This window comes from Populus alba, chromosome 11 (assembly GCF_005239225.2).
Source record: "Populus alba chromosome 11, ASM523922v2, whole genome shotgun sequence".
NCBI lineage: Eukaryota > Viridiplantae > Streptophyta > Magnoliopsida > Malpighiales > Salicaceae > Populus > Populus alba.
The window spans coordinates 9,969,836-10,030,783 of record NC_133294.1 but is presented as its reverse complement, the minus strand read 5'-3'; the positions used below and the strand labels follow the sequence as shown (position 1 = coordinate 10,030,783).

The window sequence follows — 60,948 nt, the reverse complement described above, 5'->3', positions numbered from 1 at the left end:
GAACACCAGTAATTTGAGATCGATGCAATACCAAAATGACAACAAAAGTGAAGAAGTGGAGAACTTTTGTTGTTACACTTGTCTGGCCTTAACCTTTCCTCGGCCATATAAAGGTGAAGTTGCAGATGACTAACTTCTAGCTGGAGTTCCTTGATTTGTACAAGAAAAATTCCATGATCAGGACCACTGGATAAAATCAGGCAGCAGGTGCATGTGCATGAGTTCAGGAGTGTTTGGCATTGGCATTGAGGATGAAATTACTTTGATTTTTTTTTTTTTTTTACTTTAAATTAATTATTTTTTCAATAAGGGCTCTTATCCATATCCAACGATCAAAATTCCTCCCCTCTAAAAGAGTGCTTTTGTTGTTCAATCCACCCTCCTAACTTAACCGCTTTTTAAAACCACTCACCTCACCTCAACTGGATAGACAGAGCTGAGAGCACAACAAACTACAGTATACTGCCCAAAACATGGCAGCACTCTCTGCTATAACAGTCACAACCTCAAAAAACCTGTTCAATTCTAACAAACCCACTCTCACTTCCAAACCCACTTCACCATTTTCTTGTCTTTCTTGTTTGTCACATGACAGAGAAACAAATCTCTCATTGAAGTCAGTTTCTAAGACAAAGAAGTGCATTCTTGACGTGGGTTTGGGGCTTTTAGCTGCTTCTGTTCTTGCTTTCTCACCATTGGATGCTGAAGCCACTAGAATTGAGTACTATGCTACGGTAGCAGACCCACCATGTGAACTTAACTTTGTTCCCTCTGGCCTTGGTTACTGTGATATTTCTGTAGGGTCTGGTGTGGATGCCCCGTATAATGAGCTTATTAATGTGAGTCTAACAGTTCAGGAATTTTGCTAATTTATTATCTTGATTTTTTTTGTTTCCCTGAATTTCGCTTTATTGAAGTAGTTATACCAAGCTTCAATCTCAAATTAACTAATTAATGATAGTAATTCAATCTGTGTCTAGACTTTAATAAGCTTTTATCTGTTCTTGAATGGGTTCTCTCATGTTTTCTGGGGCAATATTGATTGGAGAATTGGGGTGTCTTTTTTATTTTCTGTAATTTTGAGGCTTTCATGCTGAAGGTATGTAATGGATCTAAATAAAGCATGTGCTCAGAAATTGTGAAATAATTTTGATAAAGTACTTGACTTAACTGGAGTTGTGAATAACTTTATCCACCAAAGGTTTAGATTTGTTTGATTCATGATCTACCTAGTTGATGTATTCTGGTCATGAAATGTTCCTTGAAGATTCAACTTGTTTTAGTACTATTTCAGTTTTTTTTTCCTGCAGTAGCACCTATAAATAATCTCACCGGAAAAACAACTAGTAAATCCCTTGAAGCATCACAATTTGTGTTTTTCTTTCCCTCCCTCGACACAGGTCCATTACACTGCAAGATTCGCTGATGGGAGAGTCTTTGACAGCAGCTATAAACGCGGCAGACCTCTCACCATGCGCATTGGCGTTGGTAAGGTGTGAAAGTATTAGCTAGAATTATCAGTTTGGTTCCATTTTCTTCTCAAACATGCGAGTGGAAAGATTTTATGTTGAACTCCTAATTTACAGCCGATCAAGTTAGAAGCTTGTAAGACTAGGGTCTAAACTACTTGCTATCATGTATTTGCCAAGTCACAGCTCATAGTGCTCTGTAGAGATGTGAGTTTTACTACTTTTGTCTTCATTCATAGGTTACAATATCTGCATGCCATATTAGTTACTTGATATTCTTGCTTAGATTGGTGATAATTTATTCCTTCTTAATCTAATGGATGATTGTGGGCGGATCACCATATTCCATAATGTCCCCATGTAAGGATAGATTAGAGTTTTCATGAACAATGCTTAACAAAATATTTTTGATACTGCTCTGTACTAGCATTTTTCTGTGAATCCTTTTATTGTAAATCGTAATGATGAAGGATATTAAAGAACTAAACTGAATCTTCCATTAGGTAATCTACAACAAGAACTTTTGAAACTTTTTATGCGACTCTTGTGAATTGGGATTTTTCTTTCATTAAGCTGCTCTACCATTCTTTACAGAGACAATAAACAGAGAATATCAAATATCAAATGATGCTGCGTGTTTCCCCACATACATCTGCATCAGACAACTTTATTTTACATGGTTATTTATTTGTCCAGGTCATTAGGGGATTGGATCAGGGAATTCTAGGGGGTGAAGGGGTGCCCCCAATGCAAGAAGGTACGATTTTGAGAAGAAGAAAAAAAAGGAAAGAATTCTGTTAGTTATTTTGTTCTTTGTATTTATTCTTATTTTCCCTAAGGTTTTGTCAAACTGCTGACTTTTCACAGGTGGAAGACGTAAGCTGTATATTCCTCCTCCTTTAGCGTATGGTCCAGAACCAGCAGGATGCTTCTCAGGTGATTTTTTCATATGAAGCATTCCATATCATTGAACATTTAAACTACTCGTAGGTATTTGAGCTTAAAATATTCCCAAATAGATGCAGAGTACAGGTTTAACTTCAGACAGTCAGGCATAAGAAAAACTATAAATTGTTTCTTTTTGTCTCTCCATCCTCTTGCCTTCGAGTTCATGTGTATTGAATTTGCAGCACAGCTGTATGGATTCCTTGTTTTATTACTGTTGGTACAAGGACTAATGCTGTTGATCTATATTGCCAATGTCTTTTGTCATTTAGTTTTCTTATGCCCACTAATTCTGTATCAGATGTGTGGTCTTACTCGTAATGTATCATGTCATGATGTTCTATGCTCACTAACATGACTTTGTTTTTGTATAGCTAAACTGTTCTAGTGCACAAGGAAAGAATTAGAAGAATAATGCATTCATCCAGTATTTGCACTTGTTACTTGGAAACTAATTGCCATGATATTGTTTACACAGGTGATTGCAATATCCCTGGCAATGCAACTCTTCTCTATGATATTAATTTTGTTGGAGTTTACTCTGGGAATAGGAGTTTACCAAAAAGATAAAAGTCTAGTGTAGATCATCAAGTGAGTCTCCTCTCGTTATCTTGGAAATGATGTCATTGCACCTTGTTGGATTGATGCTGGGATTGGAATCCAGGAACTTCTTGAACTTCCAGAAGCAGCGTTTTTTGTATACACTTGACTCAGTTATGAGATCAAGAGCCTCATAGGTTGGTCATGGCTCATGTATGGAAATTTACATTTTGAAGAAGTGCATAATAGAGCATATTCTTCACACTCCCTCCTCGGCATGTCATAATCTCTCTGACCTTGATAAAGCGATAAATCCTACTTTTGGGGATTCAAGTAGTAAAAACATAAAAAGGAGGATTATTCCCTGTTTGAGTGCTGGAAAGTTCTCAAATGGGGAGGACAAAGGTTTGTGTATGTAAAGTGACTTAGAGATTAATGGTGGTCATTTACGCAACCATTTTTCATTATGAAGTTAAAGGTCTCCTTGAAATCTTGGAAAACCTGGGGAGGATGAGGTCAACTATGCTTCTGAAACAACATTTTCTGCTAGACAATGCATGCTGTAGTTGCAGGAGAAGACAGGAAGACTGGTGTCACGTGTTAGGTGCAGATTTTGGTTACATACTATGATTGTATCTGTGTGATAACGCTACCTAAGAAGATCACTAAAATATAAAATGCCCCACCCATGACAAGCATCATCCATCAGCCTCTTCTCCAGGGATTTTCAACCATGTTAGTGCTTTTCAAACAAAATGATTCTGCATGCCAGGCTGTGTAAGATACGCGCTAGCAATGGCTCAAAAGGCTAATCAGCGCTAACTGCATCACCATTAAGATCACCGGGAAGTAAATAGCTCAAGTGAATGTCATTCTCTGCTCCTGTCATACCGAAATGTTTTCTTTCCTTTGAAAGTTCCTGAAAGGAGCTGTTTCTAGAACCTTATAGAAATGAAGAGCAAACTTTTGAGTAGAAGTTATTGATTACTTTACAATATTCGCCGTTATTCATAAACATAAGCAGTGGTTTCTTCTGACATGCTCAAATTCTTGCTTGGAGGTGGGAATTATTCCTTTTTCTCACGGGGTGGAATTAAACAATCTCACTGTCAAGAGTAGTTGATTTTCTTTCCCGAGCATGCAGCAACAGCATAAAATTTTTATGTCATTTTGGATGTTATCTTTTGATTTGATTTGTCTAGTTAGTCTGTCAAGTTTCTTATTATTAGCTAAAAATCATTTTATTCCTATGTGCTAGAGGTTTTACCTCTCATCGCTTCATATAATCTGCTCTACCTCAGGAGCCAAAATGTGCTAAAAAATACTTATATGTTCGATGATTTTAGCCCCATCCGAAAAACTAATCAGTTTGCTGAAATGCATGATTCGGACGCTTCATATACGCGACGATTCACATGGTCTGCCTTGACAGAAATCCGAAGGAAAATTAATGATCATAAAATATGTCCGACATGGAAGAAAGTTGCTTCTTTTTGTTTTTTCCTTGTGTTATCAGGTGCTTAATCTAGAAGTGGAAATTGAGCGTGGGCATGATTTTTTGAAGCTATGTGAGAAACTGTATTGCACATGACTCTCTGTTTATGTCATCGATATGTCTTTACGCTTCCTCTGGATCAGAGAAAGGTTGAAGAAAATTGGAAAGAAGGATTCTTTTTCTCAGTTTTGGTTTTGAGTGGATGTGCTTTTTGTTGGGAATTTCTCTTCTTTGCCTCTGTCCTTGCCTTCGACTGGAACCGAATGGATTCCAAATCTTGAGATTTTAAATCTTAACGCCAATGCCTTTTTTGCCACACCTTGGGGTTAGGCATTCTTGCTGGTTCAGCCAAATTCTGGCCTGGTCTATCTATATACCATTCTAGGAGAGTGCCTGAAGCTCACAGATCTAGAATATAAACAAACATCTTTAGACATGGGATTGCTCCTCAGCTGGCAAATTGATTGGTTACTTAAATTAAAACTTTTAGTCACTTAAGATCTCCACCATACATCCTTAATTCCTTGTTATGAACCCTCGTTGGAAATGTAACTTCCTTGCATCACCCCAGCATGGTGACTTGACCACAGCTGTTAACACTGTTCAGTCACAGAATAGATTAAAAAACATGACATCGTGCACCAGAAAATAAAGTGAAGGAAGCTGCTACTGCTCAAAGTGGCTACCCACAACATTTCAACATCAAATACCTAAACCCATGCTAAAGTAGTCTAGGCCCAACAAAACCACTCACTGCAAAGCTACAAAACATTGATTGAGACCTTTCAAAAAAACCAAAAAGGGTGACGACATTCATCAACTCACTAATCTACTCATAATTTTATTACTGCATAATAAGAAAATCCCCCAAGAACGAAGCTGAAAATGAGAAAAACTCTACATGGGAATTTTACAGTGGTTTTTAAACTCGTGAGAAGGAGAAGCAGGTGGATGGGACATTTTCTGTACTCTTAATTTCGGTTGCGTTACATGATAGAGCAAGCATTAGGGTTGTCGTCACTGAACATGGAGGTGTAGGGGTCCTCATATCTGGTCACGGTGCCTGTGGTGACAGTGTTTTCTACATTCCTGACGTAACCAGGAGGAGCCTTCTTGTCATAAGCCTGAACAGCGTAAGGTTGAGCCACTAAATTGTAAGGAACATATGGCCAAATCTCTGTCTTTTTCCCTGTTGACTTTGCCTTCTTCAACACCTTACTTGAATCAACATATCCTGTAACAGTCACCCTTTGTTGTTTTCTGTTTATCTCCACCTTTTTAACCCCTACATAAATGGCAAACGCAAAAATTAATTTAATCAGGTTCGAATGTATCACTTTCTCTTCAGCTGCAAATTTAAGGAGGAAAAAAAACAGAGTGCAGCAGAAAATAAACAAGAGAGGTGAAAAGGCAGGCAACATACCACTCAATGAAGAAATGGCATTCTTCACCTTAAGTTCACAGCCATCACAGTCCATCCTGACCTTAAGCTCAACAGTCTGCAACTGCTTCTTCTTCTTGTGTTTATGGCCTCCGCTTCCCACCAGGTCAGATAAATACTCCAAAGTGCCACTAACTCCCATCTTTTAGGTTACAGATGGTCTCTTAATGGTTCTGAAAATATTCTTCTCCGGAAGTATAAAAAGTCAGAATTACCAAGGCAAGTTTTTGAGAGCTTGACAGAAGATAACAAAACCCCAGACAGATAGCTTCTAGACGAAACAAAGGTGGGGAAGAAAGAAATTAGAAAACAAAAAAAAGAGGTGCGTTTCTTGAAAGAAAGAACGAGGTAATGTTTATTAATTTATAGTACCACCAAAAACATTCGAAGTGAGAGCTAAACAAGAAGTTACAAGGAGCTTCCTGTAAACAATGGATTCTTTTCTTGCCTTCTAACAAACAAAGAAAGAGGGTCTTAAGGCTGCTCTCCTTCCTTTACTTGAGATCTTTCTCTCACACAGGTCTCCTACTTATATAGGCCTTTCCATGGCCTGATTCAAACAGAGAAAAAAGGGTTGTGGCCCCCCCTACAGCAATAAACAAGTACTTTAAGAAGACATGATATTTTTGTTCTTCTGTTTGATGACATTGTCCTTCAATAATAAGATATTGTTCGTGTTTTCTTACTAAGAAACCTCTGATCTTCGGATGCAAGGGAGAAAATGAGGAGGAAAGTTTGCAGCTGTGCCCCTTCTGTGTCCATTGTATCTCTTTGTTGGGTTGGGTAGTGTCTGCTACCTACCCTGTATTACAATTATTATAATTAAAATATAAAAAAAAAACAAGTAAAACTAAAGGTTTTTTCACGCGTACTTTTTCCCTCTTTCTAAAGAAACCAAGATAACCTGAGTAGCTTTTAAATTAGTGAAAGATCTCATAGAAAACAAAGAAAAAAAAAATCAGATCTTGATCTTAAATTAAATCAAATACTAAAAAATAAAACTGAAAAATCATAATCTTAAAAAAAAAAAATGCTTAGGTGCCCCAAGTGTGTATAATAAAAAAAGAAAATTTACGACTTTGGTTATAGCTCTGGCTAATAAAAAAGGCAACGATAGAAAAGAATAATATATATATTTTTAAAGCCGGTTAAGTAATTACCATGTACAAAAAAGTTTAAAAGGAGCAAGATGCATTAATTCCATAATGAAAAATGAACTGTGAAAAGACATATTTACCCCAAAATAATAGTTATTGTTTTTTTTAATGAACGGCAAAAAAATAAATTTAGTAATACGTTTCCCACATCCTTCATGTTTTTGTTAATAAGTATGCTGACATTTTCAATTTTGATGATAAAGATGGTATAGGGATCTAAATGCAAAAACTTGTCATAGGGACTTAAATGCAAATACTCCTAAGAGTAAGAAAGATGGGGTAAACAGCGAGGCTTGAAAGCTATATCTGTGAAAAGGAACCTTCTATGAGAACCCCAGTATGACCCGCCGCATCGGTATTAATTATTAACCCTAAAAAAATAATAATAAAATAGTAGTCATCAGAATGAAAGGGAAAGCAGCTGGCACGTTAGAATGGGGACAGCACCACACGTTTGAAAAGAAGATCAGGGTGTGGATTGATTGGCACGTGGACGGCGGAGATGTGAAGGAAGGAGCTGGCTCCCTCTAAAGGCTAGGCTGGGAGCCTTTCTGTCTCTCTGTTGGATGGATCGTCGGCGAGTTGTTTAGTTTGGATTGGTTGGTTGGGTTCGATTGGCCCAGAAAGGCGCGTTGACAGAAACACTTCCTTCAAATAAAAATTTAAATTTTTTCAAATACAAACGGTACTAAATTTAAAAAACGGAGATTCTCCAAAAAGAAAATTATTCAAATATGATTCGAAGCTTCATGTCATGGTACAGTAACTTAGCTATTAAGTTTCGGGGAAAAAAAATCACACATGACCAAGTTACATTTCTAATAAAATAAAATAAAATAAAATGTCACTCTAACAGGCACGAGTAACAAAAACTCGTATGAATTGTTAATGGTGACAACCTGTAAAGCATCTTCAAATGAAATCAAGGCATGTCGAGAAATTCAATCCATATCATGGCCGTCCAAAACATCTCAGTTATATCGTACAACATAGCACATACTAAAGTTGGCGGTGCAGGGATTAATAATCTCATGTGCTGGATTTTATATTCATTCTTCCTCATCAATTAAATTATGGACATGAATGATATTATTGTCACGATATATATATATATGATATTGTTGTCACGTAGTTGTCTTTTTAGGGACCCACCCTCTTTATAAAGCTTTCGCTTTGCCTGTAAGAGGGCCTTGACAACCACCTCACCTAGGACGCTAAGCCTCGAGGCTTTTGGACTTCCGCCATCGATGATTGTGGATACTGCATGCTTGATTTGTTTTTTAATGCTTTTGGACCCACGGTATTTGAAAACACGGGTCAATTATATTATTTTTTTAAAAAAAAAATGTTGAGTTTTTATTTTTATTTTTATTTTAAATTATATTTTTTTAATTATTATATTTTTTTTGAAGTGTTGATATAAAATATAAATTTTAAAAAATAAAAAAATATATATTATTTTAATACATTTTAAAAAATAATATCTAGTAAACAACAAGATTTTTTTATTATTATTATTATTAATATGAGTGTCCGGATCAATTTGTGTGTACTTCAACTAATCTCATGGGTTATAAAATTAACGATTATACAAGCTTCCATAATCCTAAAAAGATTCAAACTCGTGACGATTAGAAAACGTTCACAAGATTTTCTTTTATTAACGTTAGTATCCGGGCCTGCTTGTGTATATCTCGACTAATTTTATGAGCCCTGAAGTTAACGACCATGTAAATCTCCAGTGATTTTGAGATTTATAAAACTTAAACTGATAATTTCTAGAAATCAAATTTAGAACTTGATTAGTTAAATTTTTTTTTTGAGTAGCTGCATGAAAACTATTTTGCGGCCATTTACCAACTTAGAACCCCTCAAAATTACAGGTTGTCTTTATTTAGGCAAGAAATAAATAAGTTACCTATTTATGATTAAATAAAACACACATCACTGTTTCTAAGACCCATTAGTTATAAGAATTACGACTTAATAAATTAAAGCAAATTAAACAAAATAACCAATAAAAATAAAGAAATATAATCTTTTAAGTCAATACTAGCCTCTCTTTTTTAACGTAAAATTGAGACTTCCATCATTTCCTTTCCAGGACTTCTTAAAAAATATTATTTGTATCTCATATATACATGTAAAAAGATCTCAAGTTATCATAAATTAATGGAGGAAGGAGCCGCTGAGAAGGTTAGTTTTTTTCAAATCACAAGATATAATTATTCAACTTCATTTAAAAGGATATAAAAACCTGATAAATGAGTAGATAAAACACCATATTATCAGATAAAATAAATAAATAAAATATATATTTTGATCTATAAGGAACTAGGTATAGATTTATTTAATGTAAAAGGAAAGAGAAAGGAAAATGAAAAGAGTTGTAATTAGATTTAGATTCATAAGAAACTAGATATAAATTTATTTAATATAGAAAGGAAGGTGTAAAGAGCTCTTCCCGGTGATTTGGTGAGAAAATTACCAGCTATAGCTAGGCTTTTTATTATAGGTGGAGACGACATATCATTCATTTTTTATTTAAAAAATATAATTAAAGCATACAACTTCTTATCTGTTACCTTAGTTTTTGACGATCAAAATAGTCGAAAACTGGACAGAAAATTGATTTAATTTTTTTTACCAATCAACCAGTTTTCATATAAAAAAATAGTAAAAAATCATTTAAAAATAGAAAATCAAACCAAGATCACAAATCTCTCCAAGTTCCCATTTATTTTTTCAAGGCAAGATGAGGACAAAAAATCTACCACCATCAAATACTCCTCATCAAATGAAATTATCTTGATACCAAACTTAATTATTTTAGTAGCGGGAATCGCTCCACTCAAATACTTTTTCTTTACTATCATTATTTAGCTAGTCTGTCTCTTCTTTGAAAACTAAATAATAATAATAATAAATTTTAAAATTATAATTATAATTATAAAATTTGGAATTAAGCATACATTATTAATTTCCATGTATTACGCACATTTCAATCATCTGCCCTTTTATTTTATAGGTGTACATGGACTAAATTGAGTAAAAAAAGAGTTTAAAATGAAAAGAAAAAATGAGGAGCTTGAACAGTACTGAAGTTTCGTATCGAACCCGAGATGTTTCATATTTGGTTCAGAAAACATGTCTCAAACTGGCTAGTTTCTTGCTACTCCTGTAATGCGCTAAAATCAAAGCTTGAGTATATCAAGGTATGTCATCCATGCTAGCTAGAGAGTAGAGGCAGAGAAGATTTGCGAGAATTGTTTTCTCTTCTCAGCAGTGCTGGGATTGACTGATTTCTAACCCTAGCCATGAGTCTCCTTGCATATTTAATAGCTCATGTTCTATTCAACCCGCCATTTCATAGATTTAATTACATATTACGTATTTTAATTATAGATTTTGGACACCATCCATTGTTCAATGTTCGGGAACATTAGTTAATTTCTACGTACCTGAAGACTTCAAGAGGTTTCAAATGATGAATTATATATGATGGGATACCAAACCCGAAACATTATGTTTATATATTTGTATAATCATGATAAACGATGGAGAATAATCTAATTTATTAAGAGATTATACTTTAAATTATGTTTTAGTTTAATTGTTCTGCATGAACACAGCACTGCCGGCCGGAATAAGTTTCAAATTTAACACGCTTCTGCTTTTAGAAACTTCTAAACCTTTTTAAGTTTTTTTGTATCGTTACTATATAGCTAGTCACTCGATCTAATTAAAGGTTAATGACATGCATCTTTCTGTCGAATTTCATAAAACGTCATGCAACCAGCTGCACAAAAGGCCGAAAGGGCTGCATAAAGCAAGGCTATGGTCCCCTTTCTTTTCTCTCATGGTGCTTGGATCTAGCTACATGTTCCTTTTGGTTCTTGGACCTTTCTTCTCGATTAAAAATGGAAAACTTTTGGAAATGGAGAGGAGGGTAATGTGTCACGAGCCAATGGTGTTCTTCTTATAACCAATAAGTGTTCGCCTTCCCCCTCGTCCTCCACTGTCCTCATTCATGCATGGATAAATAATAATAGTTTTGTGGAGTCCAAAACCTTCCCTCTTGCCCACTGAAAGTACCAATAAAAGAGAATAAATCCATGCAATAAAGTAAAATCAAAACCAATCAATCTAATTGTTAATGCTGTGAAAGCTGCTCCTCAAGGGTTGATGGATTTGATCGCCGCTAAAAGTTAGAGATACAAGTACAACAACATACACAAGTGCATGGATGAATTAAAAAAAAAAAAAAAAAAAAACCAACAAAAAGTGATTGGCAAATCACTGTGTCCTAGAGAAATATTGGAATCGTCTTAACGGCCCTTTCATTTTATTTTTTCTTTATCTTCTCTCCTTTTTAATGTTCACATCTAGCCTTATAGGTTTTCAAACCAACCTTTTATTTTGTTTTTCCTTTAGATTTAGCCTATTTTTTTTATATATAAAATAATTTTAAAAATTAAATGTTTTTTTAATTTTATCAAGATATTATAATGTCTTTTCCTTTTCCTTTATTAGCTTGTAGTTTTTTGAAAAAAGAAAAGAGAGGAGCAAATATAGTTGTCGATCATAATTCACGTGGCTTGTACTACGAAGGCTCGTTTTTAAATTACTATTACAAGGATTTTATAACTATTTTCTTATGGATCATATAGTCTAATTTTTCCATTTCTATGAAGTATTGAACATCTCACAAACATGTTTTGACTTTATACGTGGTCGATTCATAATAATAATGGGTTGAGGGTTTGTTTGGCTTAGTGCTAATGCGGTCAGGGAACAAATAGTTTGGTTAAAAGAGATATTGAATCAAAAGGGCTGCAATTAATTTGAAGAAAAAAGAAATATATAAAATGAACATTAATGTATAAATATATATTTAACCTTGTCAAGAAGATCTTCCATCAAAATGTTTTTGTATCTAAATAGCCCAAACTAACATTTAGGGTTTCTTGCATTTCTTGGATGGATAATTTTAAATTCATGCTGGGTTACGTAGTGGGAAGGAAATGTCAAGTTTTTTATTATAACCACTTCAATGGCGTTAAGGAGTTAATTAGGGAATTAATTAGCTTTCCCTACGGTGCTACAACAACCAATTCCTGAAAAAGAGAAGACAATTAATTCTGGTGGTCTCAACGGCGACAAGTGGGTTTATTCCTGTTCCCTGGTTCCTGATTTCACTGAGCTTTGATACGCTATCAGAGGTCCTTAAAGGGAACCAGAAAAATACCTTCTACTAGGCATTCTGCCGAAAACAGAGTGCATGGAACCCGTTGGGACACGACTTGAAGGTTGGAGCCATTTCAGATCTTTAGATATGGAGAATTTATTAAACCTTTTTAAATGAAATACACAATTGGCCTCCCAAGCTTGCTCAGTTTTCAAGTAAAACAGCTGTTTAAAAGAAGAAAAAGGAGGGAAGGAGGAAGGCCGGTGTAGATGAATGGCTTGTCGACAAGGAATGGAGGCACAAAACGAAGATGCATGTTAGGAAAAACAGAGCAGCCAATATATTGTGTCCTCAAAGTCCAATCAGCCAAATGGCCATAGGAGGGGGAAAACTGATGCCATTTGATGATAGGACCGGTCCACATATACTTGTATACATATAAAAGAGAAAGGACTTAATTTACAAGTAGGGCTATATATAAAGAATAGAACTCTTATCTCGTAGACAGCCAGTATTTACTCATGAAGCTGAAACAACCCGATGCAGAAGATACAGTGGCAGCACCCATTTTAAGAAACAAAACCGAGTTGAAATTAGTTGGCTTGAAGCAGCTGATGGTTTCGAGGGAGCGTTTACAGCAACAGCAGGTGAAACTGCATGTCCTCCAGGAGTGCTCTGCTGCTCATTGGTTGGCAGTGGATTCCGGGGTGTCCCAGATGGAGTAAGCGGCAACGTCTTACCATCACCTTCGTCTCCACCTGCACACATTGCATTAATTGCTGACCAAAATAAAAAATAAAAAGTTCCCTCATGCTAGGCTATGGCTCTACAAACGAGTGAATGAAACATAGAAATGAAGGGGCATTTAGTCGTAATGTATCGACATCCCTAAATATAGGAAATGCCAGAGAACTCACAATTGGAACGTGACCACCCTAACTTCAAATTTTCTCTATCAAAGACCACCCGATATCCCGTCATGAAATTCTCTGCATAAAGTTCCATTCAAATATAAGACTTCCAGAGAGCAAGCTGAAGATTCAATGACCAGTGGCATTTTCCACAGGCAACTGTGAGCATACTTACGTCCAATTGTTCCAATATCTCCATCCGCAGGTTGAATTGCCAAACAAAAGCCAATAACTCCCTGCACCATCAAGGCCACCACATTTAGATTTCATCTCAACTAGCAATCCTTCTTCACCAGTATAAGGACAATAGAACTTCTATGGAACTTTTAATCTTGTTGGAAAAGAAAAATTCCATACAAATAAATAAATGGAAGGTTATTTCTCACTTGGTTATAAATGCAGCTAAGAATCATCAGTACAGCAATATCCAAAGAAAGAAAAAAAAGAAATCTTGGCATAAAATTGAATATTTGTCTATCTGTTAGAGGTGTTCCAGAAATGTCTAGTTGTACTATGAACTGCTCAATACATTCTTCTTAGATTGGAAGTCTAAAATCCATTCATTTAAAGCTTTAATGGTTTGTCATGTCCAAAGTTCTAACAAATTGTGTTTACCCATATTTACTTCTTGCACCTTTGTCAATTATTTGACCAGAAAATAACAGATGAAATTAAGCTTAATTAACAACACAATTTCAAATTGGTCTCACCTGAATGCCATAGATCATAAAAACATGATTCTGGACCAAAAAGCTGTTGTTCTGAGGGAAGATAAGCCTCAAAGATGGAATCTTGGGCAAGTCCTGTGAACTATTTACAGTAGCCACCCTGAATATTAGTGTTGGATCAAAGAGGCTATCAAAGCTCTTCTTTTAATGCAGACTTACCTAGTCTTGTAGCAATATTTCCAAGAATACCCTTCAAAGCTAGATCTCGAAGCATTTACTTGTGTGTCAAACTATCAAACAAGGCTCCCATGTTAAAATAACAGATGATCATGGTACACAATGAAGTTTGATGTTAAAACTTAAGAGATGGTACCTCCTCGGCAATCATTTCAAAAACATCATCTGGAAGAAATGTAAATGATGTGCCACTATCCACTAGTGCACTGAAGCTACTTTGCTTAAGACAAGAAGCGCCAACACAACAAACCTCCACTCCAACAATGTAGGTTGTGCTGGATCATGTTAATGAGTTTAATATAGTAAGCATGAGAGTTTTGGCAGCTATAAGAACAACCACTAGAGGGAACAAAAGCTTCTTTTTATGATGCGTATAGAGATGCAAAGATAGTACATACTAGTTCCCATTTAATTTAAGAAATGGAGCAGATTGTTGGGTAGCTGGTCCCTGATCACCAAAGAATATTCTCCCTGAATCATCCTCGTTAAAGCACATTGAGAAAGAATTCTGAATTAATCCTGCTTTAGCAAGAAAACTTGGAACTGAGATTTCTTGCAGGCCCAAACCCAAAAGACCATCAGGAGCAACACCATCTAAGTAACCACCACTTTGCTTCATGCCACATCTGTACTTAAGAAATAAACAACCATGTGAAACAACAAAAAACAATAAAACAAATAAAAGAATATCTTACTTAAGCAACCCCACTAAATTTGCAATAGCGAAGACATAAAGTTGAAACTAATGTGGCAAGAAAGAATACGTCACACACACCCTATGATCACTGGAGCCTTCACAGAAGTATTCAATGTGTCATCACCACCAGATGCAAGATGTATTATGTCCTCAACCAGCAATCCAGAACTTGATGTACTTTCTGTATAATAATTGATACTGTATGGGCATGACTGGTTTGGGTTTTTGCAATTTGGACCCGTATCACACAACCGATGACTGCAAGACAATTGCTTGCTGGTGCTTGACTGAGATGGGATATATTCACTAAGATCTCTATCCTGCACAATAGATGCTCCAAATACGAGGGAGCACCTGCCAATCAATAATCGGAAAATAAGTGCTAAACCTGTTATCATATCTTAGCATAAAATCAGTGATTCCCTTGATTTTCCGGTCATTTTATTTTTCTTATTCTAAGTAAGAAACCATCTTCACTGAGATAAACAACTCCACTAACACGTATTGAGGCACAGTGACAAACTACTCTCCAACTTGGCCCATAGTATTTGCAACACGCTTGAGATAAATTAAAAACAAAAGGCTGAAATTAACACTGTGGATTGGGTCAAATGGCAATAGAGATAGGTACAAAGCACCTCCAAGAACTACAAAAAAAGTTCAGAAAATAAAATAACCTATTTTTTACTCCCCAGAACCCCAATTAACTTCATGACTAGATCTAACTTTTCTGAGTTCTCCAGCAGAAGTTTGTCAGAGTAATACCAAAGAACAAATAACTAAACATACAATCTGCTTCAGAACAAATAGGTCCTATAGGTTAATATGTTGCATAAAGACAGCCTATCCTCATGTACACAAAACAATTATGTTTATATACTTATGTCAATGAAATTTGGAATTTCGTTGGCATCTAATGCGAACAAACAACATCTTCCCAGCCCATCCCCCCCCCCCCAAAAAAAAAAAAAAAAAAAAAAAAAACCAAACGCACTCATTCCATAAAAAAATAGTAAAGCCCGAAAGAAAATTGCAACGTAAAACAACTAAAATTACCACAAAACTACTAAAAAAAAAAACCAATCCTGATAAAGTTAAGTAAGAAAAAAGAATGGAAATTTCAGGCTTACCAAACTACTGTAGTGACTAGCAGATAAAGGAGCACATTGCACACAATCACAAGGTACCCAAAACAAATCACTCCCAGAATCCAAAGCCACCATAAACGATACATGTGGCGTCCCTATATCAATCCACGTGTAATGCAACCTAGATAAACACCAAAAACAAAATAAAATTATAAAAAATCAGGACCAACCGGACCGAGCTTCCAACTTTTGTCCATACCAGCCGAAGTCATTGCCAAGCGACATCGTTTTGCTACCCTGAGAAGGGAAGAGAAGCTGATAATGAGGACCGAGCTTCAATTTCTGCCTCTTTAAGTCACTGCTGACTAGTATCTGGTAATATTCCTTGCTCTTCTTCTCCGGCCACCACGTGCCCTTCACGTCCCCTCCCCTTGAAACTCTAACTTCCTTATATTCCTTAGAAAATCTGTGTATCAGCCTGGACGAGAAAGTAGCTAATTCTGCAGTGTTTTGGACTAGAAAGCTTGACATTACTAGAATTAGCAGTAGAAATGGAGCCTCCATGGAGAAATTCGAGAGATCTAGGGTTTTGAAGGGGTTCGGATAAGAAGCGCAGGGAGTGAAATGCGCACACAGGGTGAAGAGAAAAAAAGTATAGTTCTCTTTGTTGTCTTTCCGGGGTTAGCTGAGAAGTGAGAAGAGAGAGTGGAGGTGATTGCGTACGTGTCTGAGGCTCTGAGTGTGCGCATTATGCACTTAGCTGTTGTGGTGGGGAGGGATCCTATGCTATGAGTATATATGTATGGTACGGTGTGTAGCTTTACTGGTATGTGTAATCATGTATAATAATCATGCACCTGCTCTATGCAGTTTTTGTTTCTGTGCTCCAACATAATTTTAAAAACAAATTAAATTTATTATTTTAAATTTAAAAAATTTAGTATTTTTAATTTGTTTTAATTTTTTAATATAAAAAAATAAATTTAATATATATATAAGTCTAGTAATCTTGATTTCAAATCATATTCTCCCAAGTATACTACATTTAATTTCGTCTTTGATTTTAAGTAGTTATAAGATATTTGTTTTTTTTTCTTATTCTTTAAATTAAAACCTTAAAATCTGCATTATAAAGAATTTATTATTGTGTAGTAAGGATGTGTCAAAGCTAGAAATAATATATATATTTCCTACGGAAAAAAAAGAAGAAGAAGTTAGGCACTTAGTTCAAGCAAAGAGAAAGCAGTTCAAGGTCAAGATTATAGTGAGAAGTTTGTGAGCTTGTCATTAACTCAAGCTAAAAATAATAAAATTTCTCAGACAAACATTAGTCAATGCAAGCGCAGTTTAATAAGTGGAAAGTATGTGAGCCTGAGGCGTGTAAAGATTAATTTCTTTGTTTGCTATAAAATAATTTTTTTTAAAAAAAATAGTTCTTATAGAAAATTTATTTATGTAAGTGAGTTTTTTTTTTTTTAAATTTGATAGTGTTATGAAAAATAAATAGAAAAATATTTTATAGTATTTAACTATATTATAAAAAATAAATAGGAAAATAACTTATTAAAATTTTATTTTTTATCTTTCAAGTTTATTAAAAGAATGAGAATCAAATGTGATAGATGAAAAAGTTAAAAAAATGATGAAATTAAAAAAAATCTAATTTTATAAATTATTTTAAATAAAATAAATTACAATCAAAAGAAAAAGAAAAAAAATTAAAATAGATAAATAAAAAAAATTAATTAAGAAAAAAAAAGAGCCAAAACTAATATAAAAATCAAAATTTAAAGGATAAAATTAAAAAAAATAAATAAATAATGAATCAAATCAAACTATTAAAAACTAAATTTAATATAATCAATTAATAACAAGATATTTTTGAAATTTTTATAATTTTTAAAAAATATTTTATACTACAAATAAAAGAATAATATTTTTCTAAAAACCAACCAAATTTTAGTTAGACTAAAAATTATTTTTTATTAATTAATTTTTATAATAATAAATAAACATAAGGAAACCTGAAAAATAATTTTCAAGAAAGCAATTTACACAGAACAAAAGGACATAATTTCTCTTTTCCTAGGAAAGAAAACTTGTCGCCAAACATGAGCATCAACTTAGTTAAGACGCGGTGTAAGGTTAAGTTTCTTTTTAGCTATAATTCTTTTTAAAAACAAACAACATTTATTTATTTGTTTTTGTTTTTTTGAATCTTACAAAAAACAGGACCACATCTCAATTCAGACACCACCTCTTTAATTTATCAAACACGACAACTTACTAAGTGCAATCATAGAGACCAGAGCTTGGAGAAAGAGAAATGGAACGGATGCAATAAATTTAAACAAACATGATTCATGGATTTAGATTTTTTTTTTTTTTTTTTTGCATTTTGCATAGTGAATTATTTTGTATTTGAAATTTTAATATAAAATATTATTTTTAAACATGATTGGTAGTCCACCTGACTCAAAGTTTGGGTTATAAATTTTGATTGGGTTATTGAATTATCACAAATCAACCCCAATTTATAATTTGTTTTTTAAAGTAAAAGGACACAATTTTTATTAAAAAAATAATAATTAATAGATTACAACCAAGTTATAATTAATAAATTACAACCAAGTTTTTAACTGGATCTCAACTTAAGTTTTTGACTAGGCTACATGGGTTTTTTTTTTTTTTTTTTTTTTTTTAAACCAGACCCGATTTCAATCCCTGGTTGACCTGGTCCCGCGTCAACCCGTTGAGCCGGGTTTTAAAACTATAATGCATAGCACTTTTTAAAAATATTTTTTACTCCAAGATGTATTAAAATAATATATTTTTTTAATTTATATTTATTTTTTATGTGAGCACATTAAAATCATAAAAAATATTAATTTAATATTTTTTTCAAACTAAATATATTTCAAACATCACAATTTGATCAATTTTCATTTACTGTTATTCCAAAATTAAATGAGGTCGAATTAAAAGCATTCCTTCGGATAAAAGAAAGAAAGAAAAAGTTAAACCACAATTACTAATATTCTTGATCAATGTCATTCTGTGCGTGTTCATGATGAAAAGAATGAACTAGAGTAATGGTATTTAAGCAAGCAAGTTTATCAATCTTTGCTTTAAAGTTAATTAACCTAGATACGTGAATGCTTGTGCTCTTTTAAATTTTTAATTCTGATGGGTTTGATCCTACCATCCTCTCGTTATTACTGCACATTGAGGTATTATTTGACATGTTGGACAAAAATAGATTAAACATGATGATTTTTTTATAAAATTGTTTAGATGGTATAAAAATTAATTTTTATTATGTTTAAGATTCTTTTAGTAAAGAGATTTTTATCTTATTAAAAGGGATATGATAAGTTTGTTTAATTTTTTATACAAGGATTGTTATTTATGAAATGACTATATTACCTTATATATAAAATCAACTTTTTTAAAAAGAATCAAAACGAGAAGAAATTAAAAAAAAATCAATGAGTTCTACCTAAGTCATGGGTCAATTCAGTTTTTTTTTAGGTTAAGCTGAGTAAATTATTTCTCTTTTTTTTTTATATATACAAACCTTTGTTATTAACCTATTAATTTAATTGACGAGTAACCCAATTCAGGGGTTGACTAGAGACAAGGCCCGAGTTATAGGCTAGGAGGGTCAATCCAGGTTTTTTCTAGTTAACATAAGAATAAAAATAGTTATTATTATAATTTTAAAACTAAACTCAAGGATTGACCATTAACCATGTCCAGGTCACGGATCGAGAGGATCAATCCAAATTTATAACTAAGCTTATTATAACATTATTAATTTTAACACTCAATATAAGCTAAAATGAAAAAAATAATATCTAATTATTTTTTAAAATATATAATTTTAACATTAATAACTATTAATGTTAAGAATAAAATTGACTCTTTTATATTTTACTTTGATCTTATATTTGAATATTTTTTTTAGGTTTTTATTTAGAAAACAATATATGTTATGATCTACACTTCAAATATTAGATAAGACAAGAGTATTGTTGTCATTATAGTATATTATTCTATCTTTTTCAATGTATTTCAAATACGAAATAAGATAATAATTATTTATTTAATTTAATTATAATATTATCTAGCATACCAAACAATGCATGATGTTACGTAGTCCCAAAACTTAGAGATCATTCACAGACCAAATGGATGCAGTCTAAAGTTTCTTTAAATGCATTAAAAAATAGATACATTGAATATATGTTTGATAAAGAAATATTACATCTTTTATATTATCTATATTGACTATAAACTTAGAGAAAAGACAGCTGAGATTAATTTATAGGGAAGGACAGGAAATAAATTAAAGGAAAAGCAAACTATTGACAGAAGAAAAAAAGAAAGAAAGAAGAAGAAGAAACGAATATAGCTAAAAGATGTTCGAATCCGGCACTAGAACCGAGATGGTTATTTTCTTATCAAGACTCCGTGATTTTCTTGCCTGTCAAATGAAAATTAAAAAACAAGGTTCTATTATTCAATGCTGCAGGCCATTTTAGTGGTTTTGTCGTCGATGAAAGTGGACATTTGAAGGTTCAACATGTTTATTGATCAATGATTATTAAATGACATAATAAAAACAAAAAAAAAAAATATATATCAATTAATGCAGCACGCTAAGTGCTAACTAAAGATGAGTTTATATTTTCAATGCTTAAATTAAGCTCTTAGAAAACGTAGAAGATGGAGTTGTCAGGCATGAGTTCATGCATATTCTGCCCACTTCTCTTGCTAATAATTCAACTCTCGTTTTCCTTTTCATTACATGAAGGAAACGAGACAGATAGACTTTCTTTGCTAGCTTTTGAGGCTCAAATTACTGATCCCCTGGATGCACTGAGCTCATGAAATGTATCCACACACTTCTGCAAGTGGTCAGGTGTCATATGTGGACATCGACATCAGAGAATCGTAGAGCTCAACCTGCAGTCTTCCCAACTGATGGTCAGCCTGTCTCCCCATATTGGCAACTTGAGTTTTCTCAGGGTACTTAACCTGGAAGGCAACTACTTCAGTCGTGATATTCCTCGAGAACTAGGCCGGTTGTTTCGACTACAGAGGTTGGTGCTCGGAAACAACACATTCAGCGGTGAAATTCCAGTCAACATTTCGAGTTGCTCGAATCTTCTTGTCCTTCATCTAGGGAGCAATAATCTTACAGGTAAAATTCCTGCACAGCTGGGATCATTATCAAAGTTGCATGGGGGCATTTGTTCTCCGAGCTAACTATTAGAAAATAATATAAATCATGTCCTGAAAACTTCATCTAACAACTTAAATTATTAGGTTAAGATGGTAGTGTGACAATCACAAGATTGCAGTTTTAGAAGCTTTTGATTCTCCGATTTTCACGTTGTTAAGTAATACTTCCAGCAACCTTGCTGCTGTTTCCTCACACTGATGGCTTCTCAGAAATTCCAAAAGAGCCTCTATGGCAACACTCTCAGCCATAGCTTCAGCACTTGTTCCATCGTCACTTTCTAACACCAAAAGAGCATTCAGTGCACCAACCACCGTGCTTTCCAAACTAGAACGGAGCAACCTTACCAAGACAGCTAAACTGCAAGATGTTAGCCAAAACAGAAGCAGCAGATTCCCACAAGGCATGAGGAAGAGAAGGATCAGCTTGCAATTTAACTTTGGACAACTCACTCACACCACCCTCCTTTGCAATTTCATTTGGCCATATTAGTGCAATGCTAACAAGAGTCTTTACAGCTCTCTGCTGCAAGATGTGTATACCAGAACTGAGAACCCGTATAAGAGGACCAATTACTTGCTGTGTCACTGGATCCTTCTGAAGATGTTCTTCCATGAGCAGATGTGACAGAAGCTCAGCAGCCAGCTGTTGCACTGCTGGAGCCTGAGAATCAAGCAATGGGATGAGTGGCTCGATAGTTTGGTGAGAGGTGAGGTTATAATCTGCAAGGCACTGTGGATGTTCCAGAATATTAACTAACCTGCAAAGCACTATGTTGTCCATCAGGCCCAAATTCTGGTCTTGTCAGCAGCAGGAAAAGGGGCCCAACAACTTTTGCAGCAGACGGCCCCTTGGCAATGCTGGCATTATTGGTCAATATTCTGAGCAATTCAGCAAATGCAGAAAATCATGTATAATAATCATTATGCACTTAGCTGTTGTGGTAGGGAGGGATCCTATGCTATGAGTATATATGTATGGTACGGTGTGTAGCTTTACTGCTATGTGTAATCATGTATAATAATCATGCACTTGCTCTATGCAGTTTTTGTTTCCGTGCTCCAACATAATGTTTTTAATAAATTAATTTTATTATTTTAAATTATTATTTTTTTTAGTATTTTTAATTTGTTATATATATATATAAGTCTAGTCATCTTGATTTCAAATCATATTCTCCCAAGTATACTACATTTAATTTTGTCTTTGATTTTAAGTAGTTATAAGATATATATATATTTTTTTCTTATTCTTTAAATTAAAACCTTAAAATCTGCATTATAAAGAATTTATTATTGTGTGGTGAGGATGTGTCAAAGCTAGAAATAATATATATATTTCCTACGGGAAAAAAAAAGTGAGGCACTTAATTCAAGCAAAGAGAAAGCAGTTAAATATCAAGGTCAAGATTATAGTGGGAAGTTTGTGAGCAAGTCATTAACTCAAGCTAAAAATAATAAAATTTCCTAGACAAACATTTGTCAATGCAAGCAAAGAGAAAGCAGTTTAATAAGTGGGAAGTATGTGAGCCTGAGGCGTGTAAAGATTAATTTCTTTGTTTGCTATAAAATATTTTTTTTTTTAAAAAATAGTTTTTATTGAAAATATATTTATGTAAGTGAAATTTTTTTTTAATATTTGATAGTGTTATAGAAATAAGTTGAAAAATATTTTTTTAATATTTGACTATATCATAGAAAATAAACAGGATAAAAAATTATTAAAGTTTAATTTTTCTTCTTTCAAGTTTATTAAAAGAATGGAAATCATATCTGATAGATAAAGAAATTAAAAGATGTTAAAATTAAAAAAAAATCTAATTTTATAAATTATTTCAAATAAAATAAATTACAATAAAAAAGGAACCAAAACTAATAAATCAAAAAATTAATTAAGAAAAGAATAAGAGAAAAAAAATAACAATAAAAAAATAAGAACTAAAACTAATATAAAAATCAAATTTTAAGGGATAAAATTAAAAAAAAAAATCAAAACAAAATATATAGCAATCAAAATATTAAAAACTAAATTTAACATAATCAATGAATAACAAAATATTTTTTAATTTTTTACAATTTTTTAAAAGTATTTTACACCCCAAATAAAAAAATAGTATTTTTCTAAAAACCAAACTAAAATTTTTTCAGACTAAAAATTGGTTTTTAGTAATCAATTCTTGTAATAATAAATAAATACAAAAAAACCTGAAAAATAAGTTTCTAGAAAGTATGTAACAAAAGATATAATTTCTCTTTTCCTAGGAAAGAAAACTTGTCGCCAAACATGAGCATCAACTTAGTGTGTGTTTTAGAATTTTTGTTTGTTTTTGTGTTTTAAAAGTATTTTAAAAAAATTATTTTTTTTTTATTTTTTTACTTTAAATTAATATTTTTTTGGTATTTTCATATTATTTTGATGTGCTAATATGAAAAATAATTTTAAAAAATAAAAAAAAATATTATTTTAATATATTTCTAAATAAAAAAATATTTTAAAAAATAATTATAATTATATTTTCAAACATGTTATGAGATATGAAGTTAAAAATTTTTTTTAGCTATAATTCCCTTAAAACACAAACCTCATTTATTGGTTTTTTTTTTTTTTTGAATCACACACAAAAAAACAGGGCCACGTCTCGATTCATACACCACCTCTTTAATTTATCGAACACGACAACTTACTTAAGTGCAATCATAGAGACCAGAGCTTGGAGAAAGAGAAATAGAACGGATGCAATACAATAAATTTAAACAAACATGATTCATGGATTTAGATTTTTGTTTTCTTTTTTGCATTTTGCATAGTGAATTAGTTTGTATTTGATATTTTAATATAAAATATTATTTTTTAAACATGACGGGTGATCAGTCCAACTCAAGGTTTGAATTATAAATTTTAATTGGATCATCGAATATCTCTAGTCAACCTAATTTATTTTTGTAAAGCACAAGAACACCATTTTTGTTAGAAAAATAAATAATAAATGAATTATAATTAAAATTTTGACCGGGTTTTATCAAGCTAACTCAAGTTTTTTACCGAGCCACATAGGTTTTTTTTCTTCTTTTATTTTTTTTAAAACCTGATTCGGTTTCAATCCTGAGTTGACTTGGTCTCAGGTCAACCCGATGGGCCGGGTTTTAAAACTATAATGCATAGTACTTTTTAAAAGTGTTTTTTACTAGAAAATGTATTAAAATAATATTTTTTTAATTTGTATTTATTTTTTATATCAGTATATTAAAATCATAAAAAATAATAAAAAATATATTAATATTTTTATAAAAATATAATATTTTTTTAAAACTAAATATATTCCAAACACGGCAATTTGATCAATTTCGTTTACTGTTACTCCAAAATTAATTAGGTCGGATTAAAAGCATTCCTTCGGATAAAAGAAAGAAAGAAAAAGTTAAACCACAATTACTAATATTCTTTATGTCATTCTGTGCGTGTTCATGATGAAAAGAATGAACTAGAGTAATGGTATTTAAGCATGCAAGTTTATCAATCTTTGCTTTAAAGTTAACCTAGATACGTGAATGCTTGTGCTCTTTTAAATTTTTAATTCTGATTGGTGGGTTTGATCCTATCATCCTCTCGTTATTACTGTACAATGAGGTATTATTTGATATGTTGGATAAAAATCGATTAAACATAAGGTATTATTTGATATATTTAAAATGAAGAATAATATTTCTAGAAATTATTATTCAAATTTCAGTTCAAACCAATAATTAACTAGTTGAAAAACAAAGAATGAAGACAGTGTAGTTGCCTTAACTTCTTTTTTTTCTCTTGATTTTCTCTTTTCTTCTGTTAAAAAAAATGCTACTTTTCTATGAGACAATGAATTATCTCTTTTCTTAATTAATATTATATTTCTACCATCACATAATGCAAGAACACGTACAACAGTCATTCATTATCAAGAGTCCGTGAATTTCTTGCCTGTAAAATGAAAATTCAAAAACAAGGTGCTATTCAATGCTACAAGTCATTTCAGTGGTCTTATCGTCGATGAAAGTGGAAATTTGAAGATACAACATGTTCAACGATTAATGATTACCAAATGACATATTATCTGACGAGATGCTTTGCTGTGTTTGCAGTGATGTCCAAAGAGGTTTTCCCTCTCAATATTCTACGGTTTTTCTTGAAAATATTTTTTATTTAAAAATATATTAAAATATCTTTTTAGATTTTGTTTTAATTTTCAAACATTATATTAAAATTATTAAAAAACACGAAAAGAACATTAAATTAAATTATTTAAAAAAAAAATCAATTAATGCAGCTCACAAATGCTAAGTGCTAACCAAAGATGTGTATATATTTTCAATGCTTAAATTAAGCTCTGAGAAAACGTAGAAGATGGAGTTATCAGGCACGAGTTCATGCATATTCTGCCCGCTTCTCTTGCTAATAATTCAACTCTCGTTTTCCTTTTCATTACATGAAGGAAATGAGACAGATAGACTTTCTTTGCTAGCTTTTAAGGCTCAAATTACTGATCCCCTGGATGCACTGAGCTCATGGAATGTATCCACACACTTCTGCAAGTGGTCAGGTGTCATATGTGGACACCGACATCAGAGAATCGTAGAGCTCAAACTGCAGTCTTCCCAACTGATGGGCAGCCTGTCTCCCCATATTGGCAACTTGAGTTTTCTCAGGGTACTTAACCTGGAAGGCAACTACTTCAGTCGTGATATTCCTCGAGAACTAGGCCGGTTGTTTCGACTACAGAGGTTGGTGCTCGGAAACAACACATTCAGCGGTGAAATTCCAGTCAACATTTCGAGTTGCTCGAATCTTCTTGTCCTTCATCTAGGGAGCAATAATCTTACAGGTAAAATTCCTGCACAGCTGGGATCATTATCAAAGTTGGGGTCATTTGTTCTCCAAGGTAACAATCTAGTTGGTGATATACCATCTTCTTTTGGAAACCTGTCCTCCGTTCAGAACTTCTTCTGGACGAAAAATTATTTGCGAGGAGGTATTCCAGACAGTCTTGGAAATTTGAAAAGATTAAAATACTTTGCAGTTGCTGAAAATGATCTCAGTGGTACGATCCCTTCCTCCATATGCAATATCTCTTCTCTTGCCTATGTCTCTCTAGGACAGAACCAACTTCATGGGAGTCTTCCTCCTGATCTAGGCCTAAATCTTCCAAATCTCGCATACCTTGTCATCAACTTCAACCATTTGAACGGACCAATTCCAGCAACGCTGTCCAATGCCTCGAAAATTTTTCTTGTTGACCTTTCATATAACAACTTAACTGGGAAAATACCCGATTTAGCAAGCTTGCCTGATCTACAGAAGCTGTTAGTTCACCACAATGATCTCGGAAACGGTGAGGAAGATGACTTGAGTTTTCTCTATACCTTGGCAAACAGCACCAATTTGGAATCATTGGAAATAAATGATAACAATTTCGGAGGAGTGCTGCCCGAAATAGTGAGTAACTTCTCAACAAATCTCAAGGGAATAACATTTGGAAGGAATCAAATACATGGAAGCATTCCAACTGAGATTGGAAACCTCATTAGCCTGGATACTTTGAGTTTCGAGACAAATCAATTGCATGGCATTATACCAAGTTCTGTTGGTAAATTACAAAATTTAGCTGCTCTCTATCTTAATGAAAACAAAATCTCAGGAAGTATTCCATCTTCTTTGGGAAATGTTACCTCGTTGATCGAAGTTAGTTTCGCACAAAACAATTTACAAGGAACTATCCCGGCAAGTCTTGGAAATTGGCACAAGTTGTTGATCTTGGATCTCTCTCAAAACAATCTGAGCGGTCCCATACCAAAAGAAGTACTTGGTATTTCATCCTTGTCAGTGTTGTTATACCTACATGATAATCAGTTGACAGGCTCCCTTCCATCGGAAGTGGGTCAGTTGGTGAATCTTGGATTTCTGAGGGTTTCCAAAAACAGGTTATCGGGTGAAATTCCAAAAAGTCTTGACAGTTGTAAGAGTTTAGAAGCTTTGGATTTGGGGGGTAACTTTTTTGAAGGGCCTGTTCCTGATTTGAGCTCTTTGCGAGCACTTCAGATGCTTCTTCTCTCGTACAACAACTTGAGTGGCCAGATTCCCCAGTTCTTGAAAGACTTAAAGTTGCTGGAGACTTTGGATTTGTCATATAATGACTTTGAAGGTGAGGTTCCTGAACAAGGAGTCTTTGAGAATACAAGTAGGATTTCCATTCAGGGAAACAAGAAGCTCTGTGGAGGAATACCTCAGCTTGATCTGCCCAAATGCACATCTAACGAACCAGCAAGGCCAAAATCTCATACCAAGCTGATATTGATCATTGCAATTCCCTGTGGCTTTCTTGCTATAGTCTTGATGACCTCTTTCCTGCTTTTCTACTCGAGAAAAACGAAAGATGAGCCTGCTTCTGGCCCTTCATGGGAGAGCTCATTTCAGAGACTAACCTACCAAGACCTCCTGCAAGCAACTGACGGGTTCTCCTCGTCCAATTTAGTTGGTGCAGGTGCTTTTGGGTCAGTGTACAGAGGAACTCTCACATCAGATGGAGCAGTTGTTGCAGTGAAAGTATTGAACCTTCTACGTAAAGGAGCTTCCAAAAGTTTTATGGCAGAATGTGCAGCCTTGATAAACATCAGGCACCGAAATCTTGTCAAGGTAATAACTGCTTGTTCCAGTAATGATTTTCAAGGAAATGACTTCAAAGCTCTAGTTTATGAGTTCATGGTCAATGGGAGTCTAGAAGAATGGCTGCATCCAGTCCATATATCTGAAGTCACACCCGAGAGAAGAAATTTGGATCTCGTTCAGAGATTGAACATTGCAATTGATGTGGCTAGTGCGCTTGACTATTTGCACAACCACTGCCAAGTTCCTGTTGTTCACTGCGATCTGAAGCCCAGCAATGTTCTCCTTGGTGATGACATGACTGCTTGTGTTGGAGACTTTGGATTAGCAAGGTTCCTTCCAGAAGCCTCCAATCAATTACCTGCACATGAGAGCAGTTCTGTCGGCTTAAAAGGCACAATCGGTTATGCAGCCCCAGGTAACATCAGAAAACTTCCATGTTGATCATGGTTATCCCTACAAAAGAAATGCACATTTTATTATCCTAAAATATTTTTGGAAAGCTGTAAAACTACAGTCCTTTATATTCCCATCTGCTGATGAATTTTGAATATCAAGATTGACCAGCTATGTCGTTAATGTTAAGCAACAGCCTCCAAGGTCATGAGCAACGTAATTTCTAACCTTTGTATATGAATAACAGAGTACGGTATGGGAAGTGAAGTGTCAACTTACGGAGATGTGTACAGCTATGGCATCCTGCTGCTGGAGATGTTTACAGGAAGGAGACCGACAGATGGCATGTTTAAAGACGGGCACAACCTTCACAATTACGCTAAAATGGTGCTGCCTGACAACGTGTTGGAGTTTGTGGATCCAACACTGAGAGAACACGAAGAAATGAACCATATTGATGATCGTCACAAAGTTATGGAATGTATGGTTTCAATTATCAAGGCAGGACTTGCTTGTTCTGCAGAATTGCCAGGAGAGAGGATGGGCATTGCCAACGTTGTGGTTGAATTGCATCGAATCAGGAAAATGCTTCTTGGAATCAAGACGAGAGAGAGAGGTGAAATCATTCCCTCATCCATAGGTAGAGACTAGTTGTTGACATTTAGAAGAAAGATTATCAATGATAATGATTATCCATTAATTGCCTTTTAAGTTTACTAATGATCTGTTGTGTGATGCAGATTCCTGAGGTGATCACAGTGGCAACAAAGACTTTATACTGTTTGTGAGCTGTGCTGCTCTGGAATCAACATATGTTGTTGAAGTATTAGAATTTCCAAGACTTACTTACTGTTTAGTGGATTACTTGTTCTGTTAATAATGTCCTAGTTTGTAGGGCAATCAATTGCAATTTGATTTAGTCTTATATCACGTACACGATCTTAGAAGTAGAATACGTGAAGTTTGTTTTCTGTTATATTTCCTTTCTCTGTAACAGGCTATAGAGCCAATACTTATGCAATCAATAATACTATCTTGGAAGCCACCAAAAACCTGTAACTTAATTCCGAGATCCAACATGTATTAGAAATGAAAACTTGTAATTATATATATTGATATGCAATAACCATCCTCAGTTCTCACCGATTTTTGCTTACTTCTTCCAATCCAAGAGAAGAATTTCATCTGGGCTTTGTGTTAATACCTCCCATCGCATTCATCTCCTCCTCTCACTCCTTATATCTTCACTTTCTTTCCCCGCAATTTCCTCTTCGTCCTTCGGATGAGCAATCACACTCTTCTACTTCGACCATCTGCACAGGTCAGGCTACGGAGATTTCTGGAAGAAGACAATAAAGCATTTGCTATTTCTTTCATAATGATCGAACGACAACATATCTAAAATATGTTCATATCCGAAACCAGAACAGTTACTATTATTATTATTTTCATCTCGGTTTGACAAGCACGTTACTATGGGTAACAAAAATTACAAAGAAAACTCGTATGTTTGTTCTTGTGGTTCGGCCCAGAAATTATAGGAAACTCGGATTACAAAAGAATACGTTTGAAAAAATTGCTATCTTACGGCTCTTGGAAAACAACTACAAAAATCAGATCCTCTGGCAAACTATTTACACTGGAATGGGGATAGGTAACCGAATTGATCATATTTTCTCCCTAAAATCTCAATTTGTGCCGAATGATTGTTTCGTCTTTAACATCTGTTACTTGTTAGACCACTGGAATTCAATTTCCAAATTCCTCGAGGGTCCACTTTTGCTTTCTGGCATCAGAGTGTATTCCCCAGCTACTGCTCCTAGCATTACAACCCGATCGATCTGGATTGTTACTTTTCCGAAAGAACTCTGTTGTTGGATCAAAAGAGACAGGTTAAATGACAATGTGAAGAAAAAATCTCTGATAAAATGTGGATAAACATCAAAACAACCTTTTTTTTATTTGTTTTCTCACGGAAAAAAATAAATTCAGTTCCATTAATTACCTTCCCCATTTTGCTCTTATTTTTGCAAGAGATATGAAGCTTTTGGCCTTTTGGAGGACTCTCAAAGGACCATGAAAAGCTCTCATCAAACTCCGGATTAGGACCAGTTGATACAACCTGAAAAGTTCACAAATATTTTTCATTTTGAGAGGTTGAAATAGCAATTTCTAGGGAAAAAAAGTAGGGAAAGCAATGGTGAGAGGAAATTCTCTTTTGAACAGGAGAATAGGGAGTTGGACATCAAAAGATGGCTGGAATAGATGAATTGGATAATCCATTGATGTAAATTACCTTTTATTTATTTTATTTTTCCTTAAAAATAAATGATGATTGGAGATACAAACATCATAAAAAATAAACAAGATGATGTATAGACGTATCTTACCTTTGTTTGCCTGGGTGGTGTATTTCCAAGGGTAAGCTTGCAATAAACACTTGGGTTCCCCACCGACTGCTTCATATTGTTTCCACGCTTGATAATAACCACCAATGTCCCTGGCAAACACTGCAGCAGAAATTCAGCCTTCTCCTGAAATCGGGGTGGGCCAGACTGAATCAAGTATTGCAACAAGGGGATTGCATCTGCAGCAGCAATGGATTGAGCTCTGGAAACTTCAGCTGGGCATGCTGACCAAGCTTGCCTAAGAAGAAACAGTGCATCCAAGGCAGCTTCTTGAGATGCTTCTGATCCTGTCTTGAGAGATGTAACCAAATGGGGTATACTGAGCGTTGCAGGCTCGGTGGCTCTCAACCTTGGGAAGTTGCTAAAAAGGGCATTTAGAGATTTGAGATACTCCTCATTAACAGTCCCAGTGGCCCATAAATCCTTTTCGATAGCAGCTGCACGACCAAACAGAATGATAAGCTGAGCGTGAAAGAAAATTGAAAAAACACCCTGGCAGAAAACTCATAGCATTTTAATAGGAAAGTACAATACACCTAATCCTGAAGTCAATGAGTAAAATAATTTCCAAATACTGATGAACGTAGCCACTGGCCAGGGTTGCTCCACTGCTCAACTGTCTATCATGTCTTTCAAGAAAAGAGCAATAAAAGGCCATGTAGCTTGAATAAAGAAATGGACAGCGAAAAATTTTCACTAACGCACAAAGGCCACTGTTCATCCCCTCTATTTCAACATGGCTTCAAGTAATAATCAGAATATTACTATTATTTTGCCCAATGGTATAGAGAATAGTAAGCAGTTTCACACTCTGATTCAACTTTACATGTGATCCGTCATCTGTTAAGAGTTTGAGAAGTTAGCTCACATTTAGATGTCTGCTTTATTTCACCGTGAGTTAAAATCTGAACTAGCAAGCAAGCAACTCATTCGGTCCAATTAGATCCCATACCATTTCTATCCAAATCTGCCTCAACTTACATTTTACTGGTAAGATCTATTTCATTTTGGTCTCCTTCAATTAACCTCTGAACTTAGCATGAAAGAAAATCATATTTCTCGGAGATTATGTTTAACTAAATGTTAGAAGAACATTCCAAACTACAAACCACTGCATAAAACCACAAAGAAAAATGTCATCGTAAGAAGATTAGGCGTGTTCTCCTCAAATCTGCCAAGAGTAGACAAACTGTGCACAGGGAGAAGAGAAGCTAACCTGTTATGGCTCTGACTGTTTCACTGGACGCATACTCTTGAATGGTGTGATTGGAGAAAAGAAGTTTAACAAACATTGCAGCCTGGACAGATGTATCTGGATCACTTCAACCGATTAGATCCAATACAACTTGAACACCGCCAGCCTCTGCAACAGCTCTTTTATTAGATCGGCTATACATGACCAGGTTTTGCAAAGCACATATTGCTACTACTTTCATTTCTTCTGTTGGTTGCTCTTCAAGGACATTGACCAGAGCACGACAAGCTGAAACAACATCGGTGCTTCGAGCCAGGCCCTCATTCTGGAATAGATCGCCAAGTGCCAAAGTGGCCAGTAATCTTGCCTGTTGTGCTTGAGTTTGGGGATCTAAAAGGTATTGTGACAATGGCAAGATTGCAGTTTTAGTAGCTTTTGATTCTCTGATTTTCACATTGTTAAGTAATACTTCCAGCAACCTTGCTGCTGTTTCCTCACACTGATGGCTTCTCAGAAGTTCCAAAAGAGCCTCTATGGCACCAATCTCAGCCATAGCTTCAGCACTTGTTCCATCGTCACTTTCTAACACCAAAAGAGCATTCAGCGCACCAACCACCGTGCTTTCCAAACCAGAACGGAGCAACCTTACCAAGACAGCTACAGGCACTTCCAAATAAAATTCAGAACTAAACTGCAAGATGTTAGCCAAAACAGAAGCAGCAGATTCCCACACGGCATGAGGAAGAGAAGGATCAGCTTGCAATATAACTTTGGACAGCTCACTCACACCACCCTCCTTTGCAATTTCATTTGGCCATGTTAGTGCAATGCTAACAAGAGCCTTTACAGCTCTCTGCTGCAAGATGTGTATACCAGAACTGAGAACCCGTATAAGAGGACCAATTACTTGCTGTGTCACTGGATCCTTCTGAAGATGTTCTTCCATGAGCAGATGTGACAGAAGCTCAGCAGCCAGCTGCTGCACTGCTGGAGCCTGAGAATCAAGCAACGGGATGAGTGGCTCGATAGTTTGGTGAGAGGTGAGGTTATAATCTGCACGGCACTGTGGATGTTCCAGAATATTAACTAGAACCTGCAAAGCACTATGTTGTCCATCAGGCCCAAATTCTGGTCTTGTCAGCAGCAGGAAAAGGGGCCCAACAACTTTTGCAGCAGACGACCCCTTGGCAATGCTGGCATTATTGGTCAATATTCTGAGCAATTCAGCAAATGCAGAAAATCATGTATAATAATCATTATGCACTTAGCTGTTGTGGTGGGGAGGGATCCTATGCTATGAGTATATATGTATGGTACGGTGTGTAGCTTTACTGCTATGTGTAATCATGTATAATAACCATGCACTTGCTCTATGCAGTTTTTGTTTCCGTGCTCCAACATAATGTTTTTAATAAATTAATTTTATTATTTTAAATTATTTTTTTTAGTATTTTTAATTTGTTTTAATTTGTTAATATAAAAAATAAATTTAAATATATATATATATATATATATATATATATATATATATATATATATATATATATATATATATATATATATATAAGTCTAGTAATCTTGATTTCAAATCATATTCTCCCAAGTATACTACATTTAATTTTGTCTTTGATTTTAAGTAGTTATAAGATATCTTTTTTTCTTATTCTTTAAATTAAAACCATAAAATCTGCATTATAAAGAATTTATTATTGTGTAGTGAGGATGTGTCAAAGCTAGAAATAATATATATTTCCTACGAAAAAAAAAAAGAAAAAAGTTAGGCACTTAGTTCAAGCAAAGAGAAAGCAGTTAAATATCAAGGTCAAGATTATAGTGGGAAGTTTGTGAGCAAGTCATTAACTCAAGCTAAAAATAATAAAATTTCCTAGACAAACATTAGTCAATGCAAGCAAAGAGAAAGCAGTTTAATAAGTGGGAAGTATGTGAGCCTGAGGCGTGTAAAGATTAATTTCTTTATTTGCTATAAAATAATTTTTTTTTAAAATAGTTTTTATTGAAAATATATTTATGTAAGTGAATTGTTATTTTTTTAAAAAAATTTGGTAGTATTATGAAAAATAAATAGAAAAATATTTTCTAGTATTTAACTATATTATAAAAAATAAACAGGAAAATAACTTATTAAATGTTTTTTTCTTTCAAGTTTATTAAAATAATGAGAATCAATTATTATAGATGAAAAAGTTAAAACATGATGAAATTAAAAAAATATATAATTTTATAAATTATTTTAAATAAAATAAATTATAATCAAAAGAAAAATAAAAAGAGTTAAAACTGATAAATAAAAAAATTAATTAAGAAAAAAATAAAAGGAAAAAAAATAAGAACCAAAGCTAATATAAAAATTAAAATTTAAAGAATAAAATAAAAACAATAAAAAAATAATAAATCAAATCAAAATATTAAAAACTAAATTTAACATAATCAATTAATAACAAGACATTTTTAAATTTTTCATAATTTATAAAAAAGTATTTTATACTACAAATAAAAGAATAATATTTTTCTAAAAAACCAACCAAATTTTACTTAGACTAAAAATTATTTTTTATTAATTAATTTTTATAATAATAAATAAACATAAAGAAACCTGGAAAATAACTTTCAAGAAAGCAATTTACACAAAACAAAAGGACATAATTTCTCTTTTCCCAGGAAAGAAAACTTGTGGCCAAACATGAGCATCAACTTAGTCTGTTTAGCTTATTTATTTTTGTATTTTAAAAATTTTATTGAAATAATTTAAATTTTTTTATATTTTTATTTTTTTCAAATTAATTATTATTTTTTTCAAATCATTTTGATACAATGATATCAAAAATAATTTTTTTAAAAATAAAAAAATATTTTAATATATTTTTAAATAAAAAATATTTTAAAAAATAATTATAATTATATTTTCAAACAAACAAAACGGAAAAGGTTAATAGATATAATTCTTTAGAAAAAACAAACAACATTTATTTATTTATTTTTGGTTTTTTGAATCACACAAAAAACGGGACCACGTCTCGATTCAGACACCACCTCTTTAATTTATCAAACACGACAACTTGCTAAGTGCAATCATAGAGACCACAGCTTGGAGAAAGAAAAATGGAACGGATGCAATAAATTTAAACAACCATGATTCATGGATATAGATTTTTCTTTTCTTTTTTGCATTTTGCATAGTGAATTAGTTTGTATTTTATAATTTAATACAAAATATTATTTTTAAACATGAGTGGTATTCAACCAACACAAAGTTTGGGTCATGAATTTTAATTGGATCATCAAATCATCACGAGTGAACCTTAGTTTATTTTTGTAAAGTAAAATGACATTATTTTTATTAAAAAAATAAATAATTAATGGTTCCAATTAAGTTTTTGATCGGGTCTTATCAAGCAAACTCAAGTTTTTGACTGGGTCACATTGGTATATTTTTCTTTTTTATTTTTCTTAAACCCGACCAGATTTCAATCCCGGGTTGACCTGGTCCCGGTCAACCCGCCGGGCTGGGCTATAATGCATAGCATATTTTAAAAGTGTTTTTTACTTGAAGATGTATTAAATAATAAATTTTTATTTATATTTATTTTTTATATGAGCATATTAAAATCATAAAAATATATTAAAAAATATATTAATATAATATTTTTTTCAAGCTAAATATATTCCAAGCACCACAATTTGGACAGCCTCTAGTATTTGATGAATTTTCGTTTACTGTTATTCCAAAATTAAATGAGGTAAGATTAAAAGCATTCCTTCGGATAAAAGAAAGAAAGAAAAAGTTAAACCACAATTACTAATATTCTTGATCAATGTCATTCTGTGCGTGTTCATGATGAAAAGAATGAACGAGAGTAATGGTATTTAAGCAAGCAAGTTTATCAATCTTTGCTTTAAAGTTAACCTACATACGTTAATGCTTGTGCTCTTTTAAATTTTTAATTCTGATTGGTGGGTTTGATCCTACCATCCTCTCGTTATTAGTGTACAATGAGGTATTTTTTGATATGTTGGATAAAAATAGATTAAACATGAGGTAATATTTGATATGTTTAGAATGAACAATAACATGTTTAAAAGCCGCTGTTCAAATTTCAGCTTGATGTAACAGTAAACTAGTTGTACAACGAAGAATAAAGACAGACAATGCAGTTGCCTTAACTTCCTTTCTTTCTCTCGATTTTCTCCTCTTTTATTAAAAAAAAAAATGCTACTTTTCTACAATAGCAGACACATTTAAATCAGAAAGGCAACCAATTACTCTCTTCTTAATTAATGTGGTGGTCCCACCATCACATGGTGCGGGACCACACACAATAGTCATTCATTATCAAGACTCCGTTAATTTTTTGCCTATAAAATGAAAATTCAATCGTACAGAATGAAGAATAACGTGTGTCGATACACTACATCGGGCGACGGCTCCACTCATTTTTTTGTTTATTTAACAAAAAAGATTTTTTTTATTGCGGGAAATGAAAATTTTATTGGAGTCGCCATCTAGTAATTTGAGGGAACTAGAAATCCCAAATTAAACACTGGTTCCAGAGATTCGGGTACTGGGTTAGTTATGATTAAGGAAATGTAGACACCACCCTTAAAACATCCTTTCAAAAGAAAGGTTACCCTTACTTGTGTGTTTTTTATTTGATTCAAATGCTATTATATTTTGAGCTTATTTATAATTTTATTTTTTTTAAATGGTTAACGCCGGTCCCTAAAAATAGAAGACACGTTAAAAATGACATCAGTCCCTAAAAATAAGAGACTTGTCTAAAATATTGACGTTTAACTCTAAAAAGGAGATTTACGTCTGAGTTACCAAAAAACAAAATTATGGACATAATCCATATTTGTTTGGTATTTAAACTTTTTTTTTTGACATCGGTCCTTTTCTATAAAAAGAGACGTGTCGACAAACAATATTTGTTTATAAAAACAAATATTTTGATATCGTTGAGAAATGGATATAACTATATTTGAAAATTGGGCTTTGGACCCACGAATGATAACATAATAGGATGGGTGTTGGACCCGCGTTGTTATTCCTTTCTTTTTTATTTTATTTTTTGGTTTTACAATATGCAAGAAAATTTATATACAAAATAAAAAATGTTAGCAATCTAAAAAAAAATTACATGAGTGCCACAATATAGGTAAAAGACTGAAATACCCTTGGATTTTCACGAAAATTACGAAAATGCCACTGACAGCATGGGAAGTGAAGTGTCAACTTACGGAGATGTGTACAGCTATGGCATCCTGTTGCTGGAGATGTTTACAGGAAGGAGACCGACAGATGGCATGTTTAAACACGGGGACAACCTTCACAATTACGCTAAAATAGTGTTGCCTGACAACGTGTTGGAGTTTGTGGATCCAACACTGAGAGAACATGAAGAAATTACCCGTAGAACAGGTAGCAGAAGCATACATGCTCAAGAGAGATCACCCGAAATTCAAAGGCAACTGAATTTCGGCAACTGGGGCATCGAAGTCGGAATGCCGCGAAACTCACCGAGTCAAAGCGTTTTGCCGTTTGCGAAAGAAGTCTGATGTAGAACAGGCAGCAGAAGCAAACATGCTAAAGAGGGATCGCCTAAAATTCAAAGGCAACTGAATTTCGGCAATCGGAGCATCGAAGTCGGAATGCCGCGAAACTCACCAAGTCAAAGCGTTTCGCCGTTTGCGGAAGAAGTCTCATGTAGAACAGGCAGCAGAAGCATACAAGCTCAAGAGGGATCACCCGAAATTCAAAGGCAACTGAATTTCGGCTACAGGGGCATCGAAGTCGGAATGCCGCGAAACTCATCGAGTCAAAGCGTTTCGCTGTTTGCGGAAGAAGTCTGATGTAGAACAGGCAGCAGAAGCATACATGCTCAAGAGGGATTGCTTGAAATTCAAAGGCAACTGAATTTCAGAATCCGCGGCATCGAAGTCGGAATGCCGCGAAACTCACCGAGTCAAAGCGTTTCGCTGTTTGCGGAAGGAAGTGTGATGTAGAAGAAGTAGCAGAAGCATACATGCTCAAGAGGGATCACCCGAAATTCAAAGGACACTGACTTTCGGCAACCGGGGCATCGAAGTCGGAATACCGCGAAAATAATCGAGTCAAAGCGTTACGCCCTTTGCGGAAGGAAGTGTGGTGTAGAAAAAGTAGTAGAAGCATAAATGCTCAAGAGGGATCACCCGAAATTCAAAGGCAACTGCATTTCGGCAACCGGGGCATCGAAGTCGGAATGCCGCAAAAGTCACCGAGTCAAAGTGTTTCGCCGTTTGCGGAAGAAAGTCTGATGTAGAACAAGTAGCAGAAGCATACATGCTCAAGAGGGATCACCCGAAATTCAAAGGACACTGAATTTCGGCAACCGGGGCATCGAAGTTGGAATACCGCGAAACTAATCGAGTCAAAGCGTTACGCCCTTTGCGGAAGGAAGTGTGGTGTAGAAAAAGTAGCAGAAGCATACATGCTTAAGAGGGATCACCCGAAATTCAAAGGCAACTGAATTTCGGCAACCGGGGCATCGAAGTCGGAATGCCGCAAAAGTCGCTGAGTCAAAGTTTTTCACCGTTTGTGGAAGAAAGTCTGATGTAGAACAAGTAGCAGAAGCATACATGCTCAAGAGGGATCACCCGAAATTCAAAGGCAACTGAATTTCGGCAACCGGGGCATCGAAGTCGGAATGCCGTAAAAGTCACTGAGTCAAAGTGTTTCGCCGTTTGCGGAAGAAAGTCTGATGTAGAAGAAGTTGCAGAAACTTACATGCTCAAGAGGGATCACCCGAAATTCAAAGGCAACTGAATTTCGGCAACCGGGGCATCAAAGTCGGAATGCCACGAAAGTCACCGAGTCAAAGCGTTTCGCCTATTTTGTGGAAGAAAGTCTGATGTAGAACAAGTAGCAGAAGCATACAGGCTCAAGAGGTATCACACGAAATTCAAACGCAAATGAATTTCGGCAACCGGGGCATCGAAGTCGGAATGGCGAAACTGATCAATGTCAAAGCGTTTACGCTTTGCGGAAGGAAGTGTGATGTAGAAAAAGTAGCAGAAGCATACATGCTCAAGAGGGATCACCCGAAATTCAAAGGACAATGAATTTCGGCAACCGGGGCATCGAAGTCGGAATGCCACAAAAGTCAACTGTCAAAGTGTTTCGCCTTTGCGGAAGAAGTGTGGTGTAGAAAAAGTAGCAGAAGCATACATGCTCAAGAGGGATCACCCGAAATTCAAAGGCAATTGAATTTCGGCAACCGGGCCATCGAAGTCGGAATGCCGCAAAAGTCACCAAGTCAAAGTGAGAAGCATACATGCTCAAGAGGGATCACCCGAAATTCAAAGGCAAATGAATTTCGGCAACCGGGGCATCGAAGTCGGAATGCCGCGAAACTCACCTAGTAAAAGAGTTTCGCCATTGGCGGAAGACAGACTGATGTAGAACAAGTAGCAGAACCATACATGCTCAAGAGGGATCACTTGAAATTCAAAGGCAACTGAATTTCGGAAACCGGGGCATCGAAGATTGGCCGGGCTTGGGATGAAAGCATTACGCCCATTTGAAAATAGAACAAGTCGGAGAAGCATACATGCTCAAGAGCGATCACCCAAAATTCAAAGGCAACTGAATTTCGGCAACCGGGGCATCGAAGTCGGAAGGCCGCGAAACTCAAGGAGTCAAAGCGTTTCGCTGTTTGCGGAAGGAAGTGTGATGTAGAACAAGTAGCAGAAGCATACATGCTCAAGAGGGATCACCCAAAATTCAAAGGCAATAGAGTTTCGGCAACCGGGGCATCGAAGTCGGAATGCCGCGAAACTCACCGAGTCAAAGCGTTTGGCCATTTGCGGAAGAAGTCTGATGTAGAACAAGTAGCAGAAGCAAACATGCTCAAGAGGATCACCCGAAATTCAAAGGCAATTGAATTTCGGCGACCAGGGCATCGAAGTCGGAATGCCGCGAAACTCACCGAGTCAAAGCGTTTCGCTGTTTGCGGAAGGAAGTGTGATGTAGAACAAGTAGCAGAAGTATACATGCTCAAGGGGGATCACCCGAAATTCAAAGGCAACTGAATTTCGGCAACCGGGGAATCGAAGTTGGAATGGCGAAACTGATCAAGTCAAAGCGTTACGCCCTTTGCGGAAGGAAGTGTGGTGTAGAAAAAGTAGCAGAAGCATACATGCTCAAGAGGGATCACCCGAAATTCAAAGGCAACTGAATTTCGGCAACCGGGGCATCGAAGTCAGAATGCCGCAAAAGTCACCGAGTCAAAGCGTTTCGCCGTTTGCGGAAGAAAGTCTGATGTAGAACAAGTAGCAGAAGCATACATGCTCAAGAGGGACCACCCGAAATTCAAAGGCAACTGAATTTCGGCAACTGGGGCATCGAAGTCGGAATGCCACTAAAGTCACCGAGTCAAAGCGTTTCGCCGTTTGCGGAAGAAAGTCTGATGTAGAACAAGTAGCAGAACGATACATGCTCAAGAGGGATCACTTGAAATTCAAAGGCAACTGAATTTCGGCAACCGGGGCATCGAAGATGGAATGCCGTGAAACTCACCGAGTCAAAGCATTTCGCCGTTTGGGGATGAAAGTCTGAAATAGAACAAGTCGCAGAAGCATACATGCTCAAGAGCGATCACCCGAAATTCAAAGGCAACTGAATTTCGGCAACCGGGGCATCGAAGTCGGAATGCCGCGAAACTCATGGAGTCAAAGCGTTTCGCTGTTTGCGGAAGGAAGTGTGATGTAGAACAAGTAGCAGAAGCATACATGCTCAAGAGGGATCACCCAAAATTCAAAGGCAACTGAGTTTTGGCAACCGGGGCATCGAAGTCGGAATGCCGCGAAACTCACCGAATCAAAGCGTTTGGCCATTTGCGGAAGAAGTCTGATGGAGAACAAGTAGCAGAAGCAAACATGCTCAAGAAGGATCACCCGAAATTCAAAGGCAATTGAATTTCGGCGACCGGGGCAACGAAGTCGGAATGCCGCGAAACTCACCGAGTCAAAGCGTTTCGCTGTTTGCGGAAGGAAGTGTGATGTAGAACAAGTAGCAGAAGTATACATGCTCAAGGGGGATCACCCGAAATTCAAAGGACACTGAATTTCGGCAACCGGGGAATCGAAGTCGGAATACGGCGAAACTGATCAAGTCAAAGCGTTACGCCCTTTGCGGAAGGAAGTGTGGTGTAGAAAAAGTAGCAGAAGCATACATGCTGAAGAGGGATCACCCGAAATTCAAAGGCAACTGAATTTTGGCAACCGAGGCATCGAAGTCGGAATGCCGCAAAAGTCTCCGAGTCAAAGTGTTTCGCCGTTTGCGGAAGAAAGTCTGATGTAGAACAAGTAGCAGAAGCATACATGCTCAAGAGGGACCACCCGAAATTCAAAGGCAACTGAATTTCGGCAACTGGGGCATCGAAGTCGGAATGCTACTAAAGTCACCGAGTCTAAGCGTTTCGCCGTTTGCGGAAGAAAGTCTGATGTAGAACAAGTAGCAGAACCATACATGCTCAAGAGGGATCACTTGAAATTCAAAGGCAACTGAATTTCAGAAACCGGGGCAACGAAGATGGAATGCCGTGAAACTCACCGAGTCAAAGCATTTCTCCGTTTGGGGATGAAAGTCTGAAATAGAACAAGTCGCAGAAGCATACATGCTCAAGAGGGATCACCCGAAATTCAAAGGCAACTGAATTTCGGCAACCGGGGCATCGGAGTCGGAATGCCGCGAAACTCAAGGAGTGAAAGCGTTTCGCTGTTTGCGGAAGGAAGTGTGATGTAGAACAAGTAGCAGAAGCATACATGCTCAAGAGGGATCACCCAAAATTCAAAGCCAACTGAGTTTTGGCAACCGAGGCATCGAAGTCGGAATGCCGCTAAACTCACCTAATCAAAGCGTTTGGCCATTTTCGGAAGAAGTCTGATGGAGAACAATTAGCAGAAGCAAACATGCTCAAGAGGGATCACCCGAAATTCAAAGGCAATTGAATTTCGGCGACCGGGGCATCGAAGTCGGAATGCCGCGAAACTCACCGAGTCAAAGCGTTTCGCTATTTGCGGAAGGAAGTGTGATGTAGAACAAGTAGCAGAAGTATACATGCTCAAGGGGGATCACCCGAAATTCAAAGGACACTGAATTTCGGCAACCGGGGAATCGAAGTCGGAATACGGCGAAACTGATCAAGTCAAAGCGTTACGCCCTTTGCGGAAGGAAGTGTGGTGTAGAAAAAGTAGCAGAAGCATACATGCTCAAGAGGGATCACCCGAAATTCAAAGGACACTGAATTTCGGCAACCGGGGCATCGAAGCCGGAATACGGCGAAACTGATCAAGTCAAAGCATTACGGCCTTTGCGGAAGGAAGTGCGGTGTAGAAAAAGTAGCAGAAGCATAGATGCTCAAGTGGGATCACCTGAAATTCAAAGGCAACTGAATTTCGGCAACCGGGGCATCGAAGTCGGAATGCCGCAAAAGTCACCGAGTCAAAATGTTTCGCCGTTTGCGGAAGAAAGTCTGATGTAGAACAAGTAGCAGAAGCATACATGCTCAAGAGGGATCACCCGAAATTCAAAGGCAACTGAATTTCAGCAACCGGGCCAATGAAGTCGGAATGCCGCGAAACTCACCGAGTCAAAGAGTTTCGCTGTTTGCGGAAGAAAGTCTGATGTAGAACAAGTTGTAGAAGCATACATGCTCAAGAGGGATCACCCGAAATTCAAAGGCAAATGAATTTCGGCAACCGGGGCATCGAAGTCGGAATGCCGCGAAACTCACCGAGTAAAAGAGTTTCGCCATTTGCGGAAGAAAGACTGATGTAGAACAAGTAGCAGAACCATACATGCTCAAGAGGGATCACCCGAAATTCAAAGGCAACTGAATTTTAGAAACCGGGGCATCGAAGATGGAATGCCGCGAAACTCACCGAGTCAAAGCATTTCGCCGTTTGGGGTTGAAAGTCTGAAATAGAACAAGTCGCAGAAGCATACATGCTCAAGAGGGATCACCCGAAATTCAAAGGCAACTGAATTTCAGTAACCGGGGCATCGAAGTCGGAATGCCGCGAAACTCAAGGAGTCAAAGCGTTTCGCTGTTTGCAGAAGGAAGTGTGATGTAGAACAAGTAGCAGAAGCTTACATGCTCAAGAGGGATCACCCAAAATTCAAAGGCAACTGAGTTTCGGCAACCGGGGCATCGAAGTCGGAATGCCGCGAAACTTACCGAGTCAAAGCGTTTGGCCATTTGCGGAAGAAGTCTGATGTAGAACAAGTAGCAGAAGCATACATGCTCAAGAGGGATCACCCGAAATTCAAAGGCAAATGAATTTCGGCAACCGGGGCATCGAAGTCGGAATGCCGCGAAACTCACCGAGTCAAAGCGTTTCGCCTTTGCGGAAGGAAGTGTGATGTAGAACAAGTAGCAGAAGCATACATGCTCAAGAGGGATCACCCAAAATTCAAAGGCAACTGAATTTCGGCAACCGGGGCATCGAAGTCAAAATGCCGCGAAAGTCACCGAGTCAAAGTGTTTCGCCGTTTACGGAAGAAAGTCTGATGTAGAACAAGTAGCAGAAGGATACATGCTCAAGAGGGACCACCCGAAATTGAAAGGCAATTGAATTTCGGCGACCGGGGCATCGAAGTCGGACTGCCGCGAAACTCACCGAGTTAGAGCGTTTCGCTGTTTGCGGAAGGAAGTGTGATGTAGAACAAGTAGCAGAAGCATACATGCTCAAGAGGGATCATCCGAAATTCAAAGGCAACTGAATTTCGGCAACCGGGGAATCGAAGTCGGAATGCCGTGAAACTCACCGAGTCAAAGCGTTTCGCCATTTGGGGAAGAAAGTCTGATGTAGAACAAGTCCCAGAAGCATAGATGCTCAAGTGGGATGACCCGAAATTCAAAGGCAACTGAATTTCGGCAACCGAGGCATCGAAGACGGGATGCCGCGAAACTCACGGAGTCAAAGCGTTTCGCTGTTAGCGGAAGGAAGTGTGATGTCGAACAAGTAGCAGAAGCATACATGCTCAAGAGCGATCACCTAAAATTCGAAGGCAACTGAATTTTAGCAACCGGGGCATCGAAGTCGGAATGCCGCGAAACTCACCGAGTCAAAGCGTTTCGCCGTTTGCGGAAGGAAGAGTGATGTAGAACAAGTAGCAGAAGCATACATGCTCAAGAGGGATCACCCGAAATTCAAAGGCAACTGAATTTCGGCAACCGGGCCATTGAAGTCGGAATGCCGCGTAAGTCACCGAGTCAAAGCGTTTCGCAGTTGGCTGAAGGAAGTGTGACGTAGAACAAGTAGCAGAAGCATACTTGTTCAAGAGGGATCACCCGAAATTCAAAGGCAACTGAATTTCGGCAACCGGGGCATCGAAGTCGGAATGCCGCACAAGTCACCGAGTCAAAATGTTTCGCCGTTTGCGGAAGAAAGTCTGATGTAGAACAAGTAGCAGAAGCATACATGCTCAAGAGGGATCACCCGAAATTCAAAGGCAACTGAATTTCGGCAACCGGGGCCATCGAAGTCGGAATGCCGCGAAACTCACCGAGTCAAAGATTTTCGCTGTTTGCGGAAGAAAGTCTGAAATAGAACAAGTCGCAGAAGCATACATGCTCAAGAGGGATCACCCGAAATTCAAAGGCAACTGAATTTCGGCAACCGGGGCATCGAAGTCGGAATGCCGCGAAACTCACCGAGTCAAAGCGTTTCGCCATTTGCGGAAGGAAAGACTGTGGTGTAGAACAAGTAGCAGAACCATACATGCTCAAGAGGGATCACCCGAAATTCAAAGGCAACTGAATTTCGGAAACCGGGGCATCGAAGATGGAATGCCGTGAAACTCACCGAGTCAAAGCATTTTCGCCGTTTGGGGTTGAAGTCTGAAATAGAACAAGTCGCAGAAGCATACATGCTCAAGAGGGATCACCCGAAATTCAAAGGCAACTGAATTTCGGCAACCGGGGCATCGAAGTCGGAATGCCGCGAAACTCATCCAGTCAAAGCGTTTACGCTTTGCGGAAGGAAGTGTGATGTAGAACAAGTAGCAGAAGCATACATGCTCAAGAGGGATCACCCAAAATTCAAAGGCAACTGAATTTCGGCAACCGGGGCATCGAAGTCGGAATGCCCGCGAAACTCATCCGAGTCAAAGCGTTACGCCCTTTGCGGAAGAAGTCTGATGTAGAACAAGTAGCAGAAGCATACATGCTCAAGAGGGATCACCCGAAATTCAAAGGCAATTGAATTTCGGCGACCGGGGCATCGAAGTCGGAATGCCGCGAAACTCATCCAGTCAAAGCGTTTACGCCTTTGCGGAAGGAAGTGTGATGTAGAACAAGTAGCAGAAGCATACATGCTCAAGAGGGATCACCCAAAATTCAAAGGCAACTGAATTTCGGCAACCGGGGCATCGAAGTCGGAATGCCGCGAAACTCACCGAGTCAAAGTGTTTCGCCTTTTGCGGAAGAAGTCTGATGTAGAACAAGTAGCAGAAGGATACATGCTCAAGAGGGACCACCCGAAATTCAAAGGCAATTGAATTTCGGCGACCGGGGCATCGAAGTCGGAATGCCGCGAAACTCACCGAGTTAGAGCGTTTCGCTGTTTGCGGAAGGAAGTGTGATGTAGAACAAGTAGCAGAAGCATACATGCTACTTAAAAGTGCATGTTTATCAAGGTTTTATATCATCATTTTGCACTTGAAGTATCAATAACTCCTTAACTAAAGTATGTTTTATAATAACAAGTTTGATATTATAAGATACCTTAATTTATGGTAAATGCTCATTTTAAATGCAGGACTATAATAAAAGGATTGATTGATGAGTTTAAGCTTTGAAAGTTAAAGGACAAAGAGATGGCCAAACTTAGAAAAGAGATGTTGGTGCAGTCCAAAAACATTGCTCGATCATATCTGGAGCTCTAGATCGGATTTAGGTCCATTTTATATGGATGGAAAGTAAAACATAGGCCTACAACTTTCATTTGGCCAAGATCTGAGAAGGCCGTTTTTGGAACAACGAAGAAGTCCGAAGCTGTCCTCACTATTTAGTGTTCAGCCCATATCTTGAGTTCTAGAAGTCAAATGACCTCATCTTTTTTGTTGGAAAGCTGAGACAATTTCCTAGAACATTCTGAGGATTCTGGGCAAATTATGATGTTAGCATGACGTCTTGTTCAGACAAGAAGATAAGGATTGTTATCAAGTCAGATATGGCCACCCACTCATCAATTAGAAATCAATAGTTCCAAATTTTGGCCTATAAAAGGAGGCACTTACATGTATTGAGGCATCTTGGTTTGCAGATCAAGATCATGCTCTTGCTTTCTCTCTTTGTATTGCTTATGTTTTGCTTTCATTAATATCAAGTTTATGAACTTAATTCCTTTCCTTTACTTAGTTAACTTCTTTCTCATTTATACATTTATGTTTCTTTCTTTTATTATGTTTAGATCTAAGTTAAATGTCAAGGCAACTGAAAAGGGTACACTAATGGTGTAAGAATAAGTATAATATAAACTTAACATGGACCTTAACGTTGGATACTAACATGTTTTATATTTGTTATCTTGTTCACTTTTAATACTTTGCTTGTTAAATGGTTAATCTAGATTTATGTTGTATAACACTTGGTACAACAAATACTTGGTACTTTCATAGCCCATACTGTATGGTATAACCGACACCTGAGCTATGAAAGGGACTTGATTTGTTGTTAACATAAGTTATAATCATGAATGCCTGCCAACATTTACAAGTATTAGCTTTATTCGAATAAGATAACTAATGTAATCATGTTAACAATTTATAATCTGATTGGAACCTCCTTTATGTGTGGTTTCCAATTGAGTAATAAGAGTTTATATTATACTTGTTTGAAGTACCATTAGTGGATCCTCTAACCTTGACATTTGTTTTTTAATCATTAATCTTCCAACTCAAAGTTTAACTATTTTTTACATTCTGTAATAACTTTATCTTTTCATCTCATAAGCTCTCTTTTTATCTATAACAACGCACGTACTGAGTATTACTATTATTGTTATTATTATTATTGTTGTTGTTGTTTGTTATTTTATAATTTATACAATAACCTCTCTGTGATTCGACCCCGGTCTTGCCGGGTTATTTTATTACTTCGACACTCCTGCACTTGGGAGAAGACATCAAGCTTTTGGTCGTGTCAAGTTTTTGGCGCCGTTGCCGGGGAGGTAAATTCTTGTATAAATTATAATATTTATTTTATTTTCTCTTTTCACTTTTCATTTTATTTAACTTTGTTTCTTTTGTTTTCTTTTGTTTCTTTTTCTTCTCTTTTCTTTTCTTCCTTTTATTCTCTTCTTACACGTGCATGAGAGTTTTGGTCACGTACATTAAGTGGTAGACTTTGTAGGGCTATCCTCATCATTTTCAGAAAATATGGCCGAAGAAGATAATCAATCGCTTCATAATGAGAATAATGAGAATAACCGTATGAGAACACTTAGAGACCACATGAATCCCACAAGAACAAGTGCACCCTCATGCATAGTTTTCCCTCCTGATGCATCTCATTTTAATTTTAAGCCAGGCATTATTCAACTTTTACCATCTTTTCATGGCTTAGACTTAGAAAATCCATACTTGCATTTAAGGGAATTTGAGGAGGTCTGTAATACCTATAATGACTCAAATTGTAGCATGAACACCATTCGATTAAAGCTTTTTCCTTTTTCATTAAAAGATAAAGCTAAAACATGGCTACAAAATTTGAGACCAGGATCCATTCGTGCTTGGGATGATATGCAACAACAATTTTTAAAGAAGTTTTTTCCATCTCACAGAACAAACTCTTTCAAAAGACAAATCATCACTTTCACTCAAAAGCCAGGAGAAACATTTTACCAATGTTGGGATAGGTATCGAGATTTGCTTAATACTTGCCCACATCATGGTTTTGAAACATGGAGATTGGTTTCACATTTTTATGAGGGTTTAACACCTAGAGATAGGCAAATGGTTGAATTGATGTGCAATGGAACTTTTGAAGATAAAGACCCTAATGAAGCAATGGAGTACCTAGACTTGCTAGCCGAAAATGCTCAAAATTGGGACACCACAGGTACTTATGAGGCACCAAGTAAAACTCAACCTCATACATCTAGTGGAGGTATGCACAACCTTAGGGAAGATCATGACCTTCAAGCCAAGTTTGCATCTTTAGCTAGAAAAGTCGAGGCACTAGAATTGAAAAAGAGTGGTCAATTAAAATCTGTTCAAGACATTGTATGTCAAATCTGTGAAACAAATGAGCATGCAACCAATGATTGTCCAACTTTGCCTTCTTTTAAGGAATGCCTCCATGAACAAGCCCATGCTTTAAACAGTTTCCAAAGACCCAACCATAACCCATACTCACAAACATATAACCCTGGTTGGAGAAATCACCCAAATTTTAGTTGGAAGAGTGATAGCAACAATGCACAAACTTCACATCCACCGTTTCAAGCACACCATAATTTCCAAAATTCTCATGGATATGCACCTCCTTATGCTCCACCTCCTAGAAGAAATTTTGAGGAAACATTGCATGCATTCATTGAAAAGCAGGAGACAATCAACACTCAACTTGCTCAAAGCATGACGATTTTAAAGATGCTCTTGCAAAATTAACATCTGCTCTCAGTTTCCAAGAGAAAGGTAAGTTTCCATCTCAACCACAGCAAAATCCAAAGGGGCAATACAATGCAAATGCAAGTAGTTCTGGAAGCCAACACATGGATCAAGTCAAATCAGTCATCACTCTTCGTAGTGGTAAGGTTATTGAAAAACCCATTCTTGAACCTTGTGAGAAAGATGATGAGTCTATCTCTGAGGGTAAGGAAGGGGTTGAACCTGAACATTGCAAAGAAAAGGCTGATTCCCCGCCAGCACTTCCATTTCCTCATGCCATGACCAAACAAAGGAAAGTCAATCACAACTCTGAAATCTTTGAAATTTTCAAACAGGTAAGGATCAATATACCTTTGTTGGATGCTATTAAACAGGTTCCTTCCTATGCTAAATTTTTGAAAGATCTGTGCACTGTGAAGAGAAAACTGAATGTGAAAAAGAAAGCCTTTTTAGCCGAACAAGTAAGTGCCATTCTTCAGAACAATAATGCTTTGAAATATAAAGACCCTGGTTGTCCTACAATTTCTTGCTTTATTGGAGAACATAAAATTGAAAGAGCCTTACTTGATCTTGGAGCTAGTGTGAATTTACTTCCATATTCAGTTTTTCAAAGTCTCAATCTAGGTGAGTTAAAACCAACTTCTGTAACTCTTTTACTCGCCGATAGATCTGTAAAAGTGCCTAGAGGAATAATTGAAGATGTGTTAGTACAAGTCGATAAATTCATTTATCCTGTGGATTTTATTGTCTTGGACACGCAACCTGTTGAAGCATGTAATTCATTTCCTATTATTTTAGGACGTTCGTTTCTTGCAACTTCTAATGCATTGATTAATTGTAGGAATGGACTCATGAAGTTATCTTTTGGAAACATGACATTAGAGATGAATATTTTCAACGTTTGCAAGCAGCCTGGAGATGATAATGATTTACAAGAAGTAGATCATATTGAAGAATTAGTTCATGATCAACTTGAATCTACTTTGAGTAAAATTGAGTTGGATGAATATGAAGATTTGCAAATGATTTATTCTCAGGAAGAAATCACGGATGAAAAAGGCACCGAAAATATTGATGCCGATCTTTTGTCAAGAGTGACAACAGATTTGATATCTGACATCACACCAATCGATGATTACTTTCCTGAAGAATCCTTACTTTCTCTCAGTTCAATGCCTTGGTTTGCTAAAAATATCAATTTTCTTGCAACAGGAGATTTGCCAGCTCACTGGAGTACCGAAGACAAAGGAAAGTTTTTGAACGAAGTGAAGAACTTTTACTTAGATGACCCTTACTTATTCAAAAAATTGTCCTGATCAAATATTTCAAAAATGCATTCCCGACAATGAGGTAAGTAATGTCATTAAACTTTGTCATTCTGAAGCATGTGGGAGTCAATTCTCATCAAGAGAGACGACTGCAAAAATCTTACAAAATGGATTTTATTGGCCCACCATGTTCAAGGACACACATGCATTCTGCAAAACTTGTGAAAATTGTCAAAAAGTTGATACTGGTCAAAAAGTTTTGCTTTATAATTCTCAACTCCATTTATTTCCTGAAAAACTAAGATCAAGATGGAGCGGTCCATTTATTTTGAAACATGTGTATCCTTATGGGGCCCTTGATATTGAGAATCCAAAGAATGACAATGTTTTGAAGGTAAATGAACATCGTTTAAAAGCTTACTTTGATGAGTTTCCTAGTGAAAATGAATCCATTGGTTTGAATAATCTTATTGATAAAGGTTGATTATTTTGTTTTTCTCACATTTTTTTTGTTGCTTTTTAGTGTGACTTTTTGTTTTGCTAGTCTCTCACCCCGGTCAAATGGCGGATAACGGTACTCCGTGACTCTTAAGTCGATTCTTTCAGTTTCCCAAATAACTGATATTTGTATATATTTGTACAATTCTCTGCTCTTTCTCCCTTCTTTGAATATTTTCCCCAATTCTAATTTTAAAATGGACACCACTCTTGAAAAGTTGAAAAGGTATTTTCCCGCTCTGCCTCAGAATGCGATTACAAAAATTTACCGTGCTAGGTGTGCAAGATTGAGGTTGTTAATGAATCATGGAATTCCTGAAGATATTCGCTGGCTAATTGAAGCAAAGGTCCGATTATCAGGTGAGTCCTCCAATTCTTTCATTTCACACATGCCTGGAACAGGTAAAAGCACTTTTGCAAAGAAACGTCGTGCAAAACAACTGAAAGTCTGTCATCGATGTGCCAGATGGACTTGTAATGCGACATGTCGTTCTTTAGGAATGGTATCTGTAAACCGTGAAGATAAAATACAATTCATTAAGGATGGCCTGAGTAAGGGGTCTTTAGATAATCTTTTATTGACCCTTGAGACGCATCCTAGTGGAGATGTGCATCGTGTAATTCATGATTTATGGCCACAATTCCATAAAGAACATGATCGACTTAGTCTTGGGAATCTGACTAAAAAAGACCCTGTTTGCCAGTTTTTAAGAAAACTGGATGGGAAGCCTATCCCCGACCCATAGAGGGCGTTTAAGCCGTTCTTGGACGTAAAACCAAGGGAAGATGTGAGCCACAATCACAACTACCTGTACATACACATGCTTTTTCAAAATAAATAATTAATAAAGAGAGAGAGAGAGAGAGTTTGTGAGACTACAGCTGGCCTACATATAGGTGGTATGATTGCATTTTCAATTTTCATCTATAAATTCTTCTCTTCCTTCCCTTCATTTCTACTCATCCCATACATTCATCAAATATAGAAGTGTGTAGAAATGGCAGGTTCCTCAAGTCATCACATAAAAAATATTTGTGTTTTTGGTGGATCCAGTCCTGGGAAAGAAAAGGAGTTTTTAGAATCAGCAAATCATCTTGGTCGGGTACTAGCTGAGAGAAAGATTCATTTAGTGTAAGGGGGAGGTAGCCTTGGGTTAATGGGAGGTGTGTCAATGGCTGCATTTTTGGGAGGCAGTCAAGTTTTGGGGGTTGTCCCCAAAGCTTTAGCAAATGGGGACATCATTGGAAAAACAATTGGAGAGGAACTACAGGTCCCAACAATGTCTGACCGACTGAATACCATGTTTAACCATGCTGATGCCTTCATTGCCTTACCAGGTGGTCTGGGCACATTGGAAGAGATCTTTCATATTTCATCTTGGGCCCAACTGCACATTCACCATAAACCTATAGGTTTGTTAAATGTTAATGGTTTTTATGATAAGTTGCTGTCTTTCCTTGATCAAGCTGTGGAACAGGAATTTCTAACATCTTCGGCATGACGAATCATAATCTCTGCTGCTACTGCTGAACAATTGATTGACCAACTACAATCTTTCATCCCTGTCATTGATCCCTGCATGAGTCGTCTAGATTGGTCAACTAAGGAAAGCCGTAAAAAACTTAGATTAGATTTGAGCCTTCATCTGTGAAACCTTGTGTCTTTTGGTTTTATTAATAGCATATTATTTTGTTTTGTTACTTCTTATGTTTGTTTAAGTGTGTTTCAGGTTTGTCATTGTTCGCTGTTTCAGGTGATGTCTTCTATACTCTATCTTTCTACCTTCGAACATTGAGGACAATGTCTCGTTTTGGTTGGGGGGAGAGGGTAGTAGTTTAAAAAAAAAAAAATACTAACTTGCTAACTGTTTTTGCTATTATTAAAACCATTTGACAAAATTGTTATTAGGATGGCAGAGTATGGAATCAATTTTATTGACTCTAGAGACGCATCTTAGTAAGTTTCATTACCAAGGTCTATCATAATACTTCTTGAAATATTCAGGTTTACAAACTCTCACATTGTTATCACTTGATTCTGCTCCTATACTCATTTAACAAGTATTATTAAACCTTCATTTTCACACACACACTTTAACATATGATTGTGGGTTGCACATTGGATTATTACATTAATTATGTTCTTTTGTTGAAGGTAACAACTAAGGGAAAAGGATAGTATATAATTTGCAAAAAAAAAAAAAAAAGATAGTATTGATGATAATAAAACGTGGATAAGTTTGGTTTCGTAGCCTCCCTAACCTAAGCAATTAAGCCCGAAGGGGTGTTTTAACACCTAATACCCTAAAGTCAACTGACTTGGGAGCTATTGGCCCAAAGCTTGTTACATGGGTTAAGGAGAAAAGCTTAAGGGAATCAAACATTGCACTATCTACGTATCAGTATCTGCAACCCGAGTTGTTAAGCTCGTAGGGGTGTCTCAACACCTAATGCCCTAAGACCAACTGGTCTGGGAGTCATTAGCCTAAAACTCGTTACATGGGTTAAAGATACATTGTGTTTTAAGTTGTATGTGTATAAAAAGAAAAAGAAAAAAAAAAAAGAGAAAAAAAAAAAAAAAAAAAAAATCCCAACCCAAGGAAGTTCACCTTAAACATTTGAACATAATATTGTTTTCTTCCAACAAAAGCCCCATCATCTATGTTTTCATTGAGCACACAAAAAGAAGGTTTATTAATATCTTGTTTACGAAGTATGAAGCAGAAATATAAATTTTAATGAGAGTTTGTTTATCTGGATAGATTAATGGAAGTTGAATGATGAATGCCTTGCTTTGTGGAACTTGCAAATTTTTTCTCTATTTTAACGCTTTAGATTACTAGGGACTAGTAATAAGCTGGTTGGGGGGTGTGATTAGTACTTAAAAGTGCATGTTTATCAAGGTTTTATATCATCATTTTGCACTTGAAGTATCAATAACTCTTAACTAAAGCATGTTTTATAATAACAAGTTTGATATTATAAGATACCTTAATTTATGGTAAATGCTCATTTTAAATGCAGGACTATCACATAAATAAAAGGATTGATTGATGAGTTTAAGCATTGAAAGTTAAAGGACAAAGAGATGGCCAAACTTAGAAAAGAGATGTCGGTGCAGTCCAAACCGGAACATTGCTCGGTAATTGGATCATATCTGGAGCTCTAGATTTCGGATTTAGGTCCACTTTATATGGATGGAAAGGTAAGACAAAAGCCTACAACTTTCATGAGGAGCCCAAGATTTGAAAAGGTCGTTTTGAAGTCCAAATTGAAGGAACAACGAAGAAGTCCGAAGCTGTCCTGCAGCCCAAACACTATTTAGTGTTCAGCCCATATCTTGAGTTCTAGAAGTCCAAATGACCTCATCTTTTTTTTGTTGGAAAGCTGAGACAATTTCCTAGAACATTCCTGAGGATTCTGGGCAAATTATGATGTTAGCAATGACGTCTTGTTCAGACAAGAAGATAAGGATTGTTATCAAGTCAAGATATGGCCACCCACTCATCAATTAGTCAACAAATCAATAGTTCCAAATTTTGGCCTATAAAAGGAGGCACTTACGATGTATTGAGGCATCTTGGTTTCCAGATCAAGATCATGCTCTTGCTTTCTCTCTTTGTATTGCTTATGTTTTGCTTTCATTAATATCAAGTTTATGCACTTCATTTCCTTTCCTTTACTTAGTTAACTTCTTTCTCATTTATGTTCTTATCTTGTTCATTTATGTTTCTTTCTTTCATTATGTTTAGCTAAGTTAATTATGTCAAGGTGAAAAGGGTACACTAATGGTGTAAGAAGAAGTATAATATAAACTTAACATGGACCTTAACGTTGGATACTAACATGTTTTATATTTGTTATCTTGTTCACTTTTAATACTTTGCTTGTTAAATGGTTAATCTAGATTTATGTTGTATAACACTTGGTACAACAAATACTTGGGACTTTCATAGCCCATACTGTATGGTTTAACCGACACCTGAGCTATGAAAGGGACTTGATTTGTTGTTAACATAAGTTATAATCATGAATGCCTGCCAACATTTACAAGTATTAGCTTTATTCGAATAAGATAACTAATGTAATCATGTTAACAATTTATAATCTGATTGGAACCTCCTTTATGTGTGGTTTCCAATTGAGTAATAAGAGTTTATATTATACTTGTTTGAAGTACCATTAGTGGATCCTCTAACCTTGACATTTGTTTTTATCGCTGTTTAATCCTTACATCAACTTTACATCTCAAAGCTCTCTTTATTATTACTATTACTATTATTGTTATTATTGTTGTTGTATTGTTATTTATAATTTATACAATAACCTCTCTGTGATTCGACCCCGGTCTTGCCGAGTTATTTATTACTTCGACACTCCTGCACTTGGGAGAAGACATCAATCTTTTGGTCGTGTCAGGGATCACCCGAAATTCAAAGGCAACTGAATTTCGGCAACTGGGAAATCGAAGTCGGAATGCCGCGAAACTCATCCAGTCAAAGCGTTACGTCCTTTGCGGAAGGAAGTGTGATGTAGAACAAGTAGAAGAAGCATACATGCTCAAGAGGGATCACCCGAAATTCAAAGGCAACTCAATTTAGGCAACCGGGGCATCGAAGTCGGAATGCCGCGAAACTCATCCAATCAAAGCGTTACGCCCTTTGCGGAAGGAAATGTGGTGTAGAACAAGTAGAAGAAGCATACATGCTCAAGAGGGATCACCCGAAATTCAAAGGCAACTGAATTTCGGCAACCGGGGCATCGAAGTCGGAATGCCGCGAAAACTCATCTAGTCAAAGCGTTACGCCCTTTGCGGAAGGAAGTGTGGTGTAGAACAAGTACCAGAAGCATACATGCTCAAGAGGGATCACCCGAAATTCAAAGGCAACTGAATTTCGGCAACCGGGCATCGAAGTCGGAATGCCGCGAAACTCATCCAGTCAAAGCGTTACGCCCTTTGCGGAAGGAAGTATGGTGTAGAACAAGTAGAAGAAGCATACATGCTCAAGAGGGATCACCCGAAATTCAAAGCCAACTGAATTTCGGCAACCGGGGCATCGAAGTCGGAATGCCGCGAAACTCATCCAGTCAAAGCGTTATGCCCTTTGCGGAAGGAAGTGTGGTGTAGAACAAGTAGAAGACATACATGCTCAAGAGGGATCACCCGAAATTCAAAGCCAACTGAATTTCGGCAACCGGGGCATCGAAGTCGGAATGCCGCGAAACTCATCCAGTCAAAGCGTTACGTCCTTTGCGGAAGGAAGTGTGATGTAGAACAAGTAGAAGAAGCATACATGCTCAAGAGGGATCACCCGAAATTCAAAGGCAACTCAATTTAGGCAACCGGGGCATCGAAGTCAGAATGCGCGAAACTCATCCTGTCAAAGCGTTTGGCCATTTGCGGAAGGAAGTGTGGTGTAGAACAAGTAGCAAAAGCATACATGCTCAAGAGGGATCACCCGAAATTCAAAGGAAACTGAATTTCGGCAACCGGGGAATCCAAGTCGGAATGCCGCGAAACTCACGGATTCAAAGCGTTTCGCTGTTTGCGGAACAAAGTGTGATGTAAAACAAGTAGCAGAAGCATACATGCTCAAGAGGGATCACCCGAAATTCAAAGGCAACTGAATTTCGGCAACCGGGGCATCGAAGTTGGAATGCCGAAACTCATCCAGTCAAAGCGTTACGCCCTTTGTGGAAGGAAGTCTGGTGTAGAACAAGTAGCAGAAGCATACATGCTCAAGAGGGATCACCCGAAATTCAAAGGAAACTGAATTTCGGCAACCGGGGAATCCAAGTCGGAATGTCGCGAAACTCACCGATTCAAAGCGTTTCGCTGTTTGCGGAACGAAGTGTGATGTACAACAAGTAGCAGAAGCATACATGCTCAAGAGGGATCACCCGAAATTCAAAGGCAACTGAATTTCGGGCAACCGGGGCATCGAAGTCAGAATGCCGCGAAACTCATCCAGTCAAAGCGTTACGCCCTTTGCGGAAGGAAGTGTGGCGTAGAACAAGTAGCAAAAGCATACATGCTCAAGAGGGATCACCCGAAATTCAAAGGAAACTGAATTTCGGCAACCGGGGCATCGAAGTTGGAATGCCGCGAAACTCATCCAGTCAAAGCGTTACGCCCTTTGCGGAAGGAACTGTGTTGTAGAACAAGTAGCAGAAGCATACATGCTCAAGAGGGATCACCCGAAATTCAAAGGCAACTGAATTTCGGCAACCGGGGCATCGAAGTCGGAATGCCGCGAAACTCATCCAGTCAAAGCGTTACGCCCTTTGCGGAAGGAAGTGTGGCGTAGAACAAGTAGCAAAAGCATACATGCTCAAGAGGGATCACCCGAAATTCAAAGGAAACTGAATTTCGGCAACCGGGGCATCGAAGTTGGAATGTCGCGAAACTCATCCAGTCAAAGCGTTACGCCCTTTGCGGAAGGAAGTGTGGTGTAGAACAAGTAGCAGAAGCATACATGCTCAAGAGGGATCACCCGAAATTCAAAGGCAACTAAATTTAGGCAACCGGGGCATCGAAGTCAGAATGCCGCGAAACTCATCCTGTCAAAGCGTTTGGCCATTTGCGAAACGAAGTGTGATGTAGAACAAGTAGAAGAAGCATACATGCTCAAGAGGGATCACCCGAAATTCAAAGGCAACTGAATTTCGGCAACCGGGGCATGGAAGTCGGAATGCCGCGAAACTCATCCAGTTAAAGCGTTACGCCCTTTGTGGAAGGAAGTCTGGTGTAGAACAAGTAGCAGAAGCATACATGCTCAAGAGGGATCACCCGAAATTCAAAGGCAACTGAATTTCGTGAATCCAAGTCGGAATGCCGTGAAACTCACCGAGTCAAAACGTTTCGCTATTTGCGGAACGAAGTGTGATGTACAACAAGTAGGCAGAAGCATACATGCTCAAGAGGGATCACCCGAAATTCAAAGGAAACTGAATTTCGGCAACCGGGGAATCCAAGTCGGAATGTCGCGAAACTCACCGATTCAAAGCGTTTCGCTGTTTGCGGAACGAAGTGTGATGTACAACAAGTAGCAGAAGCATACATGCTCAAGAGGGATTGATTAGTACTTAAAAGTGCATGTTTATCAAGGTTTTATATCATCATTTTGCACTTGAAGTATCAATAACTCAACTAAAGCATGTTTTATAATAACAAGTTTGATATTATAAGATACCTTAATTTATGGTAAATGCTCATTTTAAATACAGGACTATCACATAAATAAAAGGATTGATTGATGAGTTTAAGCATTGAAAGTTAAAGGACAAAGAGATGGCCAAACTTAGAAAAGAGATGTCGGTGCAGTCCAAACCGGAACATTGCTCGGTAATTGGATCATATCTGGAGCTCTAGATTTCGGATTTAGGTCCACTTTATATGGATGGAAAGGTAAGACAAAAGCCTACAACTTTCATGAGGAGCCCAAGATTTGAAAAGGTCGTTTTGAAGTCCAAATTGAAGGAACAACGAAGAAGTCCGAAGCTGTCCTGCAGCCCAAACACTATTTAGTGTTCAGCCCATATCTTGAGTTCTAGAAGTCCAAATGACCTCATCTTTTTTTTTGTTGGAAAGCTGAGACAATTTCCTAGAACATTCTTGAGGATTCTGGGCAAATTATGATGTTAGCAATGACGTCTTGATCAGACAAGAAGATAAGGATTGTTATCTAGTCAAGATATGGCCACCCACTCATCAATTAGTCAACAAATCAATAGTTCCAAATTTTGGCCTATAAAAGGAGGCACTTACCATGTATTGAGGCATCTTGGTTTTCCAGATCAAGATCATGCTCTTGCTTTCTCTCTTTGTATTGCTTATGTCTTGCTTTCATTAATATCAAGTTTATGCACTTCATTTCCTTTCTTTTACTTAGTTAACTTCTTTCTCATTTATGTTCTTGTCTTGCTTATTTATGTTTCTTTCTTTCATTATGTTTAGTTAAGTTAATTATGTCAAGGTGAAAAGGGTACACTAATGGTGTAAGAACAAGTATAATATAAACTTAACATGGACCTTAACGTTGGATACTAACATGTTTTATATTTGTTATCTTGTTCACTTTTAATACTTTGCTTGTTAAATGGTTAATCTAGATTTATGTTGTATAACACTTGGTACAACAAATACTTGGCACTTTCATAGCCCATACTGTATGGTTTAACCGACACCTGAGCTATGAAAGGAACTTGATTTGTTGTTAACATAAGTTATAATCATGAATGTCTGCCAACATTTACAAGTATTAGCTTTATTCGAATAAGATAACTAATGTAATCATGTTAACAATTTATAATCTGATTGGAACCTCCTTTATGTGTGGTTTCCAATTGAGTAATAAGAGTTTATATTATACTTGTTTGAAGTACCATTAGTGGATCCTCTAACCTTGACATTTGTTTTTATCATTGTTTAATCCTTACATTAATCTTTCATCTCAAAGTTCTCATTAATTTCTTCCTCTTCTTCTTTATTATTGTTATTATTGTTATTATTATTATTATTATTTACATTCTGTAATATATCCTCTTGATCTTTCATAAACTTAGTATATCGGCTGGAAACCTGTGACCCGATCTTTTGGATCATTCTCAGGTGTAACAACGCCACGTACTGAGTGTTATTGTTGTTATTGTTATTGTTGTTGTTGTTTTGTTGTCTTGTTATTTATAATTTATACAATTAACCTCTCTGTGGTTCGACCCCGGTCTTGCCGGGTTATTTATTACTTCGACACTCCTGCACTTGGGAAAAGACATCAAGCTTTTGGTCGTGTCAAGTTTTTGGCGCCGTTGCCGGGGAGGTAAATTCTTGTATAAATTATAATATTTAATTTATTTTCTCTTTTCACTTTTCATTTTATCTATTTTTGTTTCCTTTGTTTTGTTTTGTTTCTTTTTCTTCTATTTTCTTTTCTTGCTTTTATTCTCTTCTTACACGTGCATGAGAGTTTGTCACGTACATTAAGTGGTCGACTTTGTAGGGTATCCTCATCATTTTCAGAAAATATGGCCGAAGAAGATAATCAATCACTTCATAATGAGAATAATGAGAATAACCGTATGAGAACACTTAGAGACCACATGAATCCCACAAGAACAAGTGCACCCTCATGCATAGTTTTCCCTCCTGATGCATCTCATTTTAATTTTAAGCCAGGCATTATTCAACTTTTACCATCTTTTCATGGCTTAGACTTAGAAAATCCATACTTGCATTTAAGGGAATTTGAGGAGGTCTGTAATACCTATAATGACTCAAATTGTAGCATGAACACCATTCGATTAAAGCTTTTTCCTTTTTCATTAAAAGATAAAGCTAAAACATGGCTACAAAATTTGAGACCGGGATCCATTCGTGCTTGGGATGAAATGCAACAACAATTTTTAAAGAAGTTTTTTCCATCTCACAGAACAAACTCTTTCAAAAGACAAATCATCACTTTCACTCAAAAACCAGGAGAAACATTTTACCAATGTTGGGATAGGTATCGAGATTTGCTTAATACTTGCCCACATCATGGTTTTGAAACATGGAGATTGGTTTCACATTTTTATGAAGGTTTAACACCTAGAGATAGGCAAATAGTTGAATTGATGTGCAATGGAACTTTTGAAGATAAAGACCCTAATGAAGCAATGGAGTACCTAGACTTGCTAGCCGAAAATGCTCAAAATTGGGATACCACAGGTACTTATGAGGCACCAAGTAAAACTCAACCTCATACATCTAGTGGAGGTATGCACAACCTTAGGGAAGATCATGACCTCCAAGCCAAGTTTGCATCTTTAGCTAGAAAAGTCGAAGCACTTGAATTGAAAAAGAGTGGTCAATTAAAATCTATTCAAGACATTGCGTGTCAAATCTGTGAAACCAATGAACATTTAACAAATGATTGCCCAACTTTGCCTTCTTTTAGGGAATGCCTCCATGAACAAGCCCATGCTTTAAACAGTTTCCAAAGACCCAACCATAACCCATACTCACAAACATATAACCCTGGTTGGAGAAATCACCCAAATTTTAGTTGGAAGAGTGATAGCAACAATGCACAAACTTCACATCCACCGTTTCAAACACACCATAATTTCCAAAATTCTCATGGATATGCACCTCCTTATGCTCCACCTCCTAGAAGAAATCTTGAGGACACATTGCATGCATTCATTGAAAAGCAGGAGACAATCAACACTCAACTTGCTCAAAGCATGACCGATTTTAAAGATGCTCTTGCAAAATTAACATCTGCTCTCAGTTTCCAAGAGAAAGGTAAGTTTCCTTCTCAACCACAGCAAAATCCAAAGGGGCAATACAATGCAAATGCAAGTAGTTCTGGAAGCCAACACATGGATCAAGTCAAATCAGTCATCACTCTTCGTAGTGGTAAGGTTATTGAAAAACCTATTCTTGAACCTTGTGAGAAAGATGATGAGTCTATCTCTGAGGGTAAGGAAGGGGTTGAACCTGAACATTGCAAAGAAAGGCTGATTCCCCGCCAGCACTTCCATTTCCTCATGCCATGACCAAACAAAGGAAAGTCAATCACAACTCTGAAATCTTTGAAATTTTCAAACAGGTAAGGATCAATATATTTTTGTTGGATGCTATTAAACAGGTTCCTTCCTATGCTAAATTTTTGAAAGATCTGTGCACTGTGAAGAGAAAACTGAATGTGAAAAAGAAAGCCTTTTTAGCCGAACAAGTAAGTGTCATTCTTCAGAAACAATAATGCTTTGAAATATAAAGACCCTGGTTGTCCTACAATTTCTTGCTTT

General features: G+C 36.5%; 4 protein-coding genes and 1 pseudogene across 6 annotated transcripts; 2 read left to right on the top strand and 3 right to left on the bottom strand.

Annotated features, from left to right (window-relative positions):
- The first annotated feature begins 331 nt into the window (after window positions 1-331).
- Window positions 332-3,273, top strand: LOC118058349 (photosynthetic NDH subunit of lumenal location 4, chloroplastic). Its single transcript, XM_035071062.2, has 5 exons — window positions 332-839; window positions 1,401-1,493; window positions 2,166-2,226; window positions 2,337-2,405; window positions 2,893-3,273. The coding sequence occupies exons 1-5, from the start codon at window positions 474-476 to the stop codon at window positions 2,982-2,984; spliced, it is 681 nt and encodes a 226-aa protein (XP_034926953.1). The 5' UTR covers window positions 332-473; the 3' UTR covers window positions 2,985-3,273.
- A 1,825-nt stretch (window positions 3,274-5,098) lies between these two features.
- Window positions 5,099-6,403, bottom strand: LOC118058348 (heavy metal-associated isoprenylated plant protein 23). Its single transcript, XM_035071061.2, has 2 exons — window positions 5,873-6,403; window positions 5,099-5,734 (listed from the first exon to the last, which is right to left on the bottom strand). The coding sequence occupies exons 1-2, from the start codon at window positions 6,030-6,032 to the stop codon at window positions 5,436-5,438; spliced, it is 459 nt and encodes a 152-aa protein (XP_034926952.1). The 5' UTR covers window positions 6,033-6,403; the 3' UTR covers window positions 5,099-5,435.
- A 6,149-nt stretch (window positions 6,404-12,552) lies between these two features.
- LOC118058340 (aspartic proteinase-like protein 1) lies at window positions 12,553-16,586 on the bottom strand. 2 transcript variants are annotated; one of them, XM_035071051.2, is made up of 10 exons: window positions 16,096-16,586; window positions 15,879-16,017; window positions 14,827-15,068; window positions 14,450-14,677; window positions 14,188-14,326; window positions 14,034-14,104; window positions 13,857-13,956; window positions 13,322-13,382; window positions 13,153-13,224; window positions 12,553-12,993 (listed from the first exon to the last, which is right to left on the bottom strand). In XM_035071051.2, exons 1-10 carry the CDS (start codon window positions 16,398-16,400, stop codon window positions 12,755-12,757), a joined length of 1,596 nt encoding a protein of 531 aa, XP_034926942.1. In that variant the 5' UTR covers window positions 16,401-16,586; the 3' UTR covers window positions 12,553-12,754. The 2 variants fall into 2 exon arrangements, with proteins under 2 accessions (XP_034926942.1, XP_034926943.1); XM_035071052.2 differs by having other exon boundaries at window positions 14,827-15,102; window positions 16,096-16,235.
- Window positions 16,587-25,399: 8,813 nt separating this feature from the next.
- Window positions 25,400-29,379, top strand: LOC118058334 (putative receptor-like protein kinase At3g47110). 2 transcript variants are annotated; one of them, XM_035071043.2, is made up of 3 exons: window positions 25,400-28,135; window positions 28,361-28,729; window positions 28,854-29,379. In XM_035071043.2, exons 1-3 carry the CDS (start codon window positions 25,462-25,464, stop codon window positions 28,859-28,861), a joined length of 3,051 nt encoding a protein of 1,016 aa, XP_034926934.1. In that variant the 5' UTR covers window positions 25,400-25,461; the 3' UTR covers window positions 28,862-29,379. The 2 variants fall into 2 exon arrangements, with proteins under 2 accessions (XP_034926934.1, XP_034926933.1); XM_035071042.2 differs by having other exon boundaries at window positions 28,361-28,753.
- A 146-nt stretch (window positions 29,380-29,525) lies between these two features.
- Window positions 29,526-32,922, bottom strand: LOC118058329 (protein CELLULOSE SYNTHASE INTERACTIVE 1-like; annotated as a pseudogene).
- Window positions 32,923-60,948: the final 28,026 nt, after the last annotated feature.

Excerpts from the sequence above, each read along its gene's own strand:
- LOC118058349 (XM_035071062.2), top strand. The coding sequence starts at position 474 with ATGGCAGCACTCTCTGCTATAACAGTCACAACCTCAAAAAACCTGTTC. Across the intron at positions 1,494-2,165 it reads TGCGCATTGGCGTTGGTAAG|GTCATTAGGGGATTGGATCA; the intron begins GTGTGAAAGTAT and ends TTATTTGTCCAG. Across the intron at positions 2,227-2,336 it reads GGTGCCCCCAATGCAAGAAG|GTGGAAGACGTAAGCTGTAT; the intron begins GTACGATTTTGA and ends GACTTTTCACAG.
- LOC118058348 (XM_035071061.2), bottom strand. The coding sequence starts at position 6,032 with ATGGGAGTTAGTGGCACTTTGGAGTATTTATCTGACCTGGTGGGAAGC. Across the intron at positions 5,735-5,872 it reads TGCCATTTCTTCATTGAGTG|GGGTTAAAAAGGTGGAGATA; the intron begins GTATGTTGCCTG and ends CCATTTATGTAG.
- LOC118058340 (XM_035071051.2), bottom strand. The coding sequence starts at position 16,400 with ATGGAGGCTCCATTTCTACTGCTAATTCTAGTAATGTCAAGCTTTCTA. Across the intron at positions 14,105-14,187 it reads TTGAAATGATTGCCGAGGAG|TTTGACACACAAGTAAATGC; the intron begins GTACCATCTCTT and ends CTTGTTTGATAG. Across the intron at positions 13,383-13,856 it reads TTATGATCTATGGCATTCAG|GGAGTTATTGGCTTTTGTTT; the intron begins GTGAGACCAATT and ends TTGATGGTGCAG.
- LOC118058334 (XM_035071042.2), top strand. The coding sequence starts at position 25,462 with ATGGAGTTATCAGGCACGAGTTCATGCATATTCTGCCCGCTTCTCTTG. Across the intron at positions 28,136-28,360 it reads AATCGGTTATGCAGCCCCAG|AGTACGGTATGGGAAGTGAA; the intron begins GTAACATCAGAA and ends TATGAATAACAG.